At 42.6% G+C, this 72089-nt stretch overlaps 2 protein-coding genes across 2 annotated transcripts; one reads left to right on the top strand and one right to left on the bottom strand.

Moving 5' to 3' along the window:
• Positions 1-6256: 6256 nt before the first annotated feature.
• On the bottom strand, positions 6257-8831 carry LOC147447018 (glucan endo-1,3-beta-glucosidase 8-like). The gene is made up of 3 exons (XM_086524232.1): positions 8742-8831; positions 8236-8644; positions 6257-7968 (listed from the first exon to the last, which is right to left on the bottom strand). The coding sequence occupies exons 2-3, from the start codon at positions 8622-8624 to the stop codon at positions 6828-6830; spliced, it is 1530 nt and encodes a 509-aa protein (XP_086380358.1). The 5' UTR covers positions 8625-8644; positions 8742-8831; the 3' UTR covers positions 6257-6827.
• A 16239-nt stretch (positions 8832-25070) lies between these two features.
• LOC147447017 (uncharacterized) lies at positions 25071-53824 on the top strand. Its single transcript, XM_086522922.1, has 4 exons — positions 25071-25501; positions 25696-25914; positions 53290-53315; positions 53519-53824. The coding sequence occupies exons 1-4, from the start codon at positions 25100-25102 to the stop codon at positions 53709-53711; spliced, it is 840 nt and encodes a 279-aa protein (XP_086379048.1). The 5' UTR covers positions 25071-25099; the 3' UTR covers positions 53712-53824.
• The last annotated feature ends 18265 nt before the right edge of the window (positions 53825-72089 follow it).

Here is a 72089-nt window from a genome sequence, read left to right as displayed (position 1 = left end):
GTGTCTCCAATTTTTGTGTCTCGAGAGCCAATGTCCAGTGTTAGAGTATCTCGAGGTCTAGTCTCAAGAGCCAGTATTGCCAGTTCCAATAATACTAGTCCCAATATTGCCAGTTCCAGTGTCTAGTGCCAGAGTATCTCAAGAGCTAGTCTCGAGAGCCAGTGTCTCCAGTTCCGATGTCTCAAGAGTCTGTATCTCGAGAGCCAGTGTCCAGTATTAGAGTATCTCAAGAGCAAGTCTTGAGAGCCAATATTGCTAGTTCCAGTAATACCAATCCCAATACTGTCAGTTCCAGTGTCCAATGCTCTAGAGTGTCTTGAGAGCCAGCCAGTGTCTAGAGCCAGTAATACCAGTCCCAAAACTGCTAGTTCTAGTGTCTAGTGTCATAGTATCTCAAGAGCCAGTCTCGAGAGCCAGTGTCTCTAGTTGCGGTGTCTCGGGAGCTTGTATCTTGAGAGCCAGTGTCGAGCGTCACAGTATCTCGAGAGCCAGTGTCTCCAGTTCCGGTGTCTCGGGAGCCTGTATCTCAAGAACCCGTGTCTTTAGAGCCAGTGTCCAGTGTCAGAGTATCTCAAGAGATTGTATCTCAAAGCAAGTGTCTCTAGTTCCGGTGTCTCAAGAGCCTGTATCTTGAGAAGCCAGTGTCCAGCGTCAGAGTATCTCGAGAGCCAATCTCGAGAGCCAGTGTCTCCAGTTCTGGTGTCTTGAGAGCCTATATCTTGAAGCCAGTGTCTCCAGTTCCGATGTCTCGGGAGCCTGTATCTCGAGAAGCCAGTGTCCAGCGTCAGAGTATCTCGAGAGCCAGTCTTGAAAGCCAGTGTCTCCAGTTTCAGAGTCTCGGGAGCCTGTATCTCGAAGCCGGTGTCTCCAGTTCCGATGTCTCGGGAGCGTGTATCTCAAGAAGCAGTATCTCAAGAGCCAGTCTTGAGAGCCAGTGTCTCCAGTTTCAGAGTCTCAAGAGCATGTATCTTGAGAGCCAGTGTCCAACATCAGAGTATCTAGAGAGCCAGTCTCTCCAGTTCCGGTGTCTCGGGAGCCTGTACCTCGAGAGCCAGTCTCAAGAACCAGTCTCAGGAGCCAGTAATACTAGTATCAGTATTTAAGTATTGAGTCGTGGATCTTAAGGCAAGCTAAGAATAGAATGAAAAGGGTTCAAAAAATAGGGAAAAGTGAGAATTACACACGCTATAAAAAAGTTAAATAAAGATGGGGAGGCTAAAAATAGGAGATGGGATGCACCTTGAAAAGAGAAAAAAAATGGAAAAGAAGAGATTAGATTTTTTGGAGGAGACAGGGGAGTCGAAGAAGAAGAAGGGTACGAGCAGGGATAAGCAAGGTGACAGATTGTGTATTGTTTCCATCGGGTTTTGGGTTATCTAGATGAGGGATTTCAATTCGACAGGCATACCAACGTTGGAGTATGCAACCGTTTTGTATCAAAGGTTCCAAATATTCGAATAATGGAAACATCTTCTGTACCCCAGTCTCAATCAAGTGTTTATATCTATTCTAAGTTGGATTTAAGCCATTAACTCTGTTCCAATCTGTGATATTCTCTTGCAATTCTTTCCAATCACCTCTACATCATCTTATTAACACTAAATCGGCCCTAAGCACACTAGTTTACCTTGGATTACACCTAGACTACAGCCAGAAGCCCAGCGCTTTCTTAGTCGACCCTAGAGAAACACGCACTTTGACAATTTGGTGAACCCGACGTGAAAACTGACAGGGGTAGACGGAAGTAGTGATGTCGACAGGCCAAGATAATGATATGCAGGAGTTAATGCAGCAATTTGCTACACTTATGCATCAACAGCATCTACATCATCAAGAGATGATGACTCAAAGTTCGGAAAGAGAAATGGAAGCTCGGATTCATGAAGCCAGACAAGGAGTGACATATAAATTGGGGCGCTTTGAAGGTCGTGACATTTCTAAGTTTTGCAAAGTTTATGAGCAGATTATGGAAGACAAGGGAGCATAGGAGCATGCTGCAATGGAGAATTTTGTACTCGTTGTCATGCCTGAAATTACGTGCATGGATTGAGGAACTGGGAAACTACACATGGTGCTACGTGGGCGGAGTTCAAACAAGCTCTCAAGGATGAATATTTTCTTGAGGATAAGGAGCGTGTTACGAAGAAGATTTTTTTGAAGTGGGTGCAGCACCATAATAAGGGGCTATCTGCTCCTGAATTGTTATGAGAATTTGAAAAAAGATTTTCCCAATTGTTTTTTGCAACCGAATGTGCTGCTCTTAATTCGGAGAAAGTAGAACTCTTTGTGCATGCTGCAGATCCAAAATTGCAAAAAAGCTTAATGGATCTCCTCGAGGATCCCACACGGGAGTGGGGGTTAAAATCGGTTTGGAAAGAAGTGATTGAAAAAGTCAATATGGTGGTGAAACGGCAAAAAGATTGGATAAGTTGGTTGGGATGAATGCAGAGGTGGGAGAAATGGAAGAAGAGGTTCTTGTGCCAATAAAGAAGAAGATTCCAAAACTAGAGGAGTTGTTCATGGATGAGCTTGTGAACGGGATCAAGAAATCGAACATCAATTTGAAAGATGCGAAGCTTGAAGAGAAAGGTTCAACCTCGCGGTTAAGACAAGGTGGTCCACAGAGAGGAAGTGGGAGTCAATAGTGTATGTGGTGTGACAGTCTTGACCATGTCAGGAATGAGTGCGAGGAGTTTATTGAAGGCAAGCGTAAAGATGTGGTTTTTTGGAAAGATGGTCTAATACACTTGCAAGAAACAGGGTTGCCTCTAAAGACCAAATATGGAGGAGGTGATATGAAGAAAAGCATGGAAGAGATGTTGCAAGAACATCATGCGAGTGTAGCTGAAGCATTGACTTACGGTGTGCAGATTGAGACAAAGGGCATGAAAAACCAATTCAAGGTTCTAGCAAGAATGGGGCCTTCTAGCCATATGCTATGAAAACATCAAAAAAAGGAAAGGTTGGGTATCAGCAGTTGTCTCAAGTGGGAAATTGTATTAAGAAGACTACTGGGTGGGAAGACCCTGTAGATTCCCTCTCAATATATGCATACATAGCTAAATCTCAAAATAACGAGGCTTTTGTAGAAGAGAAGCAAAAGAGGGATGAGGATCTGGCTGGAACTTCAAAGAGAACGACGAGATCAAAGGTACCAAACGGAAAGGAGTCTAGCCCGGGAGCACCTCCTACCCCGCACGACATCTCAATGGATGAAGCTGAGAAGGAGAAAAAGGCGGGAAAATCACGAGGCCCTTAGTATAAACTGAGAGATCTGATATTGAACAGGCTACTAATGTGAGAAAGGTACTTGAGGAATGCATTCTGAATAGTAGGGTGGAGTTCACCCTAGGTGAGATCGTAGGAATTTCAAAGCGGGAATTCCATGACAGTATTATTGATCTCATGAAAAGGAAGTGCCAAATATTATATGGATCTGAAAACGACCCAACTAGGACACAAGGGGTGCAGAGCATTTATGAACAAATTGAAGCTATTATGGGTAGTGTTAATGAAGAAGAACTAGGTGAAGATGAATGGGGAATCATAGTCGACAACAATGAGCTTTCAAGACGGGTAAAGCATGTCAGATTATGAGAATGAGTATGCTGAAGATGTACCTCGCAACCATTTTACATGCATGGAATCATTGGGCCAGGGCTACCAATGAAACTTTGGTAAAGGTAGGTGATTCAGAGGAGCCGGTTGTTGCTTTGGTAGATCATGGGTCAGAAGTGAACCTTATGTCAAAGAGCTTATTCTTGAAAGGAAAGTGGCCTATTGATGTGGAACATGGGTGGCGTATCCGAGCGGTTGCTTTGGTAGATCATGGGTCAGAAGTGAACCTTACGTCAAAGAGCTTATTCTTGAAAGGAAAGTGGCCTATTGATGTGGAACATGGGTGGCGTATCCGAGCTGCCAATGCACAATCAGGGGATTTGTATGGTGCACGGCGGTGAGGATGAAACCAAGGTTTTGGATTATGGATCCACGTATGCTAGAATCAAAAGTCATGATGGTAAGAAAGCGGAGGTGCTTTGGAGGAAAAATTCTCACTGACAGCGGATGTTTACGAAGAGACTTTTTCTTCAAGATTTTTGGGATTGGCTTTAGAGGGTTCGGTACGCTACAGAAAATTCGATGATTTATGCAAATGGGAGAGGAAACATGTTTGCAATGTCCAAGGCATACTTCAAGGATGCGAATACTGGACCCAGATGAAGCAATTTCAGGTGTTTTTGAAGAATACGCGTTTGTAGATACAATGGGAGAATTGGATATAGTCATGCACTCTAATGGTCAAGCTAGGATAAATATGGTATGGTTAAGGTAAACTCTCTTAATATGTATGATTTTATTTTGCAATTCAAAGAAGGGTTGGATGCGGAAGAGGTACAAGTGAATACAAAATACAAAACAGTGGGAAAGAAGGTCAGACCAGTGGCCATTCCGTTGCCAAAAGAAAGTGATCAGTTATGGAAAAAGCATCTCAACAACCTATTCTCCAAAATCCAGGTAAAATTGGGCAATCATTTATTGAAAAAAGCATCTCAACAACCTATTCTCCAAAATCCAGGTAAAATTGGGCAATCATTTATTGAAAAAACTGTACAGGAGTTAAAGATTGGTGATGTGGATTTTCTAAATCGAGAAGAGATAGAATGTTTTCAAGAAATGTTAAAGAAGTATGGAAAGGCTTTTTCTTTTCAATCAGGTGAGATCGGTTGTGTTGATCCTAGTGTTGTAGCTGAGATTGTGATAGAGCATATGGTGCTACTTGGCCTCCTTGGCAGACTAATGGTGAGGCTAGTTGGGGAGAGAGTACAACAACCCCTAGAGCTATTAGGGTGGGAAGAAGAAGAAGCCATGGCTCTTTCTAAGTGGAACAAGAAAGCTTGAACTTACTTGCAATGGAGGGAATTTTAGGTTTCAACGATTGCTTAGTGGAGCAAGAATTGTTGGTGGTAGGAGTATGATAGGTTTTCGTAGTTGTCTTTCAGTACCTTTACAACTATCAGACTTCGTTTACGGTCGGTCCACATATGGATGTCATAAACCCCGTAAAACGAGATGTTACCTCACGTTTGGTCATATTTTTATATATTTCTTCTATTTTCTATGTTATGTTGCCTTGCTTCGATAACTAGGCCCTCTAAAAGTCCTCCGAAATCTCCTAATGTAAAGCGGCTTTCTTTTTGTTTTGATGTTGTTGGCATGGTTGAAGTGATGTGACTAGGTATTAGTCTATGTTATAGGGCTAAGATTGATACATTGATACGAGATCAAAGTACTTATTTTATATGTCATACATGCATCCGAAAATAGGAAAAAGTTGTTTTTTACCTACATGTAAAAATTTTGCATATGCTTGATCAAAATGTTGGGACTCTTTTGCATCATGATTTGATTGATCTAGTGATGTCATATGAAATATAAAACTTCATGGATGGATGTAGAAGTCTCACATATACTGCTTTCCGCCCTTCTAGGTCAAAACTGGTTCTATGTGCAAGGAGGGTGAGATGCGTTCATAGTACATCACTAATGCACTTTTAAACATTCTCAGAATGGTATTTTGAGAGTATGTTTGGTCGTTGGTCAGACTTTGTTTTACACATAAAAATATGTTTTACCCCCATTTCAAACACAACGGTGTGGTGCAGATCAGAAGTTACACTTTGGGAGCTATTTTGTATATAAAGAGACGGAAAGGAGACTCTTTGCAAAAGTTGGATTGTAAACAGGTTCTAATTGATCAAATATTGGTTTTAAGATAACTTGAGTATTTAATCTCCTTCATGTGTGGTTCTCTCTCTCTCTCTCTCTCTCTCTCTCTCTCTCTCTCTCTCTCTCTCTCTCTATTTTGGATATGAAAGGGATATTGAAGGCAACGGTGTCAATATTACAAGCAAGAAGATCAAGTTGCAACAATGAGGGTTTTGGACTCTAGTGTGTGTTGCATTGAGCACACATATATAGAGATAAAGGTGTTGTGGCTTGAAGCTTGTGAGCAATACGACTTCCACTTCTTCTGGTTCAATTGTGAGTTTTTTTTTTTGTTCAAGTGTATTTCTCTCCCTCGTGACATCCCCATAGCTAGAAGCCCGTAACAACCTTCTTGTGTAAGATTCATCTCGTCACGATAGCATTCACCTAAGCTAAGTGAACTTGGCATGTAGATAGGACATTAACCATTAGAAAAACTCATTCCATTCAACAACATTGGGCTAGTATGTACAAAATTCCCTTCATCAATAGTAGCTACCTATACTAACAATGAAATCCATAGAGCTCATAAGACTCATCTCTGATGATCACTTCAAAACACTGCCTTGGTTAACACCATTGAATTGTTTGTGACAATGAAATTCATAAGGCTCATTAGACTCATTTCTCATGATCACTTTAAAATGCTGCCTTAGTAAACACCATAGAATTGTGAACAACCTTAATGAAGCATTTAATCTTCTTGGTTCAAACTGATATAAATCAATCCCAGTCCCCATTTTCTTTCCCATTCACACCCATAACACTTGTCTGTGGACTCCAGGTGAGAAGTTAAATGCATAGCAGGGGTGGCAAAGGACACTCCCATCGTATACGGGCTGAAACTCCCTCGGCATACACCCTCCCTTCCTACCGGAAGGCAATGCCAACTAATTATGAATAGACTACCTCAACATTGAAGCTATGGGGGAGACTTGCTTGTAATTACCTAAGCTTGTCAAAGAGCCTGCCTGTATGTGTTTTTCTTGGTTATCTACACCGGTTTAGGAATATTCATGAAACTCCAAGGCTTGCTATCGACTCAATATCCTGCAAAGCTGCTATATTTGTTGCCCATTTTGTATGGACAAGCAGATAAACATATATACTGCAACCATGCTCACCATATCCAGCAATTGTGTTCTTTGGGCAGGACTGGCGACGATCTGCACAATAAACTTACAGCCATCTACAGACGGGTCTGTTTCGGTAACGGATGCAAGGCCCTTAAAGTTGCAAGAACCCATTTCCTGATTTTTCATTTGAAAGTACTGATTGAAGCCATAAGAGGCATTTCCCTTTGCATCCAAGACATTGTTACATGAGCTCCCAAAGCCAAGCTCTGTGCAGTCGGAGTTAGCACATGCGTAAGAAACGGAATCGGCTAAGCTTGCAAGGTTTGTATCATTGGCAACAACACACCACTTCCGAGCCAAGTACTCCACACCCGTCGCATTGACCAATGTCCCTCCTGCGCTATTGTTGACCGCATTGTTGGAAGCACCGGGCACTACAAGAGAGTATTTGGCTGTTCCGTCGTATGCAAAGATGCCCCAGTGCCTCTCAAAGTTCCCTGGATCAATGCTCTTCTGATCCTCATCTAAAAGACTGAAAAGGTAGTATTCTATTATTGTATTTGGGCGGCGAGGCGTGCCAACATTCTCCTGAACATGATTAAGAAATCCTTGGTTGAACTTCTGCGCATTTTTGGGCGTTGCAGCTGGGAAGCCATTCGTTGGCCAGCCGATTTCCCCCACAATTATGGGCATACTTGGGTAGCCTTCATTGGCCAGGGCCGCAACCAGTGTGTCGTAGCTTGCATCGAAGGTGTTGGCATAAGCATTTGCACCATCCTGTACCTGAACAATGGTACTATCAAAGAAGACATAATTAAGAGGAAAGTTGCCACTGTTGGCCAAGCTGATGAAAGGATAAATGTTGATCGTGAAGGGGCACTTGTTCTGGTGGAGAAGGGCTAGGATTTGTTTCATTTGTTGAGCCGAGTCATTGCGGAAGGTGCCCTGAGAAGGTAATGCAGAGTTTTCAAGGACATCTGCATTCATGGGAACCGTAGCTCTGATTTTGTCTCCAAGATTGGCATTGTTAAGGGCATTTTGGATGTTCTGAAGGGCTGGGAATGTAAGATTAAGAAAGGTCCCATTGTATGATGTGAGAAATGGCTCATTGCCCACCGCAACATACCTGCGCATTAAGTTACATCCTGGGATGCATAAATTGGTGTAATCATCTTTAAGGAGCTATAACATTCATAGATATGCATTACAGGAATGCTATATGTACACAACAAGAGTGTCTGTATGTACACACACACACACACACACACATATAGATTTATATGTATGTATAAAGACACATAGTCTGTATGTGAAAAACGTTCAAAGCTGACGATGACGTTCTCATGGACAGAAACAACCATTTGCAGAGGGCGCGGGGCGCAGAAAGACTTACTTGAACTTGACCCCCCCTTCGAAGGCATAATGCACAATTTTCCTCGTCACCCAAGAGTCAGCGGCACCAGAGTCTGTGTCTGCAATCTGCTGGAGCATGTTATTAGGGATAGCCACTATGACCTCAATGTCGGTGCCGGTGAGCACCTTAAGAGCGGAATCATCGGCATCGAAAAGCTTGACTCTCTTGATTCCGTTGTCCTTGAGCATCTGCACTACCTTATGGGGAGGGAGAGGGTGAGAGGCTTGGGTGCCCCAGTTCACGCCCATATTGCTAGCAGAGGCAGGATGGAGGCAGAGGATGAAAGCCAAGAATAGCGAGAGTCTGATGAAGATTTTTGGGGGGTATGCAGCCCGGCGATGGCGATGGCGATGGCGAAGGCGAGGCATGGCTGGTAATTTACTGCCAACTAATGTTGGGTTCAACAAGGCTATATAACTTAGAGCTTGATGTTCTGTGAGGTCACTCACCACGAGAGAGAGAGAGAGAGAGAGAGAGAGAGATACCTGCAAAATCTTGGAACTCTTCTTCTTCCCGCTTCTGCGATTTGATTTTGCCGGGAGTCCGGGACCGTTTGGTTTTGCATAACACGCGAAAAGCTGCTCATGATTTTATCGAGCCTGAGAAACTGAGAATCATTTGGAAATTTTACATCAATTTGAACTACTCACCTACATAGCTCTCCTAATAATAGCCAAAAAAAAAATCACTACCTAGCAGGTCGGTACAATTTCTAGTGCAAGAACACCCCTAACAAGAACAAAAAGCTAAAGGGAAAATAAGCAAAAGAAAAACACAAATGTATCAGCTAGGCCTACCATCTCTTCATCTTTTATATGGACACAAAAAATCTTTTGACTTTCCACTTCCATGAGTCTTTTCATTTCCGGAATTCACCCTTCATTTATACCCTTAACATTTTTCCTAGCCGATCAAAATAAGGGGAAACTTGAAATTGTTTCGGTTTTCAGGTCCAAATTTGAAGCTTTTGTCGGTAATTACACTAAAACTTGTGTGAATTTGCCGGTTTTTTTAAAGGCAAGCTCAAACCTAAGCGGGATTTTATAATTTCAGCCGGTTAAAATACAATAGACCCCGGTTTTTTCCTAACACTCGCCCTTAAGATGTTTTGAAAGGCTTTTTATTTTTTCTAAATTGAGAGACCTAATGGCAACATATTGGTGGCCTTCATATTGTATTGATTTTTCGTCGAGATATCTCTGCTCCGAGCCTTAGCATTTGTCTTACACATTAAAATTTAAAATATCTTATATAGCGTTCGAACTCAGATGTACCACACTGAATACTCTTCGCAGATTTGTTCCAGACCAGAACTGTCGCGCATGCTCAGTGCTATTCCTAGGCCATTCGATTTATACCAAAAAAAACATAGGAACAGCCTGTCGTAACTATTGACCTTGGCATCTGACGCAAGAAGTACGCTAATCGTCAATGTCATGTGATGTCCAGCAATTGCATATGCACAAGGGGGCGGCCGGAGAGACAGAGAGAGAGAGAGAGAGAGGGAGAGAGAGAGAGAGACTCCCGAGGCTGCAGGTAGCAGAGATCCTGTACGTAGGAGGGGGTGGGTTTTTACCTTAACTTTCCTTCTGGTTGATTCAGTATAGGATCTCCGAGAGATTCCCTCTTTTTGCGATTTTTCCAAGATCGTAGGGACATACTGGCATTCTCAATTTTTGCGAGAAGGATTTGGACGACTCAATTTTAAAATATGGCCGCCTCAATTTTTGCAAGAACGATTGGGCCGGGTTTTGGATTAAGTGAACCTACACGTTACATTTTCCCAAGCCCTCCCTTGGGCACTATCTCTCGGAGGAAAATGGGGCCCTAAGATTTTAGAGTCCTCCTCTCGAATTTCTACTTAAATGAACGGTCTCGATTAAGTGACATGGTTGCATTTCCATAGGTCCCATTGATCCCATGCCTAGTACCCTATGGCATTCATGGACAAGTAAACCCCCCCCCCCCCCCCCCCCCCCCCCCAACCCAACCAAAAGAAAATTGGATGGTCTTCAATGTTCGTTGAGCTATGACCCAAGATCCTCATGTTTACACGACGAGAAGTCTAAGAGCAATTTTAGGCTTCCTAGCTTCTAACCTTGTCCATGTGTATCCACCTCCCAAGTTTAAAATAGCACCAATAGCAAGATATAATTAGCACATGAATCCAAATTCCCTATAAACAATAGCCACTTTAATCTCACCATCATTTATGAGTGTCGTCGTAAAGCATGCGAGCTATCAAAAGCTTGTGTCACCAAGTATATGTCTCTGTCTAGGTGTGACTCTCTCTCTCTCTCTCTCTCTCTCTCTCTCTCTCACACACACACACACACACACACACACACAGTCATAAAATCTAATATCTAACCAACCCAATGATTTTCTCATATTAAAATTGATCATTTAATGTGGGAGAATAAATGGGAACAAGGGTTAGAATATGGACATGTGCTTACGGGTCTATCTCAATACGGGGCCAATGGTAAAGGGGTCCAAATGAGAGATGGTATGTCAAAGCAAGGCTAGCTAGTGGAGCTTAGAGTGTAGACATGTAGTAGTGTTATTGTGTATACGCGCTTCACCAAGGGCACTTTTCTCCCACTGGGTTTTTCCCCCTGGACATCTGGTGTGAAAGGACACCTTATCTCTTAGGGTCTCATATAAGCTTTGTAGCTCTGAGTTTGTATATACTCTATTATTCTAATACTAAGAGATAGACTACAGAGATCTCGTACGCAAGCTCTGTGTCTTCTCCTTCTCCATCTTCTTCCTACTCTGAGTTGCTATCTTCCTTCTGTTTCCTGTTTCATCATCTTCAACAATTGGTATCAGAGCAAGGTGATTTCCAGAGCCTCTACTTGCGTTTTCGCGTCCGCGCGCGCAATCGCAGTTTTCAGGCAGTTTTCGGAAAATTTGCTCGTGGGAGCATCCTTGACGTCCCGGGAGTATCCTCATAAAGTGCCTTGGGGTTTTACCCCCCTTTTGAGGCCGTTCGAGCCCTCAGAATTTTGTTCTGAGCAACGTAGCAGAAGTTACTTTTCGGAGGCGTTTAGATCAAGAGGGTGTGCTTTTTGACAGATTTTCTTCAGGTAAACTGTTCTTTTGGGAAGCAGCTTGTCTTAGCTTTGTGCTGAGATTTTGTGTAGAGTTTTGCTTGCATTGGAGAGGAGATTTGTGAATCTCTTGGAGGTTCTTTTGCTCTCTTGTGTGCATCCACAGTATGGCTCAATCTACGGAGAAAGAGATTTTTGGTGCGTTTACATCCGAAGACAAATTGGATGGTACCAACTATTCTCTTTGGTCTTTTATGGCCAAAAATGTTTTGGTTGGTAAAGGATTGTGGGATTATGTATCTGGAGATGAAGTTCGTCCAGGCAGCATTGCACCTGCCACGCCTGGTTGTGGTGCAGTTGTTGGTGCAGGACCCTCACAAGTCACTCCAGAGCAAAAGAAATGGGATACTAAAGATGCACAAGCTATGGCTGTGATTGCCTTAACCATAAAGAGGACAATCACACCACATATCAGATCTTGCAGAACTTCTGAGGATGCTTGGGACACTCTGCAAGCTATGTTTGGAGGAAGAAACGCTGCCAGAATAGAGTTTTTGAAGAACCAACTTGACAAAATACAGATGGACGAAGGTGACGATATCATCGAGCATCTTACAAAAATCAAGGATCTTAAAGAGCAATTGCTTAGCATTGATGAAGTGATTCCAGAGAAGGACTTGGTTTCCAAAACACTCAATTCACTACCACCATCTTATTTGACTTTTCAGACTTCTTTGACTCTGTCTTTGCGAGCTAATCCTGAGCCTCTTCGTTTTGAAGAGTTAGTGGCTTTGCTATTGCAGGAGGATCAATCACGTAAGAACAAGTCTTTACAGGTGGATGGTATGGATCATTCTCTTGTTGTACAGAACAAAAACAAGGGTAAAGAGAGTGCTCATCACTCCAAGTCTGGTGCAGGACAGTCTTCAGAGAAGTCTAAAGGTGATTCCAACAAGTCCAAGAAGAAAGGTAAATGTCACTACTGCAAGAAACCTGGTCACTACATTAGAGAGTGTAAAAAGCGAATTGCTAAAGAAAAGAAGAAAGAGTCAAGTTTGGTTGTTTCAGCTTCTGGTGATTCTTCTACAGCTACAAAAGAGTCTGCAAACTTTGTGCAGGATTCTTATGCTTTCTTAGTATGTTCAGATTTTTCTGCTTACAGTGTTGACGAGACACAAATGATTTGGTACTTTGATAGTGGTGCATCCAGTCATATTGCTTCAAGGAAGGATTTGTTTTGTTCATTGGATGCAACTCCAGTAGGAAAGAAGGTGACATGTGCAAATAATGCTTCTTATCCAATCAAAGGCGTTGGTAAGATTTTGATTCCCATTTCAAATGGTTCAGATTTATGCTTGCCAGATGTCTTATATGTTCCAGGGATCAAGAAGAATTTGTTGTCTGTATCCTCTCTTGCAAAAAATGGTCTTCGGGTCATTTTTTAGGATGACAGATGTGTTGTACGAGATCGAGAGAATGGTTATTCTCTTATCACTACAGGTACACTGGAAAATGGACTATTTGTGCTAGATCGTTATGAAAAGCAAATTCAGGTATGTATTGTAGAAACAAAGACTCAGGCCATGCAGGATGCTGAGTTGTGGCATGCTAGATTTGGGCATGTTGGTTATGGCAGTTTGATGACTTTACAACGTCATAATATGGTGCAGGATTTGTCTTTATTAGAGATGCCAACAAGACATGATTTGCATTTTCGCAGGATGGTTCAGTTAGAGGGACATGAAAGTTGCAGCTTGTACACAGTGATGTATGTGGTCCTATGAGGACGCCATCTATGGGAAACAGCCTTTATTTTGTGACCTTCATTGATGACTTTTCCAGGTTTTGTTGGGTGTATCCACTCAAAGCAAAGTCAGATGTGTTTGGAATTTTTCAACATTATGTCGCCATGGTTGAAAATGAAACAGGTTGCAAAGTACAGACTCTTCGTACCGATCGAGGAGGTGAATACATGTCAGGTGCATTTAAGGATTTTTTGGGAAAGAAAGGCATTAAACACCAATGCACTATGCCATACACACCACAACAGAATGGTGTTGCAGAAAGGAAGAACAGGTCTTTAATGGAGACGGCTAGATGTATGCTCAAGGCTAAGAGTTTGCCTCATAAGCTATGGATGGAGGCAGTTGCTTGTGCAGCACATGTTTTGAACAGGTGTCCTACTCATGCCTTGAAGACCATTACTCCATATGAAGCTTGGTAGACAGAAAACCTTCAGTCAGTTATCTTCGTGTTTTTGGTTGTCTTGCTTATGCTCACATCCCTCAGCAGTTACGTGGGATGCGTTCATCTTTTGTGACCTCGGCTCTACTCACAATTTCATATCAACGGAGTTGGCCACTAAGTTGGGTATTCAAGCTTTCGAGATGGGAGATATTGTGACTCCTAATGGAGCTTTCAAGGGACAGCAAGCCTCCGTTACTCTCTTGATTGGGAATTTGAGGGTTCACGTCCAAAGCTACGTCGACAAAGAAGACTTTTTCATCTCTCCTCTCCAACATGAGGATGTTATCCTAGCAGCACCATGGTTCAACTGCATGGTTGCCAACATGAAGTTCCATGAAAGGGGAGTTTACTTCACTTACAAGGAAAAGAGCATGTATATAGATGTTAGTGAGTCTGGTTGTACTATACCACTTGTGAATCCTCTTGCTTTTGCCAAAAAGATGAAAAGCTCAGTTATACTACGTACATGATTTTTGTCAAAGAGTCCCTAAAAGCAAATGTAAATGGTAGGAATCAAGAAGAGCTAGACTTGTCTAATTTTCTAAATGGATTCCAAGATGTGTTCATTGATGATATCCCTATGGACTTATCTCCAAAACGAGGGGATGATGACCATCAAATTGAGCTCCTACTAGGAAACTCACCGCCTAACAAGCCTCCTTATCGATTTTCCCAAGCTCAACAAGAGGAGATCATGAGGCAGCAATTGGTAGACATAGGGATGGTGAGGCCTAGCTCCTCTCCCTTTTGGTACATATTGCATGTGTGTGGACTATCGAGCACTAAACCATATCACTATAAAAAACAGATTTCCCGTACCTTGGGTAGAAAATTTGTTTGATAAGCTACAAGGCTCTACCTACTTCAGTAGGATTGACCTTAAAAGTGGCTATCATCAAATAAGGATAGTGAATGAAGATATCACAAATACCACATTTCGTGCAACGTTTGATCTTTATGAATATTTAGTCATGCCTTTTTGGCTTGACTAATGCACCAGTTGCCACGTTCAATAGTTTAATGGAGAAAATCTTTAGACCCTACTGCAAATTCACTAGAGTCTTCTTTGATGATATCATCATCTACTCCAAGTCCTTGGAGGAACACAAGCAACATCTCCAAGTGATTTTTCAAGCATTGAGGGAGAACATGCTTTTTATCACTCAAAAGAAAAGCAAATTTTTCCTTCAAGAGATTCAATACTTAGGTCATATTATCTATGAAGATGGTATCCGTATGGATCCATCAAAGTTGGAGGTAATAAAAGAATGGCCTAATCCAAGGAATCTACATGAGCTAAGAAGCTTTATTGGTATGTGTGCATATATAGATGCTTCATAGCAAAATTCTCTCAAATAGCATCACATGACTTAACAAAGAAGAACATTAAGTACTCATCGATTGCTAAGGAGCAAAATGCTTTTGACAAACCCAAAGAGAAGCTTACCTCCCAGCCAATCCTTATGCTTCCAGATCTCTCAAAGCCATTCGAGGTCCAATGTGATGCTTGCAGTGATTGCCTTGGAGCAATCTTGCTTCAAGAAGGGCATGCCATAGCCTATGAGAGCCGAAGCCTCAATGCTAATGAACGAGTCTTGGGTATATACGAAAAAGAGCTTTTAGCTGTTCTACATGCCCTAGACACATGGAAGCACTACCTATTGGACACTCCATTTATTTTACGAACAGCACACCAAAGTCTCAAGTACTTCATGACGCAAACCAAGCTTTACAACAAACAAATGAGGTGGGCAAATTTTCATTTGCAATTTTATTTTCATATTGCTCACGTTGTTGGTAAGCACAATCAAGTGGCTGATGCACTTTCACACGACCAAGAGTTAATGCGGTGTCTTTAGCATTTCACAATGATCTATCTTCTATGATAGATGAGTACGCTACAAACCTTGACTTTAAAGAAATAATGTCAGCCCCTTGCTTTGGGGAAGAAAGAGGAACCATTCACCTTGCAAGATGGTTATCTTCTCCATGGCAATAGGCTATGTGTTACCCAACCCCTTTGTGAGAAAGTCATGTATGAATCCCATGTTTCTCCCTATGCGGGTCATATAGACATTCAACCTACTCTTCGAGGAGTAGAGACGTACTTCTATTGGCCTACCATGAAATGGACATACAAGAGTATGTTTCAAAATGTGTGGTATTCCAAAAGAGTAAGTATGATAAAGGGAAGCAGCCTCGATTACTCCAGCCATTGCCAATTCCTAATTCACCATGGGAGTGTATATCCATGGATTTTATCTTATCCATAGGAATATGGGAATATGTACAATAGTCGACAGGTTTAGCAAGCAAGCATAGTTTATTCCTATCAAAAAGGCTATTAAGGCACACCAAATGGCAACTCTCTTCCTATCACAAATTTTCAAACACCATGGATTGCCAACATCCATCGTGTTAGATAGAGATCCTAGAATGACCAATAATTTTTGGAAAGGTCTCTTTGAGAATCTAGGGACAATATTGAATTTCTCTTCGACCTATCACCCATAAATGGATGGCCAAAGTGAGATAGGCAATGTCAGGCCAAGGGTCACCTTGGAGGTCAAGGACCGGGCCAAGGGCCGTATGCTAATGGAGAACGGGCCAAGGACCTGGCCAGGGGCCGGATGCTAATGGAGACGGGATCCTAGGGGCAAGGCCTATAAAGGGAGGTTGGGCGGAGGATCGAGGTCAGGGTAGTCCCAGGGTCTCATATTGGTATCAGAGCATAGGGGAGAAGGACTGAGGGACAACTATGGAGGAGGGAAAAGGGAGGGATGCATGAAGCTCGCATGTTCTCTCTCTCTGACTCTATATCCCATGGAAGCTCGTATGGTTTCTCTCTCGTTCTCGATCGATTCATGGAACACCACCCCTTGCAGAGCCTACGATAGAGGAAGGCCGTGGGTACCATCCCTTGACAGGGGTAAAGCCGGGAGTCAAACTTGAAGGAAATGACACGAGATTGTTGTCTATGGGGTCACAAGGCTCTGAGGATAAATTTTCAACACATGCTCGCCAGGTGGGGAGCATCACCTTGCTCTGCTGCTCTCGCTTTCTCTGTCAGCGCAATAGCAGCCCGCCATAGCTTGTTTTAGAGATCCTTTTTCATACACGAGCGCCCAGCCTTGTTTTTTTTTTAAACCCTAAGCTAGGGTGCATGCCCACCCTGGGCGCACACCCCTCAAGATCTCGCTTAGCCAAGCTCGGAGCCAATGAATTTCCGAGTTGCATGAATTACGCGCCAACAACAGAGGCTGCATTCAACCATGGCCTTCCAAGGCATGGGGTACAACGGGCATGCTCTTGCGATGAAAAAAAAATTCGGTTAACGGTTGGAGTGAGAGAAAGACCGTCATAATTGTGCCATGCAAGGGCATGTAGGCAAGCATGCATGTCATGCAAAGCTATGGAAGCATAATCTCACCAAGCAAAGGTGTTGTTGCAAGAAAATTGCAGTAGCTCGGCGTATGATGTACGGCTTCTAACCGCTGTGCGAACGGACAAGCCATAAGGCCAACATGACAAGTTTCTCGCGGGCATTTAGGAGGTAAGCAATGTCTTTCATTTTGCTTGTTACTTTGCTCAAGACCATTGTTCATTTTTGGAATTGCACGAACATATGGCTTATACATATATGATATGTTGTACATCATTTGAGACAAGCATGGCTTGTGTTAAGCTATAGCAAGGCTTCGCAATATTACAAAAAAACATGATATTTTTGTTTTTGACCACACGGTGTGCAATAACCACTCCCAGTCAAGCAAGGCCTGAGTGAGAAATGCTTTCGTTTCCAAGCAAGGATTCTTCCCCTACATTGCAAAGGTCATGGCATGGTAGTGCTTGAACTTCTCATGACGATTGGCACGCCCTATTGCTAGCCTTGATGAAGAAGGCATAGGTACGTCGGCAAGGCCGACCCTTAGCTGCAATTCCAAGAAGCTGTCAAGTAGGTTGCTCGGGCTTTACTTCTAGGCCAGTTGTCTCTCACTGAAGCAATCAAACAATGATAGGATTAAGACATCAATGGAGCAAGGCTCCGTCTACATAATCAAGTCCAACAGGTACGAGGCACATTTATTGCAAGTATTTTTCAAGACATAGTATAACTCGACAAGGTCGACTTTCTCTTGTTATGCCTGTGTCAATTGGCAAGAGTATGTGTTTGCTAGGATCACCATACCAGTGCATGAGTACTTATATGAAGCAAGGCTTCCCTTTTGGAATGTGGCATCGCGCTTTTCAAAGTTTGGCATATGCTATTAGTATACGAACTTGGGGAAATTTTCCAAGATGTCTGCAGGTTTTTAAATCAAACGAGGGTGTATATGATATATACGCCAACTCACTCAAGCAGTACATATGGCTATGAGCCTGATTCAAGTGAACTACCAAAACCCTGGCCACCAGTGGGTGACAAGGTTAGTAAATCTCAAGCTATGTTTGTTTTTGTCTATGTTTTACTTTTCATTCTGAAAAAGACCTCTCTGTTGTGCAAAGCAAAGTGCTTGGGCAGACTCCATAAGAAGCCTTTTGCATGTCTTCATGTGAAGCACGGCTTCTCTTGTGTGCCATAGTATTATCGATTGACTTTGGATCAATGACAATAACACACACCTTTGGCACTACATGGACATAAGCTCACAGTTTTTGCAATGCTGCACTATGATGTATATATGCCAATGTATTCGTGCAAAGCACATATACCAGCGACTCACATGGTTGAGATTGTCATTGACGCCAAGGGCTTATCATTCCATTTTTTGATGACATACTTGTACGATGGACGTACCACACCCATCATAGTATACGCTTTCGCTATCACACTAGCTATTCTGTCAAGGACGAGGTAAGTAATTGACATCTTAAAATAATTTTTATTTATGTGTATTCATGGGCAAAGTGCCATACCTATGTCACTCTGGTACAGTCATGACCACATATACCATAGGTGGGTCCAGATGTGCATTCTGGTATCTCTCTCTACGAGAGTGTTGTACAAAGAGCATATGCAAGGGGCATACATTACATTAGAGTAAGGGTTTTTCCTCAACCCCTCATTCTTTCTCTCTCTCTTTCCAAATTCTCTGCGAGAAATGTGAACCTCGACATGATTTTATTGAAATCTTTTTAGGTCAATACGGTAACAGGTTGGGCCAAGAGCCATCTATTACCACCTATTTTGGAGTGGCTAAGAGCTATTTGTTTGTTTTCCATCAGTGATGGATTTCTAGATCAAACAATTCTATCCAGTTGAGTACCCATTGATTCTAATAGGCAAGCAAGAGTCTTGCCAATAGTGATTTTTTGGGCATTATTTTAGCACTACACACTTTGAGTGTGAAAATGAAGTTGGGTTTTTGAACATCTTAATCTCGTAAGGGCTTATCTCTACCAAGGTGTATAGATGAAGCCAGCATTTTAGACCGCACGACTGTTCATAAAAACCCACCAGTATGGATTTTTGGGTGTGCAAAAGATCTAGTTGTGAATACGAGTCCAGCTTCAGTAGAGCTCCTATTAGCACTAAAAGTGCCTATATGAGTACAGTTTTGGGGTACGACCCGGTTCGTGATTACTAAATCACTTAGTACGAGTGGGATCCATTATTGGAACCTTCACACTTGCATTTTCAAGGAAAGAAGTCCACCGACTGCCACGGGGTAGTGTAATACCATGAGCAAACCAAGGGGGGTCACGGACATAGGCCAAGGGACGACTGCTAGTTGAGCAGTTTTCCTGCAAAATCTAACCACGTGGTTTGATAATGTAGATTTTAACCGAGGGGTTAGTTTTGCAATGACAACACCCACGGTCACATGTGCAATACTACTTGCACCCCGCTAATTTTCCATTAGCACTCCCAGGCCTTGGGAGGCGGAAAATTTGGGCAGGTACCTTTCGTTACAAATAAGTGAACACTATGTTCAACCTCTAGCTTGGTGGCCAACTCTGTGGATATGAAATTGTGAGTAGAACCAGGGTCAAAGAGAATAAAAACATCATGTTCTCTTACCTTTCCCCAAGCATGGCATAGAGGAGATCCTTTGTGATGAGTATCCTCTTCTTGGATTTCGACCAAGGTAGTTCTAGGAGTCTCATTACGTGTATTCTTGTGGGGGCAGGCACCATAGGCATGCCCTTGCTCTCCGCACTTGAAACAACAGTTATCTTTACAATAATGCTCTAGCTCTGCAGGAGAGAGTTTATTTTTGCCTTTATAAACTCCCTTCTCCTTAGCTTCTTTAGGAGACTTTTGGACATACGTCCTTCCCCTTGGGCTCGTTATGGTCCTTGTTTTTCGTGGGCTTAGGATTTCTCTTAGCCCCTTGTTGGAAATTGATTCGTGAAGCCACCATGGTATGGTGTATGACCGCAGATATGGTGCGTGGCCTTTGGGAGTTGACATACTCCACCATATCTTCAGTTAAACCCGAACAAAATTGTTGTTTTTGCTCTCCAAAATCCATCTTTTTAAAGACAGTAGCTTTGAGATGTAAATCCCAAAACTTGTTTACATATTTGTGAATAGATTCGTAGGGAGAGAGCTTCAAGCTTCGCCATTCGATGAGTACTTTGTCTTTGGCATCAGTAGCCAAAAACTGCTTCATGATGGAAGCTCTTAAAGCTTTCCATGTTCGTGGAGCTTCACCGTTTGCTCGTAGGCTAGATCACCATTGCCTGGTGGACTTTTGAAAATGCATAGCTACATGGTTTTGCTTAGAGGACTCCGTGAAGCCCTCATCTCCAAATGCGCATCGAATTGTTGGATGAAGGCCAAGACTTTGTCCGTGGCACCAAAGGTGCCATCATAGGTAAGGAAAGGGATGTTCTTTCCTCCCTCTTTGAACTTTTTGAGCTTGGACGACCTCTTCCACGCGGCATAGGATTTCCTATGGCCTCTTCTTTTAGGTGATTCAAGAGCTGCACCATCACTTTCTTTAGAAGAGGAAGAGTATGAGGAGGATGGAGAAGAGGGTGACCTCTTTCTTGCCTTTTTCTTCCCTTGTTCCTCCTTGTTTGCACCATCACTTTCTTCAGAAGAGGAAGATGATGGAGAAGAGGGTGACCTCTTTCTTGCCTTTTTCTTCTCTTGTTTCTCTCGTCCCTCTTTGAATTATGCTGTGGAGAAGTATGTGATGGTCTTCTCTGCTTGGGGGGTGATGGACAGCATTTTGCCTGCCATCTTCGTGGGGCCATCTTCGTCGAGGTGCCAAGAGACTCACTTCTTTCTCGTTCTTTCGGTGGGGGCTCTACCATTGAAACTTGAGTTCTCCTTTGGGAAGGAGATGCGTCGTCAAGTAGTAGATTGTTGAGCCCTTTGTACGGATCCTCTTCTTCTTCCCTTATCGGAGAGAGGCCTCTTTTGGAAGTCTCACAAGGAGGCTTCCTAGGTCCTCTCTCTTCTTGGTGGGGAGTTTGGAGAATCCCATGAGTATGGTAGCTGCCGTTGCACTTCACCTTGGAGGGATGGATTGCCCATGGCTTGTTGAAGCCTAATATCAAGGTAATTAACAAGCATAGGGGCATCATTAGTAGCCTGTTCATTAGCAAAATCAAAGCTATCAACATTAATTTCACTCTTTTTAATATTGCCAGCCATTCTAACAAATTTTAGGTGTAAAATTTTCAAGTGTACTTTAGCACTTCAAGCCTTAGTTGCCACTCCTCTTAACCCTTTAGAAAAGCACTCAAGCTCTTGTACCCGTGGCTCAAATATCATTAATTGCAAGGAATAGAAGAGAGGGTCTTTCACCACGAAAACATCACCAGCTCCTGTCAAGCTTCTAATAGCTCAATAGTGGTTAAGCTGTAGACAAGCCCCATAGGACTCCACTATTAAGACCATAGCTCTCGACGGTGATGCCATGTTATCTGCACGAAGCAGGCGCACTGCAAGGCTGAAAAATACCTATTCTACTTACTCAATTGCAATAATAATACCAACCATGTATAGTTAGCTTGAGGACCTCTCTTCTTGAGAAAGAAAAGAGAAACCTTGTGCTCTAATACCAATGTAACATATAATGGCCTAGTAACTTGTGTGAAGCGGAAACGGAAATTAACATAGACATAGTGAGCATTTCATTAAGACTAGATTCCTAATGAGCATAACAAGAGTGCTTGGATGGAGAGAGCAACAAAAGCATAACACCTAGCTAGATAGACATGAACAAAAATTCAAAAGAGAGAGAAATTAAGCTATTGACAACAGGGACCGGATTTACATAGCCCGGGGGATTCACCATGGAAAACTTACCGCACCATGTAAGTGCAGGGGAGGGAGGTTTTTTAACAAGTTACATAAGCGTATAAGTTAGGGGTAGGCCCCCAATAATTTATCTCCTAAGCTTAAAAATAAGGGAGGGGATATCATATTTAGGGGGGCAAGGGGGAAGTGAAAAAAGGGCAAAATGAAAGTAATTTTTTGTGTTTGAAAATCATTGCTTCCCAAAAGAGTCTTCCCTCAAACTTGTGAGTCAATAGCTACCAAGACACATGCAAGAACCAACACTGCTTTGTATCAATTGCTTGTTTTGTTATTATTTGTTGAGGGATGAAAGCTATAAAGAGTTTGTATAGATGAAAATTTACATTAAGAACCTAACGCAACTTTATAGCCATGTTTTTTGAGTAATTTAGATGGGTCAAAATGGACGAGTAGCTAGAGTACAGGCTCAACGGGCACATAGTTTGAAAGTCAAACTAAGACACATTGAGGTTACATCTAGTTATGAACAAAAGTGGTTCCTTAGTACATTGTCAATCACTTTGCTACACGCTCTTTGACTAGTTTTACTCAGTTGGATCATGTGAGATCTAAATTTTATATGTAAGATAGGGGTATGATAGTTATGAACAAAAGTGGTTCCTTAGTACATTGTCAATCACTTTGCTACACGCTCTTTGACTAGTTTTACTCAGTTGGATCATGTGAGATCTAAATTTTATATGTAAGATAGGGGTATGATAGTTTTCTGCATTGACTTTCGTATAAGAGTAGAAAGGGGGCTCATATTCCCTAATATGAGTCATATATAGGGGTTTTATCAAAGTTGTCCGCTTGCAGGTGGCATCCCGTTTTGTATATATAGTGAATCCCCCGGGTTACATAGAGTCGGTCCCCCCACCAAAAGGATTTGTATTATAGGTTTCCCCCCATCAAGGGAGACATTTTACAATACAATACTTTGTGTTCCTTCAATAACTTGCTGGTTCAATGAACATGGAATCTTCAAGCACCAAGCTTACACTTGAAAACACAACATCAATTCACTCACGGTCTCAAACCCAAGACCTCACACACCTTCGAAGATGGTGACAGCTAGCGGGGTATGAGAGTAGATCTAGAGGAAGACGGAGTATTCTTACAAGAAATAAGTATGTCTCCTCACATAATCATTGGTAAAAGCTTAGCATAGATTAGTAATTAGCATGGTAGAGGAGACGAGCATGCATTGGAGCTTGGATCTTGGTTGGATTTGCATCAAAAAGCCAAGAGTTGTTGGTGTAGGCCTCCCTTCTCACAAGCTTGGAGTAGATGACGAGCTTTCCATTAAAGCTTGAGAAGGAGATAGTCTTCTTTCTTCACACATGAGATTGTGTGAGTGTGTGTGTGATAATGCCTTGCAAAATCAATCTTCTCTCTCTTCTTGGACAACCCTATTTCTTTTTATTCACGTTGGCTTCCTATTGGCCCTTGAAAAGCTTAGCCAATAACATTTGAGAAAGCTTTTTACTCATGCTGGCTCCCTATTGGCCCTTGTAAAGCTTAGCCAATAGCATTTGAGATGCCAAGTCAAAAGCCTTGTGACAAGTGTCCACCCCTTTCCCCTGTAAAAGCTTAGATAATTAATTTAATTATCTAAATTCTTATTGGACCTTTTAGTCTTCTGGCCAATAGGAATTAAGCAAATTCATGGGCTGCTTATTTCTCATTGGACCTTTTGACTGTCCAATATATTTTTAAGGGTGTTTAATTTTCATTGGTTCTTTTATCAAGCATTTCTAAAATAAGAAATTGAATTTACACTAGCTTAATCCTCATTGGTACACCTCTTTGTCCATCCAATAGGATTCATGCAAAATTGAGGGTTTTGTTGCATGCCTGACATGTGTCCTATTTGCTTTTAGGTGTAAAGTAAGCTTGTGTGTGTGTATGTGTGTTCTGTTTCATCCCAGCTCGTCCTCTCTCTTCTCTTCTTGTTGGAGTCCTTTGTTGACTTTACAAGTTAGCACTTTAGTCACTAGGAATGGTTCCGATGGCCTAGGACCTTTAGACCAGAAAAATGGAACTTTACCCTATGGAAGTCTTAACGTAGTTGAACCCAAAGGTCTTTTTAAACTCCATTGATGCACTTTGCTCTTTAGCAAACCATCCCCATCTAGATCCCTATTTTCCCTCCTTTGGATACCATGTTGAGACTTGTCTGGCAGCCTTTCCAATATCTAGCCTTTGCTCCCTCTGGTCGCTCCCCATATTAAATGATCAATTTAATATGAGAAAATCATTTAGGAGAATTATATATTAGCTATTATGACACATGAAGCGTGTTATGGATCCTCTCTCTCTCTCTCTCTCTCCCCCCCCCCCCCCCCCAAAGGTGTACTCCTCTCAATTTTGTTGAGGTTTCCATGAAGAAGCATCCCCTGCCTACAAGGGTGGCAAAGGCGGGTTGGAAAGAACCGTGGAAACGGTCGCCTATGCAAAGGAGAGGCTGCAGAGCGATGCGTGGGAATGGGATCCTATGCAGAGGAGACACCATTTTTGGTCTGCAACATTGGGGTCATGAGTGGGCTCGTCAGGTGCTGGGTGCACCACGAGAGCCCCAACAATTTTCATCAACAAGAGCGTGTTCAGAGGAGGGCTTCATCGACCCCCGTAGCTTATTGTTGCTCGACGTTTTTGCTCCTACTGCATGAGACTTTCAAGGCATGAGTGCACCCTATTTTGGGCACCCTTCCATAGCAAGGGCCAGTTCACACACTTTCGACGGGGCATCCCATGCAAAGAGATGGGAAATTGGATTTGGGTACGACTACATGGTCACTTCCCTACCCAAGTGACTAGAGCTAATTAGGATTGAACCCTAGATTATGTGTTGATTTCTTTAGGTTCAATAAATGTGTGTTTTCACATAATCACCTTGACTTGCTTGATTGCATCTTGAAGATTAATCCAACAATCCTATTTTTTTGGGATAACTTTGTTGAAGTTGTAGCTTTCAATTCATTGGAGCTTCTCCATCCACACTCAAATGCTTGCGTAGCCCTTCACAAAAGCTTTTAATCCAGCCCTCTTACGCCATGCTCCGATTATGCATGAGAAAGCAATGACTTGATTAAGTTTGCCAACAATTGAAGCTCCTAGGCACTCATTATCTACCCATTATGCTCATTAAGTTTTCGAAACGTTGTCCACTTGGATTTGACCCAAGTACAAGTGCATGTTATACTTACCCTAAATGAACTTATGGTGGGACTCCCCTCTACGGGGAATAAGATGGTGGTACTCTTGTGGTGCAGGAACGAAAATGGGAGCGAGTGTAGGGACAGCTCCATGGAGTTTGGGCGTTTCGCTCACGGGCCAACCTGCGTTGCGCCATAGCTCACGCAGCCGACCACTAGTGAGCGTGCCATTGTCGCTCTCTTTTCCCCGTCTCGTCACAGCTGCTGCGGCTGCCGCTGCGACTTCTCAAGTTGCTGCTGACGCCCCTCCCGCCTCTTCTCCTCCTCTCGCTTCTCCTCCGTCTCCCTCTTCTGTTGAAGATGAAGAGGGCGGTCCTATCCAGCTCCCAGATTCTGGGGACCCCTTGTCCTTTACGTCTGAAAAGATTACACCTCTGCAGTCTGCAGCGAGCATCTTGCTCACTGGAATTATTGCAGTTCTCCTCTACCGGTCCTTGCGTCGCAGGATGAAGCTCGCCAAGGAAATGGTATTGTTTGAGCATTTATGGTAGATGTTTCTATGACAAGCTTCTCCACACACACACACTCACACACACATTTTTTTTTCTACACACGCACAGTTTTGGTGAAACTACTCACACTCACAAGAGAGAGAGAGAGAGAGAGAGAGAGAGATAGAGAGAGAGAGAGAGAGAGAGAGAGAGCATTGATTTTTGTACAGAAAGTTCGCTCGACTGGTTTAGAAAACATTAATGAAGCACCCAAGAACGCATCTGTGGTGATTGAGAAAACAGAGAAGACAATGGCAAAGGCTCCTCTGACGGCCTGGCAAACTTTCCAAGGGGCAGTCATTGCTGGTGCCATTGCTTTTGTTCTCTACAGGTTCGCAACCTATGTGGAAGCAGGATTTGCCTTAAAACCTGTGTCAAATGTTTATACGGTAAGAAGTGGGCCCCCGCCCCCCCCCCCCCCCCCCCACACACACACACACACCATTTTGTTTTATCTGAAATGCAGCCATATGAGTAGACAACAAAGGAGAAGCCGCTCTACTTGCTATGATGCATTGATGTGTGTGAATAGATGGGGCAATATTTTTTTGTAATTTTTTTGGTAAAAAACACATGAAGGGCTATTTGTGCTCATGATGGTTGGTTTGGTTGGCTCTTTCATATACTACATAGGTAGTGGCAAGCATTTTCAAGTTGCCCCATTTTGACCTAATCTGGACTTCGAACATAGAAGTCATGTGACTATGTGCAAAAACTGTCTTGAAAGCCTGCCTGGTCCTTGGAGCATGCGGCTGTGTCGCGATTGAGCTCCACCATTGCAAAGCATTATCTTTTAGAAATCCTGTTGCTCAAGAAATCTTGGATCCTTCTGTATAGTTCCCCAAAGCATAGATGTTGTTGAATTGTTGTAGAAACTGCAATGCTTTCTTTCGATTTTTCACCCCGGAAAAAGTGAAAAATTTGATTGTCGTGCCGCCATTCTTGAAATCTTTGGGTTGGTTAGTTGTGTATCCCGGGTATGGATAATAAGGGTTATCCATATGGGAGAATTCCACCCCAGAGAGTGTTGGCCCCAAACATTGGCACCCTGTTCGGTATTTCTTTATATTGCATCAACGCAATACAAGCCAGTACTCCACGCTCTGCACCTTATCACTGAAGCGTGCTGAGAATGAGCCCTAGCCTCATATTTAAAGGCCCTTGGCCATTAAAAGCAGTTTACATGACACGCCTTCAAACTCAAAAGCGTCTTGTCCAAAAGCAGATGCCCAAAAGCTGCCAGTGTGATTTGCGAAAATCCGTACAACTACCACGTCAACAGCACAAATCGTTGAAATCCATACAAGCTGCCACGTCAGCATGCCAGCGCGAAATTCGTACAATCTGCCACGTAAGCAGGCCAGCATGAATTGCGAAAATCTGCTGCTTGTGCTTCTTCACTTAGGGTTTAGGCCTCTCAAGATAGGATCTGCAAGTCGGCTTCGTTTCTTTAGTGGCTTGATACGTCAGCAATTTGTGACACAAGACCACATGCACTCACACTCAATCTCTTGCGTAAGTTGTTGACGATGTGGTAGCTGTACGGACGCCTGCAATTTGCGTTGACATCCGGACGCGGCAAACATTTTGGATTTCCGCGTTTTACGGCGATGACGTCGCAATTGTACGGATCTTCGCAAAACGCGAACGTTGGCTCTAATTGCAATGCACAGAAAAGATACAACTGCAGTGGGCACTCGCTCACTCTATATAGGGAGATCTCCCAAATTCCTCGACCTTCCCTGAAATCCCACAGCCCAGAGAATAGGGATCAAACACTGAGGAAAATTGCAATCACCGCACGGACTATTACAGACCACCACTGTGTGGTATTCTGTTATGGTTAATCGAAGGAGAGACAGTCGAAAACTGCGAGCATGCAGTCCACTCGAAAACACACCTACGAGGGGCTAGAATATTACCGTCCGCAGAAACTGCAACAAATTTAATTGATTAGAGAAAGAGAGAGAAGCGTTGACATGAAGCTGTGGAGTTCCGCTTCCAGGTGCACTGGCCCCAAAATTTGGCACCCCTTTCGGTATTTCATACTTGATTGATGATCATAGAGTTGTCACAAATTGCTGACGTGTCAAGGCACTGAAGAACGGAGCTAACTTGCAGATCCCGGTCGAGGGGCCTAAACCCTAAAAGCTGCAAAAGAAGTTGAAGAAGTTTTACCAACTTGCAAAATCTTGCCGAGTGTCTAAAATCTAATATCTAGCTTTACCGAAATGATTTTCTCATGTTAAACTGATCATTTAATATGGGAAGGAAAAAGGGGAACAAGAGCTAGAACATAGAAATGTGTTTCTAGACCTAGCTTAGCACGGGGCTAAAATGAGAGATGGTTACATCTCCGCAGGGGCTCAAAAGGAGATGGTCTACTGAAGAACAATGTGCAAATAATGGAGCTTAAAAGACCTTAGGGTTAGCTTCATTAAAGTCCTCCAAAGGTTAGTGTTAAAAGCCCTTAGACCTTAGGGTAAGCTAGGCCTGTGCTTGAGGTGCTTGTCGTGCTTGAGTTGACTAAGGTGCTTGAGGCGCTTGTCGTGCTTGATGACAAAGGTGCTTGAGGTGTTTGTCATGCTTGATGACTAAGGTGCTTGTCATGCTTGATGACTAAGGTGCTTGAGGTGCTTGTCATGCTTGATGGCCAAAAGCTTAAGGTGTGTTACTCAACCATGATCCCTACAAAGGAGGGGGCGAGCCCTAATGGTAGGGGCGTGAGAGAGAAGACACACACACGCGCACGCGCGCTCAAGGCAAGCCCTTTCCACAAGAGGCATATAAGACACATGTTAAGCCCTAGCAAGGTTGCCCTCATAGTGTGCCTAATGCCTATTGGATGGCCTTGAGAGAGGTCCAATAAGAATTAAGTTTAATTAATCAATTATTCAATCCCTCTCTCTCAAAGAGAAAAAAGGGACACTTGTCCAAATGCTACCTCTATTGTTAGTTAAGACCTAAGCTTGCAATTGGCTAGGCTTGGGAAGAGCAAATGAAGTTTTAGCATGAGCTAGGAAGAGGAAAGCTAGGAGGGGGCTTGCTTGTGGCATAGACTCTCCCACAACACACTCACACACACTGTCATTGTGTGATGAGCAAGAACTTGATCTCCTTCTCCAAGCTTGAGAAGTTGAGAGCCTACACCAACACCTCTTGGCTATGGAATGCAAATCCAACCAAGAGCTATGCTTCAAAGCAATGCTTGCCATCTCCTTCATCTTCATTACTATGCTATGCTATGCTATGCTATATGAGTAATGATATGAGAGGAAACTACTACTTTCTCGTATGCCACTTCTTCTTCCTCTTCCCTTCCCTCACTCCTTGCTAGCTCTCTCCACCTTTGGAGGTGTTTGAGGTCTTGGGATTGAGGCCGGGGACAAGCTAATGTTTTTGCAAGGTAGTTTCTGGCATAATCTTTGTGCATGAAGCTTACCATCTTCATTGCACCAACAAGGTCTCAAGGAACGCAAAACATGTATTGTACCAAGTCTCTCTTCATGGGAGAATCTATAATACAAAAGCCTTTTGGAGGGGGGACCGGCTCCAAGTAAAACCGGTCCTCAAGTGTTGTCAATTTCTCTAATTCCCCCTTTCTTTTACAAGTATTCTTCATGCCAAGTTAACTAGGTATTATGGTTATTTTGCTCTTCGTAGGTTTGTAGTAGTATTCATTTTTCGATTTCATATTTAGCTTACTTGAGGACTTAAGAACGTGTTCCGTTAGAAGTTGTTGTGTGAAGTTTGATTTCTAGGATTAAGTTGTTAAGATGTCTTATCCTTTTTTTTTTTTTTTGCTTAAAGTTGAGTACTTGTTTTAAGCCAAGTAAGTTGTGTCAACTTATTTTACACATGCCTTTTCTATAACATTTTTAATTTAATAATGTTTTGTTTTATCTAGTTTTGTTTCGTAGGAAACAAAGTGATTTAGTTTGTTTGTTTGTTTGTTTTTGTTTTTCTTTTCTTTTCTTGTGTCCCTTGCTTTTATAGTTTTATGAGTGCTTTATTCCCTCTTATAATTCGTGAGTTCAGACTATTCTGAACTTATGAAGGTATATCTAACATCAAGTACTTTTCTTATGCTCATGATGAATTCTCTTAAAGAAATGCTCACAATAATTATCTTAATTCCGCTATCCTCAATGTTATTAGTCCAATTCCGTAACATCGAGTGACCTATTTTTAAAGAAGAGTTCCCACCAACTTAAGGAACCCCATTTGATGGGGCCTAGGGGACCTAAAGGCATTAAAATAAAGCAGGACCACATGCACTCACACTCAAATCTCTCGCGTAAGCTGCTGATGATGCGACAGTTCTACGGATGTCCGCAATTTGCGCTGACATGTTGACGTGGCAGACAATTCGGATTTCCGTGTGTTATGGTGATGACATGGCAGCTGTACGGATCTTCGCAAAACGTGAACATTGGCTCTAATTGCAATGCATAGAAAAGATACATTTGCGGTGAGCACTCGCTCTCCCTATATAGGGATACCTCCCAAATTGCCTGACCTTCCCTAAAATCCCACAACCCGGAAAATAGGGATAAAAAATTGAGGAAAATTGCAAGCACTGATAGACACACAAACTATCACATACCACCACTGGGTGGTATCTTGTTATAGTTAATCGAAGGAGAGGCACAGTGGATTCCACCTCGAGAGAGCATTGGCCCCAAACCTTGACGCCCTTTTGGAATTTCTTTAATTGCTTGGTTTCAGTTTACTGCCGGTACTCGCGCTGTGCACCTTCGCCCAGAAGTGTGTTAGAGACTGAACCCTATGCACATATTTAAAGGCCCTTGACCTATGTAAAGCAGTTACATGAAACGATTCAAATTCAAAAGCAAGTGGTCCAAAAGCTCATGCTGAAAATCAGCCAGCACGATTTTGGGAAATCCGTACACGAACAATGTGCCACGTCAGCAATCCAACGCAAAATCCGGGTCTTTCGTACTGACCTGCCACGTCATGAGCTGCTACGCAATAGTGTGTGGTCGTGCTTTGTTTTATCTCTAAGCACTTGGGCCCCATTAGAAGGGGTCCCATAAGTTGGTGGAAACTTCTTAAAAAATAGGCCACTTGGTAAGACTTTGTAATTTGGTTAAACTTTTCTTGCTACTTCTGCTTCTACTGCTTATAGGGTTTAGGCCCCTTGGTCGGGCTCTACAGGTTGGCTCCGTTCTTTAGTGCTTGACATGTCAGCAGTTTGTGACACTCCCTCTGAAAGAATATGCTCATCAAAGATCACCTCGCGGCTCAATACAATGTCCTTCATTGGATCATAAAGTCGATATCCCTCGAAAAGACTATTGTAGCAAACAAAAACCTCTTTATTGGACTTGGGGTCAAACTCCTCCCTTTGCTTCTTTGGTCCATGGACGTATGCATCGCTCCCAAATATTCGACAACCAAAGTAAGGCTCAAACAGAGTCGTCCTTGGAACTAAAGACGTAGGAGACTTGTTAAGAGTGTGAATTGCTCTTGCTACTGCCTCCGTCCACAAAGACTTCGGCAAGTCTCTATGCTCGAGCATTATCCTCGCCATCTCCACCAGAGTCGTATTCTTCTGCTCCACCACTGCATTCTTAGAGGGCGAGCTGGTATTTGCAAGCTCTTGTTTTGATGCCATGGTTTGCACAAAACTGTATAAAAGCATTGGAGGTGAACTCGAACTGTCTTCAACACTTTGCCGGGTTCCTTCTTCGCGAGTGTGCACTAGTTCTTGAAAAGTTCAAATACCTTTTGACTTGTGTTGTAGAAAATATACCAAGTAAAGTGGCCGAAACCATTCACCAACAACATGAAGTAAAGAGCTCTGCATAAAGACAGAGTCTGCATAGGTCCAAAAAGGTTGGTGTGAACCATCTCCAAAACCGCAGTAGCTCAGCGTGGAGTGCTTGTGAATAGCCTCTCCATGTTACTTCCCACGAATGCGTAATGCATTTTCCATGCTTACTTTCAACATCTGGTAAGCCTTCAATCAATTGTTCACGAAAAGCTCGACGAAGAGCATCAATGTTCAAATGACCAAACCAATAATGCCATAAATCACCTTGAGAAGTACCAGTCACTAAAGAAAGAGCATGGAGCCTCTAGAGACTGTGCTCCACCATGCCCCCTCTTACCTCCTTACTGGAGTCTCAATCCCATATGGATACTACATCCTCTTTCAAATGACCAAATCAATACTGCCATAAATCACCTAGAGAAATACCAGTCACTGAAGAAAGAGCATGGAGCCTCTAGAGACCGTTTTCCACCATGCCCCCTCTAACCTCCTTGCCGGAGACTCGATCCCATATGGACACTGCATCCTCTGTGAAGATCACCTTCATGCCTGCAACCTAACTTTGCAGACTTCGTGCGCCAACGTGGGATGAAACCCAATTTTGGATAATAAAGAACCTTGGAGGTATGCATACCCCCTTTGCCACCTGGAACCAACTCCATGGTACCCTCATGAATAGAAATCTCTGGTTTTGTTGCCAATGAAAATGGAACTACAGTTTGGCGGCATGTTGGATAACTGATCCTTCGAAGGTATCATGTGTTGCCAAACACCACTATCAAGGATCCAATTCCGAGCATCTCGGATTTGTCAGTGTGCAGCGGAAGGTGAGTGTCACGTGACACATCCAACCCTGTGTGTCCGTGGACAAACTACACCATAACAGGGTTTCCGTCAAGTCCATTCAGTCTAGATTAGAAGTGATCTGGCATTTTTGTGAGTCTATTCGTAGACCGTGTATGCCCAGTCACTTAGCATAGATGCATATTGTCATGTGACACATCCCAACCCTATGTGTCCGTGGACAAGCTACACCATAGCAGGGTTTCCGTCAAAGTCCAGTCAAGTTAGATTAGGAGTGATCTCGCACTTTTGTAAGTCTATTCGTAGACCGTGCATGCCCAATCACTCAGTGTAGGTGCATATCCTCTGGTTGCATAAGCACAAGCATAAGCATTTCCATCAGATTCCATCAGAGTCAGTTTGGGGATTTTTCAGATGACTTTATCCCATTTTTCCCTATTTTTGACATTTTTCACTTATTTATTAAGTGACTTTTGTTGGGTAGTCAGTAGGGCAAATTGGGTAAGTTAATTTATAAGCAAACCCAAGTTAGCACTAATTGGTAGATGAGGAGAAAGCACAACAGGCTTTTCCAAAGCAGCAGGTGTTCCTTCCCTCTCAGCAAGAACCTCTCCACCTTCGGTGAGGCCAGCCCCCCCCGCATCTTCAGCCTTGGTGTCGCCCCCATTTGCTGGCATTGCCTAGCACTTCCCTCTTGGAGACATCGCCAGGAACCTCAGCACAGCCAGCGTTTTCTTCCCCAATCACTAACGCCAGCAACCACAGCAAACTCAGCGTTTCCAGACTCAGCCTATCCAGCGTTTTGCTCTCCCCTTGGCAGCAGTAAACCTGAAATTACTAACGCTAGCAAGCAAGGCAAGACTGCAGCAAATCAGCACCATAGACGCAAGAGGAATTGACCACAGCAGCAGCGTTTTTCATCCCTGATCGCAGCAGAAGATCCACATGCCATAAGGCTGAATCGGGCCTTGCAAAACAGTCAATATTCAGCAATTAAAGCCCTGCTGTAAACAGCGTTTTTCAGCCAGCCTTATCCCCCCAAAAACGCAGCCAAAAAGGACCCGGAACCTTGTGTTTGTCCAGCCCTCAGATTCAGCCATAAGCCCCAAGGAACCGTCCGTTTTCAGCAACGAAAACAGTCCCCTTTGTCAACCTCGAAGCCGTCGACATCGTCACCATCATCGTCATCGGCATAGTCCTACTGATGTACCTCGAAGCCGTCGACATCGTCACCATCATCGTCATCGGCATAGTCCAACAACATCAGTCCTTTGCATTCGCATTGTACTCTTTCGTGAAATCAAGTAGACCACTCTCGCCGACGAGAGTGGGGCCTTTGGAGGAGGGTTTTACAACCCCTCGGTGTCGTATCTCTTCTCTCTCCTTCTCTAAGTCTCATTCATTTGCACGCACTAGATCCACTCACTTTGTTCGTGATCACCACACTATAGACGGAAAGCTCTCTCTTTCCCTAAGAACTAAAAGGAACCTTGAGCAGTAAAGATCACTAATCTTGAGAAAATACAACATTCATTCCGCTGCACCTAACACTGGTATCAGAGCTTTGGAAGTGTTCTGCATTACTCAAGGAAAGAACCACAAGAACCACAAGAATTTTTTTTTGCTTGTTGCGATTGCACGAACCCAAGTTTAGTTGGGCATGGCGATTCCTAATCGTGTTTTGTTGAAGAGTGACAGGAATCCCAAGAAAGAAGGGCTTGTCCAGCCTCCCCTTGTGTCTCTTTTCACTCATTGAGAGCCGACCGTGCAAGTAGCGGCCGGCCAATCGACGTGAGGTGGGAAAAAGCAACCTTGGTGTGAGCGCAAGGTCGCCAAGGGGTGCGCCCGCAGAAAAGAGTAGAACTCGGGTGAAGAGAAGATCCTTCTCCGACGCGATTTGCAAGCGAAAGAAAACCTCAAGAACCTCAGGATCCTCAAGACCCCAAGATTCTCACGAATCAAGGACCTCAAGAACCTCAAGAATCTCAAGAACCCTAGATTCTCACGAATCAAGGACCTCAAGAACCTCAAGACCCTCAAGAACCAAGTTCCTCGCGAGCTTAAGACCCCAAGATCATAGTGCATGGTCGTCACCCGAAGCGACATGGATACTTTGCCTTCAGGTGATGAGCATGAGAGAGGCGACGAAGGATTCTCCCCACCAGGAGGTTTTTCCAACCCTCCCCCTTCGCCATCTACGCCAGACCCTATGGAGGTAATGATGAAGCAAATGATAGCCATGATGGACGGACAGGACGACAAGCTCCTTGCTCAGGAGCGTGAGCGCATTGCTCTTGTCGCAAAACAAGAAGAAAATCGACTTTCTTTCGAACGCGAGCGCGATAAACGCGAGGCTCAAAGGGAGATTCGTCATCAAGAGTTTATTTCCCATATCCTAGCCTCGAAGACCGAACCACCCAAAGATCGTGGAAGTTCGTCAAGTGACGCAAGCCACGACACGGATTTCAACCATCCAGTTACAGAAAAATTGACTTTCAGTAAGTATGACGGTAAGATGGATGCTACAGTTATTCATTCTTGGTTGCATCAATTTAATGCTTATTTTGCGACAACTAAGAAAACAAGAAATAGCAAAGTTTTGACGGCAGCTATGTACCTTGCCGGTGATGCCATCAATTGGTACCATGTATGGCAAGAGGCACAGCTAGCCGCGCACCTAGAGGCAGCCGATGATTTCACGCCCCTCTCTTTTAGTTGGGCTGATTTCCAAGACAAGCTCAAGGCGCGGTTTATGCCACCTCAGTATCTGACACGCTTGAAAGAGGATTGGCGTAATCTCAAGCAACACGGTATGCCAGTCATGTCTTTTTCTAACCGTGTTTTGCAACTAGGCACTCAACTACGCAAGTCGGATGATGAGCACAAAGAGGCTTTTCTCTTTCGGTTAGACGAATACATCAAGTTTGATGTGGAAGTCTTTGACCCCGCAGATCTCAACAAGGTGGTAGCAATCGCTCTTGCCCAAGAGATGAAGCACAACAAGGGAAAGCCTAAGGAGAACAAGTCTTCTCAAGGGACATCTCAGAATTCTCAGAACACACAGAACAGTAAGAACGGTAAGAATGGTAATTCTTCTAGCCCTTCTTCCTCTAATTCCTCGGAAAAGAACTTTCACAATGAATCTAAGGGTAAAGCTAAAGTAACTGCAAAACCTAAGCTAATCCCTTATGAAAAAGCTTCTCAAGGAATTGTAGGGGGATACATCACGGCTGAAGAACAAGTGGTTTATGCTAAGGAAGGTAGATGTTTTCAATGTCACATTAAGGGTCACATTAAGAAAAACTGTCCTAAGATAGTCGCACCTAAAGAACCAAAGGCACCTGTAACTACCACAAACTCTGTCACAACACAACCTTCATCTTCGCATGACTCTGACACACACATTGATGAATCTCTCATGAAGTGTTATGGTCATGTAAAAGGACAACGTTTTATCATATTGTTTGATCCAGGTAGTATGCATGATGCGATTAGTCCCCCTCTTGTTGAGAGAGCCCGCCTAGAGGTTAGTCAGAAATCTCCTATCGAGGTTTCTGGCTTCGCTCCTGGTATGGATTCTCTCATCACGACGGAGTGCCTTGGTGTGATGTTTACCGTTCAGCAAGCTTCTTTTAGTCGGAAATTTCTTGTGTCTCCTCTCTCAGGATGTGATATGATTTTGGGCATGAAGTGGTTTCGTGAACTGAACCCTCTTGTTGATTGGGAGGCCCTAACTCTCACTTTGCATGGCAAAACAGATGCCCCTCTCATCATTCGTGCTGAGGAGGGCTTGCATTCTTTGCCTCTCATCTCGCATGTGCAGGTAAAGCGTGAATTACGACGAGGAGCACAAGCGGCATTCATATATGCTGCCTCGATTTCCCAGAGCATTCAGGCTCCAGGTAAGTATTCGGAGTTGTTTACGAAATTTAAACATCTCTTTTTGCAGGATGATCTTCCACCTCGGCTTCCACCGGAGCGGCCAGAGGACCATCGCATCGAGCTTGTGGAGGGAGCGCAGCCGGTTAGTAAGGCTTCCTACCCGTTTGAACAAGTCACAGGAGGAAGAGTTAGAGCGACAACTCACGGAGTTGGTGGCTAGAGGATTCATACGTCCTAGTGTAGATCCTTTTGTTGCCCCTATTTTGTTCGTTCGCAAGAAGGATAGTTCGTCTCGTTTGTGTGTTGATTATAGTGCATTGAACAAGATGACCGTCAAGAACAAGTTTCCGATGCTCCGCATTGAGTATATCTTAGATAGGCTCAATGGGGCAACGGTTTTCAGCAAGGTTGATCTCAAAAGTGGATACCATCAGGTACGGGTATTCAAAGGCGACATTTTCAAGACCGCCTTTCGCACCGAGCGAGGGCAATGGGAGTATATTGTTATGTCTTTTGGATTGACAGGAGCCGTGGGTACATTCAACCGTCTCATGGTAGGTCGTTTCGGCGACATGGTAGGTGTATATGTGTTCATCTTTTTAGATGATATTCTCATTTTTTCTGCATCGTGGGAACAACATGAAAGAGATGTTGAAAGGGTACTAACTCGTTTGGATGAGTGTCAGTTGTACATTGCAGCTAAGAAGTCTGAATTTTTTCTTACTGAAGTCACTTATCTGGGTTATATCATTTCTGTAGAAGGCGTCAAGCTAGGCCCCGTGAAGGTGGAACAAGTTCGTAATTGGGATTTGTCCAAAACTGCATATGATGTGCGTTCTTTTCTTGGTTTATGTCAAGCATATAGTTCGCACATAGAGAATTTCGCACGCATTGTTGCACCTATGATTGATGTTTTGAAAGGGGTAAAGACTCGCCGTCAGCGCGTAGACTTGCCCAAGACAGCCATTGAGGCTTTCGCAGCTCTCAAGGTTGCGGTGACAGAAGCACCGTGTCTTATCCTTGCCTCTTGGGATGACCCCTTTGAGGTATGGACGGATGCGAGTAATGTCGCCATAGGCGCTGTGCTCTAACAACATGGTCGCCCAGTAGCTTTCCTTAGCCGGAAGCTCAATAGTGCGGAAAAGAATTATTCAGTTTATTATAAAGAACTTTTGTCTGTCATTCACTCTCTTAAGCATTGGAAGCATTTTTTGTATGATAGAGAGTTTACAGTGCGCATAGATCATCAAGCGCTCAAGTGGCTCCAGTTTATGCCTAGTGCACATTGGAGTGATCGCCAAGCGCGGTGGTCACAATTTTTTGAGCAATTTGGTGGTTTGATTGAGTATGTGCCTAGAAAAGCTAACCCTGTTTGTTGCAGATGCGTTGAGTCGCAAAGGACAGATTTTGGCTCTTGAGTCAAGAACCACATTTTCTATACAGGGTGAGTCTTTTTACAGCATGAAGAATCAATATGAAGATTCGGAGTTTGATAAGTATTGGTTGCAGGCTCTTGCTTCCCAAGGGTCCAACAACTATCTCATTCGTGATGGATTGTTATTTTTTCGTCAGCGTCTATGTGTGTTGCCCTCTCTTAGGCCAGCCATATCGCATGATGCACACGACTCTCACGGGTGGGCACAGGGGTATGAACACCACATTGGAAAAGATCGAACGATTTTTTTATTGGCCTAAAATGCGAAAAGATGTGTTTAGTCACACATTGCACTATTTGTCAAAAAGTGAAAGCTCCTCGGGGTAAGCAGCAAGGCCTCTTGCTTCCGCTGCCTATTCCCGAGGGACCTTTCCAGGATATCTCTATGGATTTTGTGACTAACTTACCACCAAGTCAGCATTCAAGGAACACTCAATGTTTAACTAATGTTGATCGTTTCAGCAAATTCTGCATGTTGATTTCTTATAAGGCCACAATTACTGCATAGGATGTTGCACAATTGTTCATAAAGCATTGGTACCCCCTCTGTGGTTTGCCAAAGTCCATTGTTTCAAATAGGGATGTTAAGTTTACATCCAACTTTTGGCGTGCACTCTTTGAAAATTTTGGCACAAAGTTGAATTTTTCATCCGCTTTTCATCCACAGTCAGATGGTCAAACGGAAATTTATAATCAGTTAGCTTTTGATGTGTTGAAGTCTTATGTTCATGAGCAGCAGTCTCAATGGGAGCTCTATCTCCCATTGGTACAGGCTATTCTCAATGATTCCTTCTCTTCTGCTATTGGTCGAACTCCGTATGAGGCAGCTTTTGGCCGCCGATTCCAGTCATTGTTGACTCAATTGGTCAGTCAAATGCCTGATGCCAATGTTGAGAGTCAGTCATTGGATGAGATTTCTGAGAGTGTGAAGCTTCGGCTAAGCAAGGCTCAGGAATCTTATTCTCGACAGGTTAACAAGCATCGTCAGGAGGTCTCTATCAAGGAAGGAGATTGGGTGTATCTACGGATTATGAAACAGCGTTTTAAGTAAGTTGGAAAGAAATGTCCTAAATTATCTTTTCGTATGTATGGTCCTTTTCCAGTCATCAAAAAGATTAATGAGGTTTCAATGAAATTAAAGTTGCCTAACTCATGGTCAATGCACAACGTTTTCCATGTTTCTTGGTTGAAAGTGTTTTAGGGGACACCTCCAAAGGACGTTTCGGAAGAAGAAGAGCCGGAGATCATCGATGAAGCAGAGGTCATGGAGCCGGAGCAAGTCTTGTTGCATCGGTTTCACCATGGTTCGAAGAAACAAGTACGACAGTATTTTTTGAAGTTCAAAGATCGAGGAACCCATGAAGCGGTGTGGGTAGACGAAGAGTTCTTCAAGGATTATCCAGAGTTGTTGGCAGACTACAAGGAAGCCATGCAGCTCGGTACCAGTACCTCACTTTAAAAGGAGGAGATGTCACGTGACACATCCCAACCCTGTGTGTCCGTGGACAAGCTACACCATAGCAGGGTTTCCGTCAAAGTCCAGTCAAGTTAGATTAGGAGCGATCTGGCACTTTTGTGAGTCTATTCGTAGACCGTGCATGCCCAGTCACTCAGTGTAGTTGCTTATCCTCTGGTTGCATAAGCACAAGCATAAGCATTTGCATCAGATTCCATCAGAGTCAGTTTGAGGATTTTTCAGATGACTTTATCTCATTTTTTCCTATTTTTGACATTTTTCACTTATTTATTAAGTGACTTTTGTTGGGTAGTCATTAGGGCAAATTGGGTAAGTTAATTTATAAGCAAACCCAAGTTAGCACTAATTGGCAGATGAGGAGAAAGCACAACAGGCTTTTCCAAAGCAGCAGGTGTTCCTTCCCTCTCAGCAAGAACCTCTCCACCTTCGGTGAGTCCATCCCCCCCCGGATCTTTAGCCTTGGTGTCGCCCCCATTTGCTGGCATTGCCTAGCGCTTCCCTCTTGGAGACATCGCCAGGAACCTCAGCACAGCCAGCGTTTTCTTCCCCAATCACTAACGCCAGCAACCACAGCAAACTCAGCGTTTCCAGACTCAACCTATCCAGCGTTTTGCTCTCCCCTTGGCAGCAGTAAACCTGAAATTACTAACGCTAGCAAGCAAGGCAAGACTGCAGCAAATCAGCACCATAGACGCAAGAGGAATTGACCACAGCAGCAGCGTTTTTCATCCCTGATCGCAGCAGAAGATCCACATGCCATAAGGCTGAATCGGGCCTTGCAAAACAGTCAATATTCAGCAATTAAAGCCCTGCTGTAAACAGCGTTTTTCAGCCAGCCTTATCCCCCCAAAAACGCAGCCAAAAAGGACCCGGAACCTTGTGTTTGTCCAGCCCTCAGATTCAGCCATAAGCCCCAAGGAACCGTCCATTTTCAGCAACGAAAACAGTCCCCTTTGTCAACCTCGAAGCCGTCGACATCGTCACCATCATCGTCATCGGCATAGTCCAACAACATCAGTCCTTTGCATTCGCATTGTACTCTTTCGTGAAATCAAGTAGACCACTCTCGCCGACGAGAGTGGGGCCTTCGGAGGAGGGTTTTACAACCCCTCGGTGTCGTATCTCTTCTCTCTCCTTCTCTGAGTCTCATTCATTTGCACGCACTAGATCCACTCACTTTGTTCGTGATCACCACACTATAGACGGAAAGCTCTCTCTTTCCCTAAGAACTAAAAGGAACCTTGAGCAGTAAAGATCACTAATCTTGAGAAAATACAATATTCATTCCGCTGCACCTAACACACATCCTCTGGTTGCACACAGCATGATCATCAATATTCCCATCAGAATCCATTAGAATCAGTTATGGGATTTTTCCAGTGCATTTAGCCTATTTTCCCTATTTTTGACATTTTTCACTTATTAATTTAAGTGATTTTCCAATAAAAGTAGGTAGGGCAATTTGGGTAAGAAAATATATAAGCAAACCAAAGCTAGCACTCTTTGGCAGATGAGCAAGGAGCACAACAGGCCACAGGCAGCAGGTACTCTCCTCTCTCAGCAGACACCTTCAAGCCTTCGCGATTTCCACCTACCCATCAACCTAGCGTTTTGGGTTATCGCCAACATCTCCCACAAGCTGGCGTTTTCAGCTTTCATCTCATCGCCAACATTCCCGGGTACCTAGCGTTTTCACTAACGCTACAAAGGCTGCCAACGTTTTTCATTTTCAATCTTCATTGAAGCAGATGTACCAACGTTTTCAGCATTAAAGACAGCAGCCAATTCAGCCCTAGATAGTTGGAGAAGATTATCATTTTCAGCCTCTTAAAACGCAGCCAACTCAGCGTTTTCAGCAGCCCCGAATCAGCCCCATATTTTCAGCCATAGCGTTTTTGTGGACAGCAGTTAGAAGATCGCAGATTTCAGCCCTTAAGTCATTGTCGTCGTCCCCGTCGTCGTCACCGACATAGTCCCAATTTGCATCAGTTTCCATGCATCATCATTGTACCACTTTGTTCAACCAATAGTAGACCACTCTCGCCGACGAGAGTGGGGCCTTCGGAGGAGGGTTTTACAACGTCTCTGGTGTCGTATCTCTCTTCTCTCTCTCTCTCTCTCTCTCTCTCTCTCAGTCTCATACACTGCACGCACAATATCCACTCACTTTGTTCGTGATCATAACGGTCTCCATAAAGAACGGAAGGCTCTTCCTTCCATAAGAACTAAAAGGAACCTTGAGCAAATATGGATCACTCATCTTGAGAAAATACAACATTCATTCCGCTGCACCTTACATTGGTATCAGAGCTTTGGAAGTGTTCTGTATCACTCAAGGAAAGAACCACAAGAACCACAAGAAATTTTTTTGCTTGTTGCGGTCGCACGAAACCAAGTTCGCTTGGGCGTGTCGATTCCTAATCGTGTTTTTTGAAGAGTGACAAGAATCCCAAGAAAGAAGGGCTTGTCCAGCCTCCCCTTGTGTCTCTTTTCACTCATTGAGAGCGGACCGTGCACTTAGCGGCCGGCCAATCGACATGAGGTGGGAAGAAGCAACCTTGGTGTGAGCGCAAGGCCGCAAAGGGGTGCGCCCGCGGAAAAGAGTAGAGCTCGGGTGAAGAGAAGATCCTTCTTAAATGCGATTTGCAAGCAAAAGAAAACCTGAAGAACCTCAAGACCCTCAAGAACCCAAGTTTCTTGTGAACTTAAGAACCAAAGATCCTAGTGCATGGTCGTCACCCGAAGCGGAATGGATACTTCGCATGCAGGTGATGAGCATGAGAGAGGTAACGAAGGATTTTCTCCACCAAGAGATTTTTCCGACCCTCCCCCTTCGCCATCTACGCCACGAGTTGTACTAACTCCTATGGAGATGATGGTCAAGTCAATGATGGACATGATGCTGGCACAACAAGAAGCGAATCGCATTGCGCTGGCACAACAAGAAGCGACTCGCATTACTTTGGAACGCGAGCGCGAAGAACAAAATGAAAGAAATGCAATACAACAATAAGAAGCGAATCGAGTTGCATTGGCACAACAACAAACAAATCGCCTTGCTTTTGAATGCGAGCGCGATGAACGAAATGAACGAAAAGCAGAAAGGGAGGCCGAGCGTGAAGCTCAAAGAGAGCTACGCACTCCAGAATTGCTTCGACAAGTGCTAGCCTCGAAGATCGAACAAGCCAAAGATCGTGGGAGTTCCTTAAGTGGTGCAAGCCACGATGCGGATTCCAACAACCCAGTCACCGAGAAGTTGACTTTCACTAAGTATGATGGTAAGATGGATGCTACGGTTATTCATTCTTGGTTGCATCAATTTAATGCTTATTTTGCGACAACTAAGGAAACAGGAAATAGCAAAGTTTTGACGGCAGCTATGTACCTTGCCGGTGATGCCATCGATTGGTACCACGTATGGCAAGAGGCACAGCTAGCCGCGCACCTAGAGGAAGCCGACGAATTCACGCCCCCTTCTTTTAGTTGGGCTGATTTCCAAGACAAGCTCAAGGCGCGGTTTATGCCACCTCAGTACCTCGCACGATTGAAAGAGGATTGGCGCAATCTCAAGTAACATGGTATGCCAGTCATGTCTTTTTCTAACCGTGTTTTGCAGCTCGGCACTCAATTACGCAAATCGGATGATGAGCGCAAAGAGGCTTTTCTCTTTGGGTTAGACGAATACATCAAGTTTGATGTTGAAGTCTTTGACCCCGCGGATCTCAACAAGGCGGTAGCGATCGCTCTCTCCCAAGAGATGAAGCACAACAAAGAAAGCCTAAGGAGAACAAGTCTTCTCAAGGGACCTCTCAAAATTCTCAGAACACACAGAATGGTAAGAATGGTAATTCTTCTAGCCCTTCTTCCTCTAATTCCTCGGAAAAGAACTCTAACAATGAATCTAAGGGTAAAGCTAAAGCACACCTGTACAACCTAAGCTAACCCCTGATGAAAAAGCTTTACAAGGAATTGTAGGAGGATACATCACGACTGAAGAACAAGTGATCTATGCTAAAGAAGGTAGATGTTTTCAATGTCACGTCAAAGGTCACATTAAGAAGGCCTATCCTATGACAGTCCCATCTAAAGAACAAAAGGCACCCATAGCAACCACAAGCACTGTCACAAACCAACCAGCGTCTTCTCCTGACTCTGACACACATTGATGAGTCTCTCATGAGGTGTTATGGTCATGTAAAAGGGCAGCGTTTTATCATATTGTTTGATCCAGGCAGTATGCATGATGTGATTATCCCCCCTCTTGTTGAGAGAGCCCGCCTAGAGGTTAGTCAGAAATCTCCTCTCGTGGTTTCTGGCTTCACTCCTGGTATGGACTCTCTCATCACGAAGGAGTGTCTTGATGTGATGTTTATTGCTCAACAAGCTTCTTTTCGTAGGAAATTTCTTGTGTCTCCTCTCTCAGGATGTGATATGATTTTGGGCACAAGATGGTTTCGTGAACTTAACCCTCTCATTGATTGGGAGGCTAACACTCTGACTTTACATGTCAAAACTGATTCCCCCCTCATCATTCGTGCTGAGGAGGGCTTGCATTCTTTGCCTCTCATCTCTCATGTGGAGGTAAAGCGTGAATTACGACGAGGAGCACAAGCGGCATTCATATATGTTGCTCCAGTTTCCCAGAGCATTTAGGCTCTAGCTAAGTATTCAGAATTGTTTACGAAGTTTAAACATCTCTTTTTGCAGGATGATCTTCTATCTCGTCTCCCACCCGAGCGACCGGAGGACCATCGCATCGAGCTTATGGAGGGAGCGCAGCCTGTCAGTAAGGCTCCCTACCGGTTGAACAAGTCACAGGAGGAAGAGTTAGAGCGACAACTCACGGAGTTGGTGGTTAGAGGATTCATACGTCCTAGTGTAAGTCCTTTTGCTGCTCCTATTTTGTTTGTTCGCAAGAAGGATGGTTCGTCTCGTTTGTGTGTTGATTACAGGGCATTAAACAAGATGACCGTCAAGAACAAGTTTCCGATGCCTCGCATTGAGTATATCCTTGATAGGCTCAATGGGGCAAAGATTTTCAACAAGGTCGATCTCAAAAGTGGATACCATCAGGTACGGGTATTCAAATGCGACATTTTCAAGACCGCTTTTCGCACCGAGCGAGGGCAATGGGAGTATATTGTTATGCCTTTTGGATTGACAGGTGTTGTCGGTAGATTCAATCGTCTCATGGTAGGTCGTTTCGGCGATATGGTCGGTGTATGTGTGTTCATCTTTTTAGATGATATTCTCATTTTTTCTGCATCGTGGGAACAACATGAAAGAGATGTTGAAAGGATACTAACTCGTTTGGACGAGTGTTAGTTGTACATTGCAGCTAAGAAGTCTAAATTTTTTCTCACTGAAGTCACTTATCTGGGTTATATCATTTTTGCAGAAGGCATCAAGCTAGATCCCGCGAAGGTGGAACAGGTTCGTAATTGGGATTTGCCCAAAACTGCATATGATGTGCGTTCTTCTCTTGGTTTATGTCAAGCATATAGTTCACACATAGAGAATTTTGCACGCATTGCTGCACCTATGACTGACGTTTTGAAAGGGGTAAAGACTCGCCGTCAGCGCGTAGACTTGTCCGAGCCAGCCATTGAGGCTTTCGCAGCTCTCGAGGTTGCGGTGACAGAAGCACCGTGTCTTATCCTTGCCTCTTGGGATGATCCCTTTGAGGTATGGATGGATGCGAGCAATGTTGCCATAGGCGTTGTGCTTCAGCAGCATGGTCGTCCTGTAGCTTTCCTTAATCGGAAGCTCAATAGTGCGGAAAAGAATTATTTAGTTTATGATAAAGAACTTTTGTTTGTCATTCACTCTCTTAAGCATTGGAAGCATTTTTTGTATGGTAGAGAGTTTACAGTTCGCACAGATCAACAAGCCCTCAAGTGGCTCCAGTCTATCCTTAGTGCACATTGGAGTGATCGCCAAGCGCGGTGGTCACAATTTTTTGAGCAATTTGGAGGTTTGATTGAGTATGTGCTTGGAAAAGCTAACCCCGTTGTTGCAGATGCGTTGAGTCGCAAAGGATAGATTTTGGCTCTTAAGCCAAGAACCACATTTTCTATTCAGGGTGAGTCTTTTGACAATATGAAGAATCAGTATGCGGATTCCGAGTTTGGTAAGCATTGGTTGCAGGCTCTTGCTTCCCAAGGGCCAAGCAACTATCTCATTCGTGATGGATTGTTATTTTTTCTCAGCGTTTATGTGGGTTGCCCTCTCTTAGGCCAACGATATTGCATGATGCACATGATTCTCTCACAGGGGGGGCACAGGGGAACGAACACCACATTGGAAAAAATTGAACGATTTTTTGATTGGTCTAAAATACGAAAAGATGTGTTTCGTTATGTCACACAGTCCACTATATGTCAAAAGGTAAAAGCTCCTCTAAGCAGCAAGGCCTCTTGCTTCCGCTACCTATTTCCGATGAATCTTTTCAGGATATTTCCTTTGGATTTTGTGACTAACCTACCACCAAGTTTGCATTCAAGGAACACTCAATGTTTAACAATTGTTGATCGTTTCAGCAAATTTTGCATGTTGATTTCTTGTAAAGCCACAGTTACTGCACAAGATGTAGCACGATTGTTCATTAAGCATTGATACTCCCTCTATGGTTTGCCAAAGTCGATTGTTTCAGCTAGGGATGTTAAGTTCACGTCCAATTTTTGGCGCGCACTCTTTGAAAATTTTGGCACTAAGTTGAATTTTTCATCGGCTTTTCATCCATAGTCAGATGGTCAAACCGAAATTTACAATCAGTTGGCTTTTGATGTTTTAAAGTCATATGTTAAAAATCAACAGTCTCAGTGGGAGCTCTATCTTCCATTGGTACATGCTATTTTGAATGACTCTTTTTCTTTTGCTATTGGTCGAACTCCGTATGAGGCAGCTTTTGGCCGTCCGTTCCAATCACTTTTGACTCGCTCGGTCAGTCAAGTGCCTGATGGCAATGCTGAAAGTCAGTCATTGGATGAGATTTTTGAGAGTGTGAAGCTTCGGCTAAGCAAGGCTCAAGAATCTTATTCACGGCAGGCTAATAAGCATCATCAGGATGTTTCGATCAAGGAAGGAGATTGTGTGTATTTAAGAATCATGAAGCAACGTCTTAAGCAAGTTGGAAAGAAGTGTCCAAAGTTGTCTTTTCGTATGTATGGTCCATTTCCAGTCATGAAAAAGATAAATGAGGTTTCAATGAAATTGTAGTTGCCTAACTCATGGTCAATGCACAACGTTTTCCATGTTTCTTGGTTGAAAGTGTTTCAGGGAACACCTCCAAAGGACATTTCGGAAGAAGAAGAACCGGAGATCATCAATGAAGCTGAAGTCATGGAGCCGGAGCAAGTGTTGTTGCATCGGTTTCGCCATGGTTCGAAGAAGCAAATGCGACAATATTTTTTGAAGTTCAAGGATCGAGGAACCCATGAAGCGGTGTGGGTAGACGAAGAGTTCTTCAAGGATTATCCAGCGTTGTTGGCAGACTACAAGGAAGCCATGCAGCTCGGTACCAGTACCTCACTTTAAAAAGGAGGGGATGTCACGTGACACATCCAATCCTATGTGTCCGTGGACAAGCTACACCATAACAGGGTTTCCGTCAAGTCCAGTCAGTCTAGATTAGAAGTGATCTGACACTTTTGTGAGTCTATTCGTAGACCGTGCATGCCCAGTTACTTAGCATAGATGCATATCCTCTGGTTGCACACAGCATGATCATCAGTATTCCCATCAGAATCCATTAGGATTAGTTAGGGGATTTTTCCAGTGCATTTAGCCTATTTTCCCTATTTTTGACATTTTTCACTTATTAATTTAAGTGACTTTCCAAACAAAAGTAGGTAGGGCAATTTGGGTAAGAAAATATATAAGCAAACCAAAGCTAGCACTCTTTGGCAGATGAGTAAGGAGCACAACAGGCCATAGGCAGCAGGTACTCCCCTCTCTCAGCAGACACCTTCAAGCGTCGCGATTTCTGTTAAGTATGGAGCCTGATTTACCCTTGTAATTTTCTGTGGTAATAGCGCACATTTGTAATGCCCCCATTATGAGGAGAAGCCATTGTGCGTGAAGGAACATCACTTGCCGGAATATTATGGTCGGACGGCGGTCGGAAACTGGTCGGAAAACAATCGATCATTTGGCCGGTGGCTGGTAGTCAATGGTTGGTGGGCCGGTGGTCGGAAGTCAATGGTCAGTGGTCGGTGGCCGAATTCAAAAGCGGATTTGTCTTCTCAAGGGCGGCCACACATGGGCGGATTGAAGGGTCCGATTTGGACTTATTCACACAAGGGCGGCTACACATGGTTGCCTCTCATAAGAGAGGGCAGTCCTTTTGGCCTATAAAAGGAGGCCATTTCTACACACATTTCATAGTGTGTGAAGTTGATACAACAAGGTGAGTGTGAGGTGGTGAGAGTGAAGCAAGGCGGGAGCTCCATTAAGGGTATAATCCCTTTGTAAACTACTTCTTGTTTTGAAGTACTAAAGCCATTGAGTGGCTGCTTTCCCGTGGACGTAGCCCACATTGGGTGAACCACGTATATCGTGTGTACTCTCTCTCTCTCTTCTCTATAATCTCGTGTATGTAAATCTGTCTCTCTCCATTATGTAATCTACTCAATTATCTATTTAGCTACGTCTTATTTCCTAACAATTCCACCTATGCATCAGCCTAGCGTTTTGGGTTATCGCCAACGTCTCCCACAAGCTGGCGTTTTCAGCTTTCATCTCATCACCAATATCCCCGGGTACCTAGCGTTTTCACTAACGCTACAAACTTCAAAGGCTGCCAGCGTTTTTCATTTTCAGCCTTCATTGAAGCAGATGTACCAGCGTTTTCAGCATTAAAGACAACAGCCAATTCAGCCCTAGATACTTGCAGAAGATTATCATTTTCAGCCTCTTAAATCGCAGCCAACCCAGCGTTTTCAGCAGCCCCGAATCAGCCCCATATTTTCAGCCATAGCGTTTTTGTGGACAGCAGTTAGAAGATCGCAAATTTCAGCCCTTAAGTCATCGTCGTCGTCCTCCTCGTCGTCGTCACCGACATAGTCCCAATTTGCATCAGTTTCCATGCATCATCATTGTACCACTTTGTGCAATCAATAGTAGACCACTCTCGCCGACGAGAGTGGGGCCTTCGGAGGAGGGTTTTAGAACGTCTCTGGTGTCGACGGTCGTATCTCTCTTCTCTCTTTCTCTCAGTCTCATACACTTGCACGCACAATATCCACTCACTTTGTTCGTGATCATAGCAGTCTCCATAAAGAACGGAAGGCTCTCCCTTCCATAAGAACTAAAAGGAACCTTGAGCAAATATGGATCACTCATTTTGAGAAAATACAACATTCATTCCGCTGCACCTTACAGTGAGAGAGAAAAAGACAATGGCTCGAGAGAGAGAGAAGAGACATGACAGGAGATAGATGGTGGAAAGGCTGGCAACCCAATAACTCCAGATGGCTACATGGTGTGAGACAAGACAAATGAGGGCGTCCCCCACTTCCTATATATAGGAGAATAGGGGTCGGTCGGGCAATAATCTTCAATATAGCCCAATGACCTAAAAATATGATTCTCTAATATAAATGGGGGAATATGTGACCAAAACAGGTCTAAAGTGGGAAATGTGCTGAACAACCCTAAGTGTCTGAGATTCCTGTCTAGCAGGTGTACGGGTGGCCCACCCACAACCAAGGGCCAGTGCACGTGAGTGGTGAGGAGCCTGTAGAGTCTAGACAGTGTGCGAAGCATCTGGAGATGAAGAATCTAACACCCCCCCCTCAACAAGAGATGTGGAGAAGCTGTCCAAGAGAATGCAATACGCTTGGTAAATCTGGAGAAGATGTAAATCCCTGGAGAAAAGGATGAGAAGCGCCAACCAAACAACACGACAATCCGTACAACACCAATGTGATGATGACCAAGGGTGAGGAAACTCCGATCAAGTCGCACAAGGAAGCTGATGGAGTGGCAAGCTACGGAATAAGTCGTTGAAGAGGATTTATATGAGGAAGTAACCTAAGACGAGCGTCCAATGGCCTAATGAGACAAGACATGGGGACCCCCCTTAGGAGGAGCACTCTGACCAATAGGAGAGGAAAACTGCCGAGGTGGGAAACTCTTAGCATATCCAAGTCAAAGAAGCTCTAGCAAGAGAGGGAGGAAGAGCAGGAAGAGGAGGCTCAATAGGGAAGGTGGTTCTTTGTAATTGATTGAATGTGCAACGAGGTTAGCTTCGCTAGAAGAAGCATTTGCTAAACCATCATCCTTGTGAACAATCACATCGTGGTCATACAAATCATCATGCTCGTGAGAAAGCACATCTTGATCATGCAAATCATCATTCTTGTGAATAATCACATTTTGATCATGCAAATCGTCATGCTTATCATTATCATGAAAATCATCATGCAAATCATGTGTGTCATGCTTTGGAGAAGAAAGGAATGAAAGAGTCTCCTTCTCCTTATCCTCTTGCATCCGTGCCTGCACATGAGAAAAGAGTCGCAACAACTCTTGCATATGTCAGTCGTTCATTGCTTGTCTTGCTTTGTTCTCGCGATCAAATGCTGCTTGTCTGTCTTTGTTCGCGCGATCAAATTCTACTTCTCTTTCTTTGTTCTTGCGATCCAACTTTGCTTCTCCTTCCAAGCCTGCTTGCTCTTGCTCACGCTCTATGGCTACCATTCTTTCTTCGTGTTCACGCTCTATTTCTGCTTTTCTTTCTTCGTGTTCACGCTCTATTTCTCCTTTCTTTCTGCGGCCTCCAAGCGTGCTTGCTCTCTCTCACGCTCAAAGTCGGCCATTCTTTTTGCTTTTTGCTTCGCGTTCTAACTTCCTTTCCATAAACAACTGCTTCAACTCCTCCATAAGAGTTAGTGCAATCCTTGGCGTAGATGGGGAAGGGGGAGGGTTGGAAAAACCTCGTAGTGGGGAAAAAATTCTTCTTCGCCTCTCTCATGCTCATCACCTCCAAGCAAAGTATCCATTCCGCTTCGAGTGATGACCATCCACTGAAGTCTTGTGTTCTTAAGTTCATGAGGAACTTGGGTTCTTGCGGGTCTTGGGTTCTTGGGTTCTTGTGGTTCTTGAGGGTCTTGAGTCTTGAGGTTCTTGCGGTTCTTAAGGGTCTTGAGGTGCTTGGGGATCTTGAGGTTCTTGAGTTTCTTCTTTCGCTTGTAATCTGTGTTAGAGAAGGATATTCTCTTCACCCAAGTTCTGCTCTTTTCCGCGGGCGTACCCCTTGGCGGCCTTGCGCTCACACCGAGGTTGCTTTTTCCCACCTCTCGTCGATTGGCCGGCCGCTAAATGCACGGTCCGCTCTCAATGAATGAAATGAGGCACAAGGGGAGGCTGGACAAGCCCTTCTTTCTTGGGATTCTTGTCACTCTTCAAAAACACGATTTGGAATCGACACGCCCAAGAAATCCTAGGTTATGTGCGACCGCATCAAGCAAAAAAAAAAAAAACTTGTGATTCTTGTGATTCTTTCCTTGAATGATACAGGACACTACCAAATCTCTGATACCAATGTAAGGTGCAACGGAACTGAATGTTGGACTTTGCTCACGATGAGTGCTCCGAACTGTGCTCAAGGTTCCTTTTACTTAGGGAAGGGAGAGCCTTCCGTTCTTCAATGAGAGAGTGCAAGTGATCACAACAAAGTGGATAAACACTATGCGTGAAGGTGCTGGGACTGAGAGATAGAGAGAGAAGAGAATACGACACCGGAAAGTTGTAAAACCCTCCTCCAAGGGCCCCTCTCTCTCTCGACGGCGAGAGAGGTCTACGCTATTGATTGCACAACCTGATACAAGGGCTGATGCAATGAGTCTAAATGCTGTGATGTCGAAGTCGACGGTTTGGACGACGATGACGAAGCTAATGCTGAAAACTGAATGCTTGAAACGTTGGCTTACTGCTCATGAAAAATGCTGCTGTTGGTCATGGAAAACGCTGGATCTGATGGTAGATAGATCGCTGATTTGCTGTCTCTAATTGCGGGTCCTTCTTGCTGAATAACGCTGGCTGTCTAGGTCCAAAAACGCTGCCAATGGGAGCTGGAATCGCTGGGACAGCATACTGCAAAACCCTGAATCTGCAACCTAACAAACGCTGGTGATGATGCTGGGAAAACGCCAGGTGTATGGCTGAAATCACAGGAGTTAGGTGCTGAAAAAAGCGCCAGGTTCAAGGGAGGGTGTTCTTGTTGAGATGGGGAGAGAGAAGCCCGTTGCAATGAATTGCTTGATGCTCTTTCTCCTCTTCTGCAAGATAGGTCTAGCGCTAGGTTTTTGCTTATATATTACTTTAGCAAAATTGCCCTACCTAGTTCCCAACAAAAGTCACTTAAAAATAATAAGTGAAAAATGTCAAAAATAGGGAAAATAGGTTTTATGCACTGTAAAAATGCTAATGATGGGATCTGACTGGAATCTGATGGTCATGTTGTGTGCAACCAGAGGATATGCATCTAATCTAAGTGTCTGGACATGCACGGTTTGCGAATAGACTCACAAAGGTGCTTGATCACTTCCTATTCTAGACTGACTTGATTGAACCGAACCTTGGTCATGCTGTAGCTTGTCCACGGACACATAGGGTTGGATGTGTCACGTGACACATGCAATGATAAAAGGGTGCTAATCACACTAAATCATCTGTGGCATGTATATCAGGCATGCAATCGACAACGTTTGTGATTTCAAGAGGGGGGTATGTCTCGAGACTGTGACAAACACTAACCTTATTTGTGGGTTTCCTTCCTTTGATTTTTATTTAATTTTTGGGATCCTCGTTTTGAAATCACAAATGCTTGGACATTGCATGGCTAGTGTGAAATGGCCGATGGCCAAGAGTTTCATGCGCAAAAGTGAAGGCCAGGCATCCACGAGATGTTTGGGCCGACCGACACTGAAATCTGATTAGTAAAAGGGTGGCTAGGCTCAATTAAAGTCATTTAGGCCCCTCGGCGAGACTTCATAAGTTATTGGATACTAGGAAATTATCTCAAATGGACAAAGTGGACACTTGGCAGCTCTAAAGGCCTCTGCATCATACATCAGCAAGGAGAGGGCGCTCAAATCAATTTGGGGCTGCTTGGGGCTGTTGCAACTTATACTTCTGCAAGACGGCTTCCCTCATCCCATTCTAGAGACTTCTCAATTTGGACTTGTTGCCGGTTTACCACCTTGGAAGAATTCTCTCCTTTTGGTTGGAGCGTTCCTCTTTAGTGGGGGCTGTCATCTTGCCTCCTCCTGCTGTTACGCTAGGTTTCTCTTATCTTAGTGGTGATCGTCACAAATGAGCTATCCGACCCTCGTTTTTGGCTTTTCGTAGTGGTGGTCGCCACAGAGAGCTATCCGACCCTCGTTTTACTCCAGCAGCTACCTTGTGCGATTTGATCGGTGTCATCTCAGCCTTGGTCATCATCACATTGGTGCTGTTACATTCACTAACACAGTTAACCAGAAGGATTTTGATTGTGTGATTGCCTGATTCTATGTAAGCTCTTAATTCCGTTGCATCTGAAAATGTATAGACATTTTCTCTAACGGAGCTCTTAAGTGAGCCTTGGCAACTGACTTTCAGGTTTTTTTAGTTTGTAAAGCATGAGATGCCAGGAGGGTTGCTAGAGATGTTTCACATATTGGATAGTCCAGCATATTGTTGGCTGGCCACCCATTGCATTGCATTTTGGTGTCTATTGGCTGGTTTTGGGTTCGACTTTCCTTCTTGGGAGTGCTCACCGGATAATTGCTGTTCCAGTAATAGTCCATTTATTGGGAAACCCCTCTAGTATTGGTGGCTGGATCAGATTAGGGGAGGGGAAGGAGTGCCTGTTTGTCATTTGGGTGCGGTCATTAAGGCACATGGGCTGGCACATGAATCAGCTGTGCTCGTTTTTTGCCACCTTGTCATTCCATCCGGTGCTTATACATGTGGTCTCCACCACTCGTGGGCATGCCCCCCTTTGCTTGTGTTTTTGTCTAGGCACTCCTTGAGCTGTCGCCCCTTTCTGTAGCATGTAGCCCTTGCATTTTTGATCTAGGAGTAGATGTGTTATTTGCTTTTGATGTACCAGGTGACATCATTTTCACCCCACAAAAAAGAAGAAGAAATTCTTTGTTGCAGCCCACTAAAGCCTAATCTTTAAGTTTTGAAGTGAGTTTTGTTTGGTTAGTAGCAGCATTTTGTTTGGCTAGTAGGAGCAGTCGCTGATTGTGATAAATTGACACAAATATTTAAAGCATTTAATGGTTGTTCCCTTTTGTTTTTCCTTATTTAAATATCAATGCTCATCTAAAAGATAACGTAACACGTTTTTATTCTTTTGGTGGGCTGGTTGATTGCAGATACGACAGTTGACAATAACCGTCAGGTAATAACCAGTCACCTGCTGTAAAATACCCTGAACCCTAAACTTTAATGTTTGTGTAATAGGTGACGAGTTCAATTTGTTTGCTAAGACATCCTAGCTGTAAAATACCCTGAACCCTAAACCCTAATGTTTGTGTAATAGGTGGCGAGTTCAATTTGTTTGATAAGACATCCTAGTTCTATGCTTATACTCTTTTATTGCAGGACGATCTTGAATGGAATGTGCTACCTTGCGACTTTTGTTTTTGCAGCTAACAGCCTTGGATTGAGTGTGTATACACTTCAGCTTCTATTGAATTTAGGATCTAATGAAACTACTCAAAAAGGAGATGACAAAAGATTAGCAGACCAAGACCCTGTGCAAACAGATACCTTAGAGGAAGTGACAAAGGAGTAAAGCTTTGATCAACCTGCTTTTTCTGAATTGGAGGGAGTTGTAAATGGAGTTCCTTGTATAAAGTTTACCCCACAATTTATTCATATGTTAAGTATCCACACAATATTGCATGATGCTTTCTCTGACAGTTGGTTTCCTTGGGTGGCTTGTGACGAAGTCTTTGTTGGGGCTGTCTTTACATTCACTTGTAGGACTGTGTATGGATAATGAGTTAGTGAGTGAATGGACAGCCGGGCACTCCATGTCCGGCCAGGGCACGTTGGCCCTTTAACTCCAACAGTCTTGGCACCAGAGTAGTTTTAGGTTCTGGCAGTACTTCATTTAGTGAGGGACTTGGCTACCATACCTATGGTGGCGTGTTAGAGATCGACAACAAGCCCAATATTCCATAAAGAGCTAGTGGCCTACTAACAAAGAAAGACATCTCTTATGAGATCTTGTGTTCTCTTTTAGAGCCTTGTGTTGCAAATGAGAAAAGATCTATTTTAATTTGGTGATTCTTTATAAGTTGTTTCGTGGAGGAGGCTGCCCACTAAAAATTCATGGGCATGGGGGGATTAAAAAAAAAAAAAGCTTCTCGTTTGAAGCCTTTTGGGTTTTCTGTAGAGCTTTTAGGATCACATGAAAATTTTCGAGAACGGACATATACTTCAATGCCTTCGATCATAGCTTGCATCTCTTCAAGAGCTTTGTAATGCAAGGGTTTTGAGAAGCTTGTGAATTTGTTTACTTTCTTATCAGTTTCTTTCCACATTTCCCAATATAAAAATAGCCTCATGCCCCAAAAATTGACAAGATCATGGGGTTCTAATGGAGTGAGCTTTGCTTTACATGAACCGGTGTGCACAAATGTTAGGGATGATTTGCCATGGATACCTAGGTAAAGTAGTTAAATGAATGAAGGGAACAATGAGAGGTAACCTTTTTGCCCTTCAAATTGGGAGAGATGTGATTCATAGAGATGTATTGCCAAAGGTGTTCATAGTCTTGGTTGTTCATACAATATTGTTGACATGACTTGGATGTATTCTAATGTGAATTCAAGAGTTAGCAATATAAATCTAATTTTCATGGTTGGAACGATTTACTCCACAAATCTTCCATCATTGAGAAAAACTGTTTGCAATCCCCATAGTGGTTGTGGATTGATCGGACAAAATTTATAATCTTCAAAGTAAACTTCTTGACGACATCAACACCCAACAGCTTGTGATATTTCTTTTGGAGTGTAGATATCAATCATTTTACACTAACATAACTAAGAAAGCTTATGATTCTTTACATTATCTCCTCCAAAGCTAAGATGTTCTGTCCAATTCAAATGATCTAATTTTCTTTGAAAAAGTGGTATTCAATTAAGTAGGGCATAGAAAGGTGGTCTCTGATATGAAATAAAGAGACGGGGGAGTGGATTCCAAATGCATACGTATATCGAAAAGAATAGGCTTAATCATGGCAAAAAAGGGAAGATGGATGAAGGATATTCAAATGATCTATAGAGAGGTGAAGCAAGACTTCCATTTTTAAGGAGGGGGTGTGATCAAATAGGATGTAGAAACAAGAAATAGGAAATACAATCAAAAGTAGGGGAAATAGTGTTAAAAGGTGAGTTGCGTTGAAAATTGGGCCTCTCTTAGTAGTGACATGGAGCATCGACATGTACATTAATCTTCTCTCTGCGGAGGGGATGGATGAATAATAAGTGGAAATTGGAATAGCCTTTAATTTGTGACAGATTCCTTTCATTTAAGGACCTCATCAAATGACCTTATTTAAGAACCTCATAAAGCTCCGTTTCATTAAATTATTTTATTATTTCCTATGCTCTTTAGGTTTCCCCAATCTTAAAAAAAATGAAAAGCCTTTCAAAACGTCTCGAGTGCATAAGTGAAGGGCGACTTTAGGAAATGAAAAGGCCCATGAAAATGAAAAAAATATTTTTTGCGTCATATAGAGAGATGATTGAGTGCACATTGATACATACGTATGTTTCTTTTGCTTATTTTTTCTTTAGCGTTTTCTTCTCCTTAGAGTGTGTCCTTGCACTATATAGGTAGTAAATATATATTTTTTGAAGCCATTATGAGAGCATCAATTGCTAATTAGACCTACCTTTTGTAATGAAAGCATTAAAACATTCTTTTATTTTGGTTTGTCAATGGATCCCTTTATTTTATTGTTTTTATCTATTTTGTTTTAGAATGCCAATGTGAACCTTTCACCTTGTTGCTTAAGTGGGTCTCTTCTTTGTAATATTTAAAGCAATTGGACAATACAAATTTATATTAAAACACAAAAAAAGCACATGTGATTGTAGCAGGCACTCATTCACACCTATCCTCATAACTCTCATCCCTCCTTAACTTTAGGAGACCTTCTTGACTCCCCACCTTGCTTTTTATGAGCAAACCTTGGGCTAATGCTGAAGGATTTCATTTAAATGTCCAAATTTTTGACACATTTCGTGAGCTCCATTTTACTTATTGTTTGTACCACACAAACCATCCGCACAGGAGGATGGTCTTAACTAAGTGAGAGAATAACGGTCACACACACACACACACACACACACACACACAGAGAGAGAGAGAGAGAGAGAGAGAGAGAGAGAGAGAGAGAGAGAGAGAGAGAGAGAACATTTAAACAACCATAGGAAGAGTGGAGTGTCTACGAGAAATCCTTGTGAAAAGGACCATAGGACGTGCCCTACATGGAGCCAATGGTGGTGAAGAATTTAGTGTTAGAAGTTGTGCTCTTGCCTATGTCCACAGGGGCCATTGTGTAGTGGAAAGTTAGCACATGCAACCAAAGGGGACTTTGTGATTATGGGCCAAGATCCGGTACTTTGGGAGAGGGCACTTAGTAATTTGAGGTTAAGGAACTAGAGGGAAGATGCAATAGGCTGCTCCCCTTCAGCTCCAATGGTCATATATTTCAACTTCCAAAATACTCCTTGGAGTTGTTGAATGTCATTCCATGGGGTACCAAATATGCAAGAAAAATTTTAGAGGTAAATTGACTACATCAAATTTTGTTGTTTTAAAAGCACTCAGCGTTGCATTATTTTGTTTCTTCAATTGCTATGAGTATTCACCTTTTTCATCACATATGATTGAATTTTGAAGATTTGGTTGGCCTTCTAGAGTACCTAGATCTCCACTTGCAAACAATGTGAGTGGTGGGTTCCCTTGGAAATTGATCTTGAGTGACTTTGGTTATTTCCTTGGAGTAGGTAGAGCCTTTGGTGGTTATCAATTGGGGAGGGAGCCCCCATGGCACAACTAATATGGGATCTTGGTGATTGTATGGGGTCCTTGGAGCAGATTGATGGAGAAATAGCCTACATTGTTCGCATCGATCGAGAGATTCTTCTAAGGCATTAGCTCTCCCCTCACTAACCTTACAATTTGTGGCATTGGTGACTTTAGCAAATTTCAATTTTGAGCTTGTCTTTGGACCCTCTGAATCAAGAGACAAATATCTTGTGGATGACGGCCCATGCATGACTACAGGTTGGCTATTGGGTTGCACATTCTAGGCATGACTTCATAAGTCAACATTTGTGATACACAAAGAGGGGGAGTCACTATATCACTATTTTTTTTTGAATATGCCCATAGGCACTATCGATTTGGAAAGTAGTGTATCATTTGCTTGTTAGAGTTGGTCATGATGTGTTTTTGACATGTGGGGTGGTCATGTGCTTTTGCACTTTTTAGGGTCATATACCTATATGATGGATCTTGTCAGATCTAATCCTCATGCTTATTTTGGCTATAGATGGGAATCCCTTGATATGTTCTCTTCAATTTTGCATCAGTTCTGTTGGGTTTCCAAGCCCTCACGGATTTTGATGTCAACCTATGGGAAACTCCCTTTCTGATGTATGCGAGGAGGATCAGTTAAAGTTAAGTGTGCATGTCATTTTTTACTTTATATGTAAGGTTTCTTTCAATAAAAAATATAGAGTTATTTTTTTCTGACTGGTGTTGAATCTTTGCTCTCTCTCTCTCTCTCTCTCTCTCTCTCTCTCTCTCTCTCTCTCTCTCTCTCTCTCTCTCTCTCTCTCTCTCTCTCTCTCTCTCTCTCTCTCTCTCTCTCTCGTTCATCTTTTGCCCGAACCTCCTTGCCATGGCAATGCTCAGGCTGCATCCACCCTAGCCACTTTCCCAACAACTGGTATCATAGCCCAGGTGGGCCACCAAAGCAAGGAGGAGCTTGGCTCGACTCAATAACACGGGTACAGTCGCTTACAAAGAAGAAAATAGGGTCATCGACATGCAGTAATAGGACACATGTCAAGCATGCAACAGAACCCCCAATTTTGCTTGAATCCTATTGGATGGAAAAAGAGGTGGACCAATGAGGATTAAGCTAGTGTAAATCCAATTTCTTATTTTAGAAATGCTTGATAAAAGAACCAATAAAAATTAAACACCCTAAAAAAATATTGGACAGTCAAAAGGTCCAATGAGAAATAAGCAGCCCATAAATTTGCTTAATTCCTATTGGCCAGAAGACTAAAAGGTCCAATAAGAATTTAGATAATTAAATTAATTATCTAAGATTTTACAAAAGGGGAAAGGGGTGGACACTTGTCACAAGGATCTTGACTTGGCATCTCAAATGCTATTGCCTAAGCTTTTCAAGGGCCAATAGGGAGCCAGCATGAGTGAAAAGCTTTCTCAAATGCTATTGGCTAAGCTTTTCAAGGGCCAATAGGAAGCCAACATGAGTAAAAAGCAATAGGGGTTGCCCAAGAAGAGAGAGAAGATTGATTTTGCAAGGCATTATCACACACACACACACACACACACACACACACACACACTCACACAATCTCATGTGTGAAGTAAAGAAGACTATCTCCTTCTCAAGCTTTAATGGAAAGCTCATCATCTACTCCAAGCTTGTGAGAAGGGAGGCCTACACCAACAACTCTTGGCTTTGTGATGCAAATCCAACCAAGAGCCAAGCTCCAGTGCATGCTCATCTCCTCTACCATGCTAATTACTAAGCTATGCTAAGCTTTTATGAGTGATTATGTGAGGAGACATACTTCTTTCTCGTCTTCCTCTAGATCTACTCTCATACCCCGCTAGCTCTCACCATCTTCAAAGGTGTGTGAGGTCTTGGGTCTGAGACCGTGAGGGAACTGATGTTGTGTTTTCAAGTGTAAGCTTGGTGCTTGAAGCTTCCATCTTCATTGCACCAGCAAGTTATTGAAGGAACACAAAGTATTGTATTGTAAAATGTCTCCCTTTATGGGGGGAAACCCATGATACAAAGCCTTTTAGAGGGGGGACCGGCTCTATGTAAATCGGGTCCTCAACCATTGTCAATAGCTTAATTTGTATCTCTTTTTGAAGTATTGTTCATGTCTATCTAACTAGGTGTTATGATTTTGTTGCTCTCTCCATCCTGAGCACTCTTGCTATGCTCATTAGGAATCTAGTCTAAATGAAATGCTCACTATGTCTATGTTATTTTTTCGCTACACACAAGTTACTAGGCCATTAAATGTTACATCATGCCAAGACTCTCCCCGCTTTCCATGCTTCTCCCCACCTCCCTGGTTGTCGTGATTCCATGAGCTCTGATACCAATACAAGAGACTGGGGACTAGCACATGCGTATCTCCATCTAACCATGCCTATCATAGGCCCTTGTCCTGCTAAATATAGGCCTCCTATATAGCATGTGTGTCCTAGTCCTTTTCTCTTCCCGCCTTAACCTAGGCATGACAAAGTGCCTCGAACTTAATCCAAGATTCAAAGCTATACAATAAAAATCAACCTACTTATAGTTCCACAACATGAACTTCAACTAGAAATTGCAACCTGCTTTGGATCAGGCTTCTCTTTCTCACTCCTTTTTACCATCTCTTCTTGGTCTTTATCTTCTCCATCCATCATTTCTACATCAAGTTAATCCTTTATTTCATTATTATCTTCTTTAGTAACTTCTGATTCCTCATCACACCTCATAGATCTTGCATCCTACATTGGTAAAACTTTAGCAATCTTTTATGTCTCTTTGTTTTGCGGTTATTAATACTAATATTCATGGATGTTCTTTGTGTTTTGTGATTAAACTTAGGAGAAAACAAAAAGTTTCTTCGCCTCATTCCATTAAGGCCTTATATAATGAAGCACACAAAAGCGCTTCTTTGGGCCAAGGATGGAATGAGACACTAAGTTGCTGGAGTTATCACTTTAACGTGTTTTTTGAATCTCTAACATCAATCTTCTAATATACTACCTGCTGAGTTTCTGTACGTGAGAACTTAATTGCAGGGGTATGAAGCATGACTCCTTTTTTTTTCCTATCTTCTCTTTCATCAGATCCAACTGCAACATCAACTCCATGTTCTCTTGCTTCAATTTCCCCAATATATCATTAAGTTCTTCATTTTCCTTTAGCACCTCCACATCTTTCTTTGGCATAAATCCCTGTGATAGGTTTGCATGTGATTTAGAAACCATGACCTCCATTTTGTCCTCGAGAATCTACCATACACTTCTTCTAGTCTTTAACACCTGCTCTTTCATTACCTCTACTTCAACTTAGTGAGTAAAATGCCTTGCAACTCTATGTCCTCCTTCTCCAACACCTTCTTTTCTATCATCATTAATGGTTATATTCTCCTCTTCAACACTTTATTTTCATCCAATAATGCATTTTTTGCTTCCCCCCATGCTTCTTTCCCCATAAATAAAGCCTTCATTTCATTAGTCCACTCCTCAAACTACTCCACATACTTTTTGATCTTTAAGGCTTTCATTTATCTTTTTTGAGCTTCAACTGAATTAAGTGCATCTTTGACTAAAGTTCGGTATCTTCCAGCTGTTTAAATCATTTGACTTCTAAGATCTCAACAACTCCATTTGCTGTTTTTGAATTACTATAGCTTGGTCTACTACATGTGCACCCAACTTCATCACGTAATCCATTGCCATGCTAGAAGTAATCAGATATTCTACCATATCCTTTCATTGTTTCTTCCTTTCTTTTGATTTTTTGACCTGCACTTCTTCAACTGTTTCTACCTTGCTTCCAGCCATCATAAGACAATTGTTTTTTTTTTGGTTAGGAACTTGACTCCTAGTTTTGGTATAGCTTTTGATCCCTTTGTCAACAATTTCTCAAACACACCATCTTCACTTACTTCCACTCGTTGCATCTTACCTGTCTTTGCCTCAACACTATCAGATCCTCCCTGCATCATGTCGGCAAATAACTTCATTTGAATTCCCACTGATATTTTTGGTGTCACTTATTTGAGTCCCTATTTCTTTGAGCTCTGCACTTGAGCATCAATAACCTATATGGGTAATAAAACCATTGAAGGAGAATATAAGGCTTGCAAATAAGGCCCAATTTTGCATCTATTCACTAACTTTCTTTTGTTCTTTAAATGTGTGTTGCCATCCATTTTTCATACAAGTACCCTGCCCAATTTACAGGAAATCTCTTCTCAGTTTCCCTTAGAGGTCCATATGCTTCTTTAGACAAGATGAGATCTTGAATGAGGTTGCGGGTCATGAAAGATATACTATATGTTATAAGTACCCAGGGTATTTCCAAATACGGATTGCATATGAAGATCAATGGTTAACATCTTTCATCACACCATGGTATAGTTTGCATATAAATTTATGCTATTTGGCCTAATTAATGCCCCAACTATCTTTCAACCGATCATGAACTTGGTTTTCATTCATATTTTGGTGAGTACATAAGAGTTTTCATTGATGATTTTGGCATCTTGTTAGGGTTCAAGCCAACTGGCTGGACACCCATCACACTGACCATACTAACCTTATCTAACCTTTTGATCATATAGAAAAATAAGGAGTAGAGATCCACCAACACTCCGTGTGTACTCTTCTTCTTTCTCGCACTCCGTATGCATCATGCACTCTTCAAGTGGTATCAGAGTCAGGTTGCAGTGCCACTTCTCTTTCGGTGTTCCCCTCTTTTTGGCGAGCTTCACATCGACAACAGATCAAAGATAGGGGCTTCCATTGCTATGGAGGCATTGTGAGCTCGACAGATAGAGCTCACATATCAAGGTGGCAAGGGGCTGAACTCCAAAAGCCACAAGGGATGAGAGATTGAGCTTTCTATGATCTCAAAGAGAGAGAGAATAAGATTGCTCAGTTTAAGGTAGATTGATAGCAAGTCACTATTTTGCTCATAACTTGAGCTACAAAACTCGGATTCAAAAACATTTTTTAAATCAAAATGTAGATCTCTTTAAGATCTACGACTCTTCAAGATCTACGACTTTGTAGAAGATCTTGTCAGCTAGTTTGGAGTGCAGGTATGTCAAAAATTGAAAACACAGAAGCGATTTTCTCAAGATAGATTATTGTGCATTCGAGTTGAGTAAGAGAAGAGAGAGAATGTAGAGAGAGAGAGAAAGAGATATCTTCATCTCAACTCCAAAATTAAAGGCCTCAAGACACATACTTCTCTTCTTGACATTGGCATAGTAAGTGAGAGAAAGAGTACATTAGCTCTCTCTTGGCATCGACACCAAGTACATGTATGACATACGTGGTCCCATGCTTAGCCTAGTTGGCTACAGTTGGCACGTTCATGTTGTAGTGGAGTTTATGCATTATTTTATGCGTGATTAGCACTTGTGGTGATACTATGCTCTATTGAGAGCCATTTTCACTCCTCATAGGGAGAGGCATCAACACAGGTTGCTTGCATTCTTTTGGTGCTTGTTTGTGCGCAGATCTTGCTACACTAGCAGTGATTACCATCTCATGTATGTTGAATTGTGGATACTGCCATTGTACGATGTTGTGGAGCCATTTTTGGCTTGTTCTTGGCAATCCCGACTGTTTAGAGACTCGGTCTGGAAGAGCCCTTTCTGAGACTATGGCTAGTCTTTGAATTTGCATAGCCTTTTGTGAGGGTCTTTGTGTGAGGTTTTTTGAAGGCGAGCATTGGGAACCGGGTTACCCAATGTAAGGTGGATTAGGTGGCTAGAGATCCCCTTTCATGGCCTCACCATAGGCTATGTATAGACAGGTATAGGTGCTTTTGACGCCAAGTTGGCAGGCATCCGACAATTTATTTGAGCAAGTACATGCCAATTTATGCCCAATAATTACACTTTGTTAGTTTATGCACTTTTTTGGCTCAATTTTGATTGAAGATTTTGATCTTTGAATAGAGGAGACACTGTCGGATTTTTCTCGTGAGTCGTCCATATGCATTCTTGGCACACTTGATTGTTCACACAATGATTTTGCTGCAGATTGTTTTGGGGTTTTGCTTTTGTTATTACAAGGGAAACTCTATCAAAATTCTCTCAATTTTTTTGCCATAACTCTTTTGTCACTGCAATATGGAAGTAACACATGCACGATGCATTGGTAAATAAGGATTTGATAGTGCCATTGCGTGAGAGAAAAGAGCATGCATACACTCATGATGAGTAGGAAGATTTGAATGAGCGTGCTATGGCAACCATTTGTCTGCACCTTGGTAAATCCATTTACTTCACAATAATGGATAAGACGAATGCCAAAGATTTATGGATACCTTATGTGCAGCATGGGATGATAAAAGTGCCTCGAACAAGGTTTTTCTCATGAAAAAACTTATGCGTATGAACATGAAAGAAGGCATAAGTGTTAGCTCTAATTTAGATGAATTCAAAAATGTCTTCTCTTAACTTTGATGATGAAATATGAAGGACATTTTTTTGCTATGTTCACTGCCATCGTCATGGGATATGTTTAATACAACCATATGTAACTCAACACCTGGTGGCAAGCTTGTTTTTGAGTGATGCTACTAGCACGTTGCTCACCAAGGAGATTAGGTGTCAGTCTCTTGATGCGAGTGGGCATGGTGATGCATATATGGCTAGTGGCAGCCGTGACAAGACAAAGGCAGCATGGTTGTAGTCGCGTTTGTTCTTAGGATCGCAAGAACAATCGTAGAAAGAGCTGTGGAAGAGATATGAAAAACGTTGAATGTTATTACTGTGATAAAAAGGGACACAATAGAAGGATTTCTATGCATTATAGCGTGAAAAAGACGAATAAAAAGTGAAGTGGACACACCTAAGAGCACTATGAAGATAAAATAATTTAACATTGCTGAGTCTCCAACTGTTGAGACTGTTCTTGATGTGCTGATCTTCACCTCAAATTTGAGTCTTGATGCATTGTTAGCTCGACGAGTGTTATGCCTAGAATTGAATAGTGGACTCAGGTGCTAGCGTTTATAGGACTCCTCATAAGGATTGGTTCTTCACATATACTCCTACACATGGTACAATGAAATTGAGGAATTCTTATGAACTTGATATATGAGTTATTGGTGTGGCCATAGAACTTTGTATGTGTAATGGAACCGAGTTTTTGCTGCTGAATGTTAGACATGTACCCAAATTGACAAAGAGTTTGATGTTTGTAGGGCAATTAGAAAATTTGAGTTACACTACTATTTTTGCACATGGTTCTTGGATAACCAAGAAAGGGATCCTGGTCGTGCTTAAAGGCTAGAAGTCTAGCTCATTGTATTCACTATATGTCTCTTTAATGAAAGAGACATATAGTGAAAGAGACATATATTGAATTCTCTTTAATGAAAGAGAATTCTGTTTGTGTAGACTAGCTGTCGTCTACAGATTTGTGGCATAGCTGGCTGGGATATATGAGGCAAAAAGGAATAAAGGTAGTACAACATTTTGGTTATATCCCCGTGTTAGATTACTCTAACTTTATGTGAGCATTTCATTTATGGAAAATAAACTAGGTTGACCTCAACGCCACTAGACAAGGAGCTAGGAAGCCCTCTAGGTCTTGTTTAGCGACATGTGCAAACCTATTCTTGTTAATTCTCTAGGGGGAGCACTATGCTTCCAAACATTCATAGATGACTCTATTAGGAAGGTGTGGGTTTCTCTCTTGAAGCAGAAGAGCGAAGTCTTTAGTGTCTTTTAGAGTTTCTTAGCAATGGTTAAATACCAGGCAGGTAGAAAGCTTAAAGATCTACAAACTGACAATGGAGGTGAGTATATCTCCTCTGATTCAAGGGCTTGTACAATAAACAAGGCATTAGAGACAATTCAACACACCTTACACAATCGCCCAGAATGGTGTGGCAAAAAGGATGAACAGGACTATCCAAGAGTGGGTCACTTCTATGTTGTCTATGACCACTTTACCTCAGAAGTTTTGGGGCGAAGCTGTTATGACAAATGTTTACTTGTCGATCACCTTGTACACCGCTCAAGTATAAGATTCCACAAGAGATGTGGATCGAAAAACAACCTAATTACGATAGATTATGTGTATTTGGGTATGCGAGGCATTCTCATATGTGCCAAAAGAGCTTAGGCAAAAGCTGGATCCAAAATCACACAAGTGCATCTTCATTGGATATGTTGTGGACTGAGAGATGGGATATAGTCTCTGGAACCTTGAATCTAAGAAGGTTATACGTAGCTCACTGGTGATACTCAATGAGTCTAATATGCATAAAAATCCACTAAAAGAGATTGAATATTGCAAACTAAGGTTTGAGGATGTGGCCTCACCATCAATTACGCAAAATGATGGACGTGCTAGTGATGCACCTTCCACAAGTACACATACAAATGTTGCTCCAGAGAGAGCGGAATCCAGTTTTGCACTTAGAAGATCTACTCGTGTATCTTGTGCACTTGCGCATTTTCAACCAGGATTGGACTATTTGTTAGTCACTTGACTGCGATGAGCCCAGTTGTTATAAAGAAGCTATTCACATGGAAGATAGCATGAAGTGGGAGCATGCTATGCAATCTGAGTATAACTCGACCTTAGCCAATGAGACTTGGGGATTGATAGATTTACTAGAGGGTAAACAAGTATTTTCTTGCAAATGGATGTACAAGAAGAAGTACACGACAAAAGATCCCGAGCCTACGTATAGGCTAGATTGGTTGTTAACACTAGAATGGTAACATGACACTTTTATGTCCTTGGACACTTTTGTGTCCTGTTAAGTGACCATTTTGCTTGAATTATTTGAAGAGTATGAAAATGAATTTCTAGGTGCTATATATCCACAAAGTTGCCTTATGAGCTGAGAAAAACTTAGCATTTTTTTTGGAGTATTGATCTCACCATTAACCTTACTCGTGCACAACATTTTTGAACCTAAACTGTGTGAAAAAACGGGTCCTGTTTTTGGCTTTTTTTTCAACTTTTGGCAACTATATCACTCTAAACTTCATGTTTGTGAGGTTTAGATGGCTAGAGGTTAGGCCTTCATAGTTCTCAACATGTTTTAATGCTTGTGGGGAGAGCTAAGTGTTAAAATTGAAAGTTATGACCAGTTTACAAGAATTGCATAATCATGTTTTTTGGCCATGTTTTTTGCTTCATGTAGGCATCTGCTTCAAGATCCACGTAAAGAAACTCCGTCTTCACATCCATTTGCACAATTTCCATGTCCTCTATGGCTACTAGACCAAAATCTATGCGTTTTTGGTGCTTGAATCCTTTAACACTAGAATGGTAACCTAACAAGACATAAAAGTGTCCTTTCAGGGTTTTGGGAAAAAATTCCAAGACCATAGTAGATCCACTCATTTTGAAAAATCCTTTCATGAGCTTATAGTTCAATAACTACTACATATGGAAAAAATGAGAAATTTGTATTTTTTCTCATCCCTTGGTCACTACAAGCCTCCAAATTTGATGGACCGGTGCATTTTGCCCAAAACAGCAATTTCTTACGGTTGATTGCATATAAATAAGAGTGGGGATTTTTGTAAGACATGACATAAAATGCCCCGTTAACTTCAATGGGTTGGTGACCAAAACATATGGTTGCTTTTACCTCACTAATTTTTTTTTGGGCAAAAAAATAGGTACAAAAAAGTTGCATTGTGACAGCCAGAGTGCGATTGCGCTAGGAAATTACCCCGTGTTTCTTTCCAAATCAAAACACATCCAGGTCAGATATCATGTGATACATGATATTTTGGCTAGCAAATGCATTGATTTAGCCATGGTCCCCACATGGACAAGAACCTAATAGATGTTTTGACAAAGAGCCTGCCTTTAGAGTGGTTTACACATTGCATCAAGATGATGGGTGTAGGGTGAAGCTATGGTCATGTTTCACACTTGTATAATTATACATACTAACCCTTACACTTATAGGAACTTGGGCCACGTTGGCCTTCAAGTCAGAGATTGTTGGGGCTCATGCCAACTGGCCAACCACCCATCATTACTAATAATACCTTATTCTTTGGTGATAATGAACAATAAGGAGTGGCTAGCACCCACATGCTCTCATAACACCTCATAATATGCAGACATATGCCAAATCCAACTAAGAGTTTGGTTTCAGTAGGACAACTTTATGATCTTGGATACACTACAATATTTGGCAATGGTTCCTGGATTATGAGAAAAGGTAACTTGGTCATGCTCAAAGGCCAAAAGTCTGGCTCATTATATTCCTTGTATATATCTTTTGTGAAAGAGAATTCTACCTGTGTAGCCGAGATGCCTTCTACTAAGTTGTGGCATAGCCAATTTGGTCATATGAGTCGGAAGGGAATGAAGCAATTACAATGTTTTGTTATATCCCTGTGTTAAACTATTCTGATTTTAGTTTGTGTGAACATTGCATATACGAGAAACAGACTAGGCTTACCACTTTGCCATTGGGGATAGGAAGTTAGGAAATCCTCTAGGTTTGGTTCATAGCAATCGGGTATGGGAATGGAGAGAGCTTTTGGAGGGATCTTTCAAGGGATCTTTTTCAACCCTTTCATTGGAGTATGTTCGCAAGGGAAAAGCTTTCCACGCCCTCATCGGAGAGAGCTCCTTGGAGGGAGCTTTATTTACTATTTCACAATCCAATTGAACCTTCAATAATACATGTACATAAAAAAACATATGCTTCGAACTTAGGGCTAGGACAAGAAGATACACGCCACCCTATTAATTCACAAAATTCTCCGATAAGAATTACAATATTTTCATCTAACATGTATAACCAAAAAATATGATTCGCACATAAGAGATGAACATTAAGACACCAGCCACCCTCTCAAATAATGAATTCCCACAAAAAGAATTACAATATTAAATTAGTAGTTACAATTTGTTCCATACAATTAAATGCGGGCACTAGGGGAATTGATCGAAACATATTAATTACAATTCTGTTTTGTGATGTACAACATCATTTGAACACACGAAGCAAATTCTCATTTGTCAGCTTTCTCTGATAAATAAAGATATTGTGGTTTAAATCCAAGCCAAAGTAGCAAATGAAGATGAAGTAAATATGCTTGCAGGCCATATATTGTTTGCTTTGTGCTACTCATTCTGCAAAGTCTCCACACGTACACATCGGGCTACTTGCAACTTGAACTTTATATCTCTCGCCCTGGACTTGTGAAGAAGATGTATCTACTATGAATTTTTCATGCATGCCTGCCTCATGACAGTGTGCTGCACAATCCGAGCTTGCATGGTTACTGCCAACTTAACTCTCTTGTAGGCTTGTATTGATACTCTTGGCCAATAATACACATTATTTGTTTCCTTAACTACAACCTTCTTTATTGTGAAGCCTCCTATCTCCAATTCTAGCAACTCTGAAGTAGTTATGCTTGTTCCCTTTTCCATTGGCCATGTACTTGGGACTCTTACAGGGCATTGAGTGATTCTATTACAAATCTGCCACGTGTTATCCACACTATCATTGCAAAACCACATGAATTGTTCCTTTAGAACACTACCGTGAGCACTAACACCACACCTTTCCCATGTCCGAACACCCCAAAAGGATTGTGCAACAACGCTTGCATCCGTGTTTTTTATTTTTATTTTTGCATTAATTACCGATTCTAGATCCTTACCACCCTTGACATTGAACCCTACTTCCCTTTGGTATACGGCGAATTTCCCAAATTGTCTTATGAGTGTGAATGTGCAAGCTTTGCTCCCAATTAAACAAGCATGAGCGTTGTTTTCCTTCCACAACATTGTCAGGTCCTCCATTGTATATAGTTCAAATAGATTTCCAATTTTCTTTAGCCTCATCTGCCATGAATCCTCTAAAATTAGCTGGATGTTGTCCGCTGTCCACTAGCACCGAATTCATCATTTTCCAAAACATGATCTGCGCCTGGGTGTCTTCTTCCTTCATCTCACAAATGGAAATTGCTTGCATTTCTTGAATCCTACAAAGTTTAATAATTAAACAATGCTACAAATGAGCAAAGAAAAAGTAGGAAGTTGTAGAGCTGGCCTCATGCAAGATTGTAGACACGTGCTACCATTGTTGTCCACCCTACTATCCTACGTACGTGATCGAAGCAAACCCAACTTCTTTGCAAGTCCCCACTTCCGTCTTGTCGCATTCTATTTACTAGATCAACACCAGAGCTATAGCCGTAGTTGTTTTTGAGCCGAATCAATTAGGACTCCGCACCAACTCCAATCCGTGTAGTAGTTTCTTCTCTCATTCAATGTTTAAACGTGTCATTAATATTACGTACATGCATGTCAGCCAGATGGAAGTGAAAAAGGTACGGAGACAAAATATAAAACAACACCTTTGCGTGTGGATCAATGGACGCATCTCCTCCAATATAGAGAGGAGCTCATTGCTCACTAGTTGCTCCCCATTTTCTTGAACCACCACTCCCATCACCATCTGCTTCGCAAGATTCAATTGCAAATGCCTGGGTCTAGTCACTGGTGTTTCAAACACCACATAAGACACAAGTACTCTCGTCTGTTGAATTGAGAACCTTAAAACTCCCTTTGGGACGGGGTGGTTATACTTACCAACGTGGATGAACAAATGGGTCCAATTGTAGTCAGCGAGCAAGTAATAGACAACACATGAACACTCTCAAAGCAGAACTAGACTTTGACCACAAAGCTCAATATACCAATTGAAAAAATTGAAATTAGCAAGTTCTCTGTTCAAGAAGTCTCATTCGACCATCCACTCATTGTATTGATCGAGCACGAGCTATTTTTGTAGATGAGATGTCCGCCACATTTACTTCACTTGATTAAAGGTAGATACCTCATTCTAGAATGAACAGGCTTGATCCAACAATGGCCATCATACTTTTGCTCCATCCCCAACATTTTTAGGACACCATCCAACACAACATCCAGCTCATAAACGCAATATCCATTGTACATCTGGGGAACTTTACCTGCCTTTTTCTTAATCGAACACCTAGAAATCATTTGGCTCAACTTGGGGTATTTATGGCTATTAAGCACAATGTACTCCAGTGTGCTCTCTGTTTTTTTCACCTGGTTTGAACCCAAAGATAATTTGTTGTCTTCCTTTTCGTCTTCTAGCCAAACATCTTGCGTTGACTCCTGATGAACAAAAAAAGTTTCCTGAAGTTTTTGGTTTGAGTTTCCAGCGCAAAAAAACCTTATTTTTCATCATTGGAGTTGTTAGATAACTCCACAATTGAAACATTTTTTCTTGAAGACATACCCACACCCATATTTGTGACCAACATAAACTTTGTGGACAAGGTTGAATCCAATACAAATTGAAATTGATCACCTAATGTCACACCATCTTTCACTTGAGTCTGAATGTCGCCATATGGAGTAGAAATGATAGCAAACATCTCGCTGCTACTACAACCCCCATAATATCTAGGATTGACCATGGCAAATCTTGCAAGGCAGTCAAGTAACAACGTTTCACTGCTATTAGTATTCAAGAACAAAATCACCTTGCATGACGAGACTGAAGCCATCGCTGAGAGAATCTATTAGAGCTTATAGGCTATCTATATATATTTCGGTTGACACCCAAGCCTATATTTATAGACAATCTCTATTTGCCCAATTGTCTCTCTCTCTCCTTTCTATATCCCTCCACATCTCTTTCTCTCTCTCTCTCTACGTATCTCTATCCCTCTCTATATTTTCTTCTGTCTCTCTCTCTCTCTCTCTATCCCTTTCTCCCTCTTTCCTTATCTCTCTCTCTCTCTCTCTCTCCACACTCTCTATCTATATCTCTATACATCTTTCTTTTTTGTCCTTGCTCTTTTTCCCTACTCTCACTCTCTCTCTCTCTCTCTCTCTCTCTCTCTCTCTCTCTCAATTCCTCCGTCTCTCTTCCTTTATCTATCTCTCTCCATTTATTTCTCTTCTCCCTCTCTCCTTTTTGATATTCTCTCTCTCTCTCTCTCTCTCTCTCTCTCTCTCTCTCTCTCTCTCCACACCCTCTATCTATATCTCTATACATCTTTCTTTTCTATCCCTACTTTTTTTTCGTATTTTCTCTCTCTCTCTCTCTCTCTCTCACACACACACACACACACACACACACACACACACACACACACACACACACACACACACACACACACACACACACACACACACACACACACACACACACACACAATTCCTCTGTCTCTCTTTCCTGTATCTATCTCTAGCCAACATTATTATGCAAGTGGACATTTTTCAAAGAAGTAATTTGCTCTTGTGCGAAGGAATGCTTTTCGGTGAAACACATGTCTTGCAAAAGTTCTAAGAAGGGTAGCACCAAGAAGAAATGGTTTGACATGGAATGTAGTCAAGCCCGAAAATACTTGCTAAGTTTAAATGTAAGCAAAGACAAGGAAGTTTACTTGGAACTTTCACACACATACAAAGCACTTGTTCAAGAAAAGAGGAGAAGGTGGGAAGTCAAAAAACAACTTCTTTTAGCACAAGAGAAAGCACATGCATGTAGTAAGTTTTGGCAAAATCTAAAAGGCAAGCATGTTGAGAGCTTTGGTGACTCGACTCCTGAGGATATGTATACGCATTGCAAGAACCTCTATGAGCAATCCAATGTTGATAAGATGGAGTGTTGTAGCTCCCTTCCATTTTTGCCACCCTTTTTTACCATTGAAGATGTATGCCGCGCGCTCGAGAAACTTGCTACTCGCAAGGCAGGGGACCTTCAAGGTGTCAAGGCTGAAATGATTAAATGGACAAGGGAGAAAACATAGTATTGAATACACGATATGTTTAACCTTGCACTACAGCATTGCATGCCTCACTATTGGAGTACAAATTTGATCAAACCTTTGGACAAAGGAGGAGATGTAAACAATGTGAACAATTATCGCGCTATAATGGTTGGTTCTTTGATGGCAAAGTTATTTGGATGTATCATGGAGATGAAGATAAGTGAATGGATTGAAAAGAACAACAAACGTGCGCTTGGCCAAGCAGGTTTTTGAAAGCATCATAGCACTATTGATCACCTTGTCACTCTTCAAATTCTTATGGAAGCATCTCGATTCAAAGGAAAAAAGTTGTATTGTTGCTTTGTGGATTTCAAGAAAGT

This window comes from Adiantum capillus-veneris, chromosome 11 (assembly GCF_014529385.1).
Source record: "Adiantum capillus-veneris isolate H3 chromosome 11, ASM1452938v2, whole genome shotgun sequence".
Classification (NCBI taxonomy): Eukaryota; Viridiplantae; Streptophyta; class Polypodiopsida; order Polypodiales; family Pteridaceae; genus Adiantum; species Adiantum capillus-veneris.
Note: the sequence above shows the minus strand (reverse complement) of the source record. Positions and strands in the feature narration are given on the sequence as shown.

Bases quoted from the DNA above. Each gene is read 5' to 3' on its own strand.
- LOC147447018 (XM_086524232.1), bottom strand. From the start codon at position 8,624: ATGCCTCGCCTTCGCCATCGCCATCGCCATCGCCGGGCTGCATACCCC. The intron at 7,969-8,235 runs GTAAGTCTTTCT...CTTAATGCGCAG, and splicing joins GAAGGGGGGGTCAAGTTCAA to GTATGTTGCGGTGGGCAATG.
- LOC147447017 (XM_086522922.1), top strand. From the start codon at position 25,100: ATGGGAGCGAGTGTAGGGACAGCTCCATGGAGTTTGGGCGTTTCGCTC. The intron at 25,502-25,695 runs GTATTGTTTGAG...ATTTTTGTACAG, and splicing joins TGAAGCTCGCCAAGGAAATG to AAAGTTCGCTCGACTGGTTT. The intron at 25,915-53,289 runs GTAAGAAGTGGG...GGTTGATTGCAG, and splicing joins CTGTGTCAAATGTTTATACG to ATACGACAGTTGACAATAAC.